Genomic DNA, 72,089 nt, shown 5'->3' on the forward strand with positions numbered 1-72,089 from the left:
ATTATCAGTCAGAGTGGGTGCAGAGTGCAGACTTCATATATGTAAGGTCATGAATTCCATCTTCAGTACCAAAGGAAATAGTACTATTCAAGATAAACTGTCAATTATAAATACAATAAACATGAATACCATCTTTACTCAAAACTAAAGTCTCTTTATGATCTTTCTTTTCCTATCACTTGGTAGATTAGAAAGGCTATTCATGTAGATGTAGCTATTTTTACCAAGTTATATTTAAAAGTATAGAAACTATTAAAATCAGTAATTTCCAGACAGTAATTAGCCTCTCAAACTGCTATGTAAAGAACTTTATATATATTTTGACTAAAAACCTTCAAGTACCACTACTTCATAAATAAACATGAAGAGTTTTCTGTAGCATAATACACTTAAACTGAACACTATCATGAAGGAAAATTGATAGAATGGATTTTCAGAGGGTCACTGCTAAGGATGACGTTTAAGCATTCTTTTCCCCTCCAATTTCAAATTAGGAAAATGTAAATAGTGACTTTCACACAAATATTTGAAAATTTGTAAAAGACATAAAGCATTTAAATCGTACTACATATGGTCCTGCAACTGAAGGTAACGCTATTCATAATTTTTGTAAAGTCATATTGACAATTTAAACATGGAACTTCATAACCTTAATTTGTAGAATGGCAACATCATGTTAGCATTTAAAAGGATTCTAAATGAATTTAACAATACAACAAATTACCTGAATATCTACAAAGGGAAAAGTGCTTAAGATTGTTTTTGATCTGCCTGCATAGCACCATTACTCAGATGCCCTGCCCTCAAGGAGCTTCCATTCTAGAAGGCTAAAATAAAATAAACATGATCATAACTAGGCAACTTAAGCAAACTGATCAAAAAACAGTAAGTCATACAAACTGAATGATTATAGTATCTTCTCTCTAAAGCCTTTACTTTACTTGATGCTCCTAAATGCTAAATGGATTTTCAGGAACCCAGTAAATCCGCTAAAATTTGTGTAATTTTATAAAAATAAATATAACATCAGAAGGCATGGTAAAGTTTAAAGTAATGCATTTGCCCTTAATAATTCTGAAGCAGTCTCAAGAAATAATTTTTTTACTAACATGTGAGTACTATTTCAAAAAGAAAAAAAAAAGTAAACTCTATTACCCAATACTACACTATACATACACGTTGACTGTAGAACAGAAGGTAAGTGTAATATACAAACATATACATGAACTTTACCGTATTACTTAGCTTTTGTTCTCTTACGTTTTTGTCCCGAGGGACATTCAAAATAAGTGAGAACAAGTAATGTATACCCTTTTCTAATTCATCATGGCATATTAAATAATTTCAAGCAATTACAAGTGGAGCTCCTACCTCTTCAAGCTTCTGCCTCAACCTGTATAGCTGGGATTGTAAGATGCACCACCTGGTATGGCTGACTATTCTATAGCCAATATAAATTCTGATACTCTCTTTAGGTTTTAAACAATGATATATATGCCTTCATGTTTGGCAAATTTGCCCTTCAAATAGTACAATACCTGTATTTCATAAATGTCACGACTACTCAAATTTCATCTCATTTTAAAGTTACCACCATTAAATGATCCCCAAGATAAAGGAATGTCAGGATTTCTGTGAGATGCCATGTAGAATCTAATTTTCCCATAAATCGTGTATTACTGTTAGGAGTCTTATTTTACTCAGCAATCTGTAGTAATGGCCTGTCTACCCAAATCCTTTTGACTTCTTTCCCTGAAAAAGCAAAAACTGATGTAACTTTTCTCCAAGTTGAAATTCCATCACAATAATCCTTTCAGAATAGTTTAAGGAAATCACAATACATAAAAATTACATGTAACCTTTGTAATTCTCAAATCAGAAATCAAGTTTAAATTATAATAATAAACTAAGTAATTTAAGCCTGTAAAAAGCAATTCTGTAGTGACCCTGTTTTTATCACAACTAAATTTATTGTGTCAGAAATACACTTGAAGACAATCTCTAAATGGCTTCCAATTTACCAGGACTTCCCCAATCATAAGTCTTGAAATGATATTCTCATTATTAAATATCATCTTGGGTAGCTACAACAGAAACTTTAAATCAAGTAGCAGTTACTAAAGTATTTCAAACCACCCCTATCTCCTTCCTAGCCCCCACCTCCAACTAGCCTGGAACCGGGAGCCAGAAAACCCGGAATATACTTACAAGTCCTGTACGAGGCCACTGACTTTAATATGCAATGGAGAAGAGTTCATTCACATAAACTCATTTGTAGTAATCTAAATGCAAATTTTATCAAGAGATCATTTTCTTCTTCCCCTCTCCTGAATTATTTGGTACTTCAATCTCATTTTCCAGTCTTCAAAGAAATTTTATTTGCCAGAAATAAAACTGGAGAATAGAAGAACACTACATGGTGAAGCATGTTCCCAAAACAAATTATCATGGAGTTCATAAATCTATTGGCATGTATGTGACCATATATTTCCAAAACTTAAAATTAAAAGAAAACCAGCCCAAATTATTTATTCTACACATCTCCCAGTCATGTGGCTTGCAATTAGAGGTATTTGGGGAATTTGTTTCTACCATTTCCTAGTTACTTTGAATGTATGCATGATCAAAAGGCGACAGAGCTCTAAAGATTCCAAGTGTCTATTAAAAAGCTGTTGAGTGAAAAATGATGAAATGGAGGACACTCACAATAACTCTTGGACTCCTGGAGATCCTAAGACATGCTACAAAAATAGGTCTTTATTCTTAGGAAAATATAGTCAGAGCTAGCTTCCTTATGCTATACATAAAATCTTAACATCAGAGGCAGTACAGATAGTACAGATAGTTTTTGAACTGGTCTCCAAACAAGCACAAACCCACTACGTTGGGAAAAAAAACAGGTAATTTGAGGTTTTTGGCGAAAGACAGTACTTCACACATCTAATCCAAATCAAAAAGCCTGCAGACAGCTTTCAGTGAGACGAAAGGAACGAAATAAATATAAACTCTATGGATAAATAAATGTAAAAGAATTTAAATAAGCTAAAATCTAATTTTTTTTAATTAAAATACTCAGGTACAAGCTTTTGTTTCTCAATGTCAGACTTCTAAATGTTTACCAGACTACTGTTAATATTAAAAACTTAAATCTTTGACCCAGAGTAATACTGATTTGCGTTTGCAAAAAAGGTTGTCCAACTGAATGCTTCTGGTCCTGAAAAACATTTTAGGTACATTATTGAAGGCAGACTGTGGTGTTAATATGTTTTATGTTTTAAGAACTTTTAAAAAGTGACAGACTCAAAAAGTCCATCTATACATTGGCTCAGTTTTTAAAAAATGCCTGTGTGAGCCTTGGTTCATAATTAGCATCTTTAGTGGCATGCCCTATTGAGTGGTAAGATTACTAAGTAAATACTACACCGTAAAAATCATCCCAAGAAGTCTGTTCCATGTATTGTTAAAATAAGTTGTTTATTTGTTAACTTTATACCCACTGATTTCCTGTTCATGTTATGGGTAAGTGGGGAGAAAACAGTCTTGGAGGGTATTATTGGAGTTTTTAGGAACCTGAGCAACCATTTACTCTCGGATCGACTACCTTTTTTAATGCATAAAGCCCTTCTGTATTTTAATTTCTCCCCATCAATTAGTGACTACATCATAACATGATGTATTTGCTGTTTCTGACCAAGTAATTTCAAAAAAGCTGCACTAAAGTTAATTTTCCCGTGTGGTTTGATGTTCATCCTAATACTAAATACATCTTTTCAAATATCTTATATACAATTATATAGCCCAGATTGCCCCATCAATCCATTTGTGTCATTCCTAATCTGTCATGAGAAAATGTTTATACTTTTGTTTAGTCAGATTTGCATCAAGTAGTAAAAGTTCTGCAGTGATCCATAAGATTCTCATGATGCTGTTAAGTGCCATCGTGAACATATTCCTTTTGTGCAATTCAATTCTCCATTTTTAACGTGTGATGCAATTGCAAGGACTAAAAATCTTGCACAAAAAGCATGCTTGGGAAGAATATAATTAACACAACTTTCTCACAAACTAACTTCCTAAAAACTGATAAGCTAAATTTATGAACACTTTTTGATTGCCAAGTAGTCTGCAGAAACAAAATCTTGCGTCTGTTTTGGTTAGGTAACTTTTCAACAATCAAAATTCTTTTTTATAAACTTTTTACCTCAAGGAAGGGACTATTAAAAACCCTTTCCTTGACAATATATACAAAATTTAACTTGTCATCTGTCCATTCTTTGAAGCTGTCAAAGCCAAGAACCCATAAACAAATCACAAACGCAATAACCTACATTAGTTAACATTCCCCCTTTTAACATGTTGACATTTTTACTAAAGGATTAGTTATTTTCGCATTTCCATTTCTCATATCCCATGACATTCCATATAAATTGCATTATTGCTTTATAGGCCACACAACATTCAAAATTATGTTTATATGCATTGCCTGTTTTTTTCTTGATTTCTGATAAGAGTTTGTTACTGATTTTACTACAGAAAATTGAAGTTTGAAAATACCACGGTTAGTATTCTTCTCAGAACTTAATTGTTCACATCACTAATCACTACATGCATATTTAGCTCTGATTATATTGCTCAAAAACTGCACCCATTATCAGAACAGTGCAAATGATATTTAATTTTAAAAGTAATTATAATGGCTTAAATTCAAAGTCATTAAAATGAACACTGTCAAGTATTTTCACTTGAGTTTGTATTTCATCACCACTGTTTACATTACCCTTAAGTATAACCATCAATTCTTCACAATTTTTTAATCAGTTTTCCCTCCCATGTCCCCAAACTAAAATAGCCAAGTCTTAGAAACCCAAAGAGCTCAATACTCCAATATTTTCTTAAAGAACACATTTGTGAACCCACAAAAGTGTTCATCTTTCAACTTTGTCAATGCAGTTAAGTCAAACAACCTGTTCTAGCTTCCCAACAAATAAATCCAGGAATTAACTAAAAGACCTTGACAGTGTCCGTTAAAAATGGTATGACAGTTAAGTGCCAATAGGCATGGCAATGACCTCTTAGATGGGATCATTTTACTCCTTGGACCTGGGAAGTGCCAGCACCAAGGATTACACTGAGATTCGATTTTGCTGAAGGCTACATATAATTGACCCACTTTCCACGACCTAGTGTACTTACTATGTTAGAATGAAATGTACATGTTTTGTGTAGCCCTCAAACTTACGATTTGAGAGATGTACTTTTAAAAAGCACAGGGTTATATATAAAATCAGTGGAAGAAAGTTTCATTAAGCACCAGGAACATATTTTTGTCACCCCATACTCATTTTGTAGGTAAGTTTCAACAACCGGCAAGGCACATTTACATATATTCCAATGAATACTTATTGACAAATTTTAAATTACACTCTATGCCCCAGCTATCCCAGTAACTGACATACAACATACTAAAATGGTTTATTAAGGTAACAAAAAAAATAAAGGAAAAAAAAACCAATTAATGGGAAACATACAGGCTATTGGCAACCACTATTCTAGAATTATGTAAGTACAAATGAACATACTGAAATGTGTGCAATTCTAAGTTTTTAAACCAGAAGATCTGCTATACTAACACACATTTATATTAATGACACATAAAAAAAATAAAAACTTTATTACAAAAATAAGTTACACTCGCCTCCAGCTTACAGTATAAAACAATTTTATTTGCAGGAATGCAAAAATGATTGTTTGCCATGAGCATTTTGAACATATGACATGTCTAATTTTCTTGTTAAATTTGCATTTACTGGGGAACTGGTGTGTATAAAACCTTAATTAGGTATAAGCTCTGATCTTCATCGTGGTGCCTATTGGGTATGTGATATAACTGCAGTATCCCTTTGGGGAAGGGGAGAAGGTATTTCTTTACACCAAGTCCTACTTAAACTATCATTTTACTTTTGACTTTAAGCTATCAACTTAGGACTTGGCAAAAAAATTTTGAGGGTGATTCAATAGAGGATGCTTCACCACTGAACACTCACTGTCATCAAGGTGCTTTAGAAAATTAAAAACATAGCACAAATGATTGTACTCTACTCTACAAGTTATCATGACCTGCATAAGAAATGGAAAGCTGATTCACATTTTTATAGTGATCAGCAGTAACAAATGCACTAATGAAACATACCTTTTACCTAAAAAGCTAAACTACAGCCATATACTAATTTCTATGATTTATGAAAAACTTCAAAATATCCAAATGTCAGGCTTTGCTGTACAATTGTCAGTTTTAGTCTGACTTTTTATAAAGGGACACTGCAGTATTTAGTACAAGTTCGGATGCACTTTTTTGAACATCTGATGTCTTACAAAAGTAACATCTTGCTAAACTATTATACATCCAAATAACTACAATATCTGAAGAAGCAAGGCTGCTTTTTCAGCCACAAAATACGACAAAAGCAAGGCCTGTTATGATGGTCATGAGGAAGTCTTACAAGCCTCTGAAACTAAAGGCAACTAAGAATGTTACATTTGGTTTATTAAAATCTTACCCTCATATCATATTTAACAAGCCTTGCTTTTATCTACAAAGATTTTCTATGTACAGTACAGACAGGGTATAGTTCAATCCTCTGCTACTGAGGTAGTTAACCAACCCTTTAAAAAAGGTTCTGAAAAGAACCACTATCTGGAATGCCTGACTAACCAGCTCTGATGATTACACCTGAAACTGCATCTGAACACAATTCAAAAGTGATTACTATAAAAAAGATATAGACAATCATGATTAACCGTGGTGAGCAGAAATAAATTTTAAGGGTACCAACAGTGGCATTCATCTATATCACTGCAATAAAATTTAAATGCACAAATTCAAGAGAATATTTCAGAATACCACTGCTGAGATCCTTAATTAAAAAAAGAGGGGAAAAATCTACTTAGAGCAGATTTTTTAAAGAGAAGAACTTTATTCTTTATTAAGATACCATGCTAGAAGTTATGAAGGATTTTTGTTGGAACACATTTGGAAAATAGAGTAGCTTTAGTTTAATAACTTGCACTGCAGAGAAAATTGTTAAAGAAATTCATATCAAAGTCCAAGTATTAGTTCAATGTCCCGTATTTGATTCCATGATCTTCATAGGAAGGTCTTCTGCAATAGAATATGCTCCTATACAGCCGAGATATTTAAGGTTGCTTGATTTTCCTTACCATTACTCCACTGCAAGCTTCTGGTGTAATCCCACATAGCAAGTCAGTCTTCATTGTAACAGGTCAGGACCGGCCTCGACCCCTTTTCCCTGCTAGCCAGGTAACAAAAGGAATCAGTTAGATAAATCATTTTAAATCTATTATGTGTACATACATAATGATAACATTAAAAATAAGAAAGCTTTAAATACCCTAAGTCTTATATAAACTCTATCCAACAAGTTAGTTGCCTTTAGAATAACTTAAATTTCTTTCTGCTTGGTTTTCTCACTTGCTTTCAGTTGAATCTTGAGTTTGCTTTTGTGGGGGCCTATTTTGAGAACCCCACTTTTTTCACAAACTGATTTTATTTAAAACACTAAGGAAAAAGCTAACAACTTACACTTTAAGGGACTTGTCCAAATAAATTTATAAGTATTCCTATTTTGAGACATGGAGTAATCAAAGAAAACATCTGAGATTTGTTTACCTAGTTATTTAGAATTCATTGGTTTACTTTTTTAAAAAGCACACCCTTCTGTATCTGTCTCACTTAGCCTGTCAAATATAAATTTCTGAATTTTGGGAGAATTGCAGGTTCACTTTGGACCTTACATCTATCACCACCTCTGCACAAAAAAATAAATAAATAAATAAATAAATAAATAAATAAATAAATAAACAAACTTTAATTTTCCCATCATTGCTATTTTAGACCATGGCAACAGCCATGAAGTTTTTGATATAAACCAATTTGTGAAGTAAATTTAAGCTTTCAATATTTACTAATTAAAAATGTTCTTTTCATCTCAGAGGGAAGCACAATGACTTAAAGAAAATTCAACTTATAAACACTCACATTATTCCCAATATCACATTAGTGTTTCTTTGCTGTCCCATGCTGCACAAAAATAATCAAGAGGGGCAATATACTCAATTGAGTTTTACACTGTTAGGATAAACTTCAAACAACTAAAGTGTTAAGTGTATCCCACAACTCTTGTACCTGTAATTGTCCTTGTTATATAGTTTATCATAAAGTTAAGAGCTATAAAAATACTTACCAACTTAAACTTACTACACATACTAATTATTAATTTTGGTTGATAACATGAGTCTGTTGTATAATAGCACTTTTAAACCAGAAGCAGAAAACTGCAACAAATCAGTGTTGTGTAATGTGCAGACATATTCCACACAAGGCTTTACAAGGCACGAAACCCTTTAATTGGCCTTGACATGCTATACAATTTGAACCAAATTTGCAGGAATTTTTGTGAAAAACGAATTGTAAACACAGTTTTAATAAGTATACATTTAGATGTGAATTTTTTATTGAAATTAACAACAGCATAAAGAATACAAGTAGCCAAATGGTTTTGAAAACCCAATTAGGTCAAAGTCTAAATTAAAAATAGCAGTTGTGTACCAATTTACCTTATTCTAGCAATTTAAGTTGGTAACATACAAATAGTTGTCCTGATACAAGATATTAAAGACATACTTGGTTTTTAATCAACTACCTTTTCAAGACACCAAATCTAAACACTACCCAGAAACATTGTATATGCTACAGCCAATGAGCCAAATTCTCAAGCAGGAATGCAAACTCATTAACTATTTCTCTCTTATCTAAGAATACCTTTATTGGAAAAAAATTAAAAGTAAAAATAAATCAGTTTGCCAGAAGCAGTTAGTTAGAAGTGTGGCTTTGTTCGTGTCCAAGCGGATTGTTAAAATATATACATAATGGGAAAATCTTGCCAGATGTCTCAAATTATAATGGCACCTGTTCAGATTTAGGGCCACTTTCTGGTCAACCTATCAGTCTCCAATTTTACAGGTGCCCTATTGTTTCTATTTCCACTGTTGCCCAAAAGTATCCTGATAGAACTCCTGGTTTTCAGTTTTGTAACCATAGTTACCAGAATGATCACCACCTTGGAGCGGTTGCTGAGCAATGGGTTGGGAGCCCCAGTTCTGATTATTGGTCTGGCGCCGCTTGGAATCTGGCTGGTTGTACCCATCAGCTTTGCGCTTTCCTCCTACATTTCCACCGCGGCCACCCCTTGCACCACGTACCCCGCGGCCTCTTTGTTGTTGGGCACCTCCTCTCGCACCACGAACGCCTCTTGCTGATCCAGGGCCTCCTCTCTGTGAATAACCGGCTCTACCACGGGGAGGAGCAGCCCCACGACCTCTGGATGGAGCAGCACCCCTTGCTCCTCTACCACCCCTTCCTCTAGCTCCAACTTGAAAATCTTCATAACCATAGTATGGATCTTCATATCCACCACGATAGTTATGGTAATCATAGCTATAATAATCATAATAATCTTCATATCCATAATAATCTGGAGGATATCCATAGCCACCTCTACCTCCACGCCCTCGACCTCTTGTTGGGGGGGGCATATGAGGTGGACCATAATAGTAGTAATCATCATACCTATTAAAAAAAAAACACACACAAAGATTAGAGTATAAATCAAATTAGTGAGTTAACATGCAGGCATTTGTAGCAATCAAAGTCTGTTTTAAGACTTTAATACAGAATTATTTGCACTATGTAAGTTCTTAGTAGTAATAATCAGGACCAGGATAAAAGTAGACATCCCAATGTATCAATGAACCTTATTTATCCTTTATGATTTTATAAGGATATGAATTCCGATAACAGAATTTTTACAAACTGGTTAGGCTTTCAAACATCATTCTGAATTACATCTCCTCTACTTTTGTACTTCTAATACACAAAGGTCATTTATTATAAAAATGAAATGGCAATGTCAGGTCAATTAAAGGGCCAAAATTTTCCAATTTCTTCAGCAAAATGGTAAATTTTTTGTGTTTGGTTTTTTTTTTTTTTTTTTTTTTCCTCCAGGACAGAGTTTCTTTTGTGTAGCTTTGGAGCCTTGTCTTGGACCTCGCTCTGTAGACCAGGCTAGCCTCAGAACTCAGAGATCTGCCTGCCTCTGCCTCCCGAGTGCTGGGATTAAAGGTGTACACCACTATCACCCACCTGCAGACATTGTAAATTTTTGTAAAGACTTATTTATTATATATAATGTGTTCTGCCAGTATGACAGACCTCATTATAGATGTTTGTAAGCCACCGTGTGGTTACTGGAAATTGAACTCAGGACCTCTGGAAGAACAGCCAGTGCTCTTAACCTCTCCAGGCCCAATTTTCCTGTTAAGTCATTTGAACCTTCAGTAAACTTAGAAAGGAAAGCTTGCTCCTTTAACCCTAACAAGTAACACCATGGCTATAGCACTGTAGAATGTAAGTATTATTACAAACCAAACCAGAGTAACAAATAATGTGGGTCAGAGGTTGCTCTTTCAGAAGGCCTTGATGGGTTCTCAGCAGACATGGCAACTCATAACTGCTCCTAACACTGGTTACAGGAATCTAACACTCTCCCTCTTTCTGGCCTTCATGGGCTCTTGTATGCATATAGTGTACATTCTAACACTAGCATATTTTTTCAATAATATTATTACTTAAAACTTAAGATGTATGTATTACTGACCTGAGAGCCACAATAATTCCAAAAAACATGTAAAAACAATTTCCCTGTAAAATAATTTACTTTATTTGTTTTGGGAGATGGGGGAACTGAGTATGCATAACTTCCATGGTAGAAGTCAGAGAACAACTTTTAGGAGAAGGTTCCGATTCTCCTTCCACCATATGGATATATTCCTAGGACAGAATTTGGGTTGTCAAACTTGGCAGCTAGCAACTTACTTGCTTAGTTACCTCACCAATTCCAGAAATAATTTCCCTATTTACACTCAATTCATAAAGGCACAACTTTTCCCTATTCCAACAATGGACACCTAAAAAACACAATTCTAGTACAAAAGGTTTCCAGAACTTTTTTGATAGAATATGTGGGTTTTTTGTTGTTGTTTTTTTGATTTTTTATTTCGCGATAAGGTTTCGTGTACCACTACCTGTCCTGGAACTCAATCTGTAAACCAGGCTGGCCTTGAACTCAGAGATCCACCTGCCTCCCATATGCTGGGAATTAAAGGTGTGTGCTACCGTCAAGATAATTTTTAATCTAGCATAATGATTAGTATTTCTGACTTAAGGAAGAACACAAGACAAACGGCTAATCTATGTAATGATTCTCACCAGGGATAATGGTTCTGTTCCAACTCCTACCACTGGGTACATTTGGTAATGTCTAGGGACATAAGTGGGTGCTGCTGCTACCTAGAAAAGGCTGGGGATGTTGTTAAATGTCTTACAATGGAAAAAAAAATGGAAAACCTAAAATGTCACTAACATAAAGACAGAGAAGCTAAGGGTTGGGGATTTATCTCAGTGGCAGAGCATTTGCCTAGCAAGTGCCCCGGCCCTGGGTTCGATCCTCAGCTCCAAAAAAAAGGAGACAGGGAAGCAAGCCATAGTGTAAGTGGTTAAACATAGAAATTATAATTTATTGTTTTTATTTTATGTACATTGGTGTTTTGTTTGCAGGTATGTCAGTATAAGAGTATCAGATCTCCTGGAACAGGAGTTACAGACAGCTGTGAGCTGCCATGTGGGTACTGAGAATTGAAACTGGCTCCTCTCTAAGAGTAATGCTCTTAACCACCAAGCCATCTCCCAGCCCCAAGCATAGAAATTATGGGGCCAGAAACATTGCCTTAGTTCAATGCCATCTCTATACTAATTACTGTGTAACTAACTGGTCTTAGGCAAGTTCACATCTGTGCCTCAAGAATTTCCTCATCTCAAACTGAGTAAAAGATTCAGATGCAATGTGGATTTTCAAATACATGTTAATGCTTTAATCAAGTTACAAATGTAACTTCTCTCATCTCAACCTACAATAATTTGTGATACTTACATATTAATAATCTCTATCTTCTAAAAGAAATGTGAAAAAATCATTTTTATTTCGTACAGAATATTCAATAGTTTGAGTATTAAGACTGAAAATTCTTTTCTTCATTTATACTCCCACCATCAAAACTATACAGTGCACTTCTTTAGTTCTTCAACAAAATATGGATCACAATGATAATTGTTGCATAAGGTATCTGAAAAATTCAAACTGACCACAACTTACTTAGTTGACGTTTGAGATTAAAGGCCAGAACTTACTATCCTCCAACTGGACATTTAACTGTGTAAACTAGAATGTGGTCACTTTTTTGATTATAAAAATAACAGGTATACATAAGAAAAACCTTCCTTTTCTTTTGCAACTCACAGAAAATTGTCCTAAAATACTATTAACTAAGTGGGGCATGGTGGCCCACACCTTTAATCCCAGCACTCATGTGGCAGAGGCAGGCAGGGCTCTGTGAGTTCAAGGCCAGTCTAGTCTACAGAGCAAGTTCAAGGACAGCCAGGTTTGTTACACAGAGAAACCCTGTCTCAGTAAATACTGATTTTATGTTAAACAGCAATTACCTGTGTTTCTCCCTAACAATTTGTAGAGTACTATCTTCAGTTCTTAGACTCAACAAAGTAAAAACACTTGTAAAAAACACTTGGTTTTGTGTACATCATGGGAGTGCATGGCCCAGCGCACATAACAAAACCAGAGGCTAACCACAGGGTCCTAGAAATTGAACCAAGTCTCTAAGCTTGATGGTTAACAACACTGAGCCATATCAGTAGCACCTCCCACTTTTCTTTCTTCATTAAAAAAAAAAAAAGTTTTTGTTTACTTCGTGTGTTCACGCACAAGCATGAGGACAAATAGGATGGGCTGTTTCCCATTCGGTTTCAAGAAAAATGGAACTCAAGTCAACAGGCCTCTTTACCCACTGAACAATCTTGGGGACCCCTCTATTTCCTTAATACACACACCTACACAGAGAAACTCTGTCTCGAAAAGAAAAAAATACACACACGCACCTCCTTGAAAAGCCTCTATCTATAAAAGTGTCTCCAATTAATACAATTCATCACACAAATGTATTTCTAAGATTTTCTTTTTTACTTTTGTGTATGTGTATATACACACAAATGTACATGAACACAAGTGCCAGGAGAGGCATCAGAATTATCTACAGCTAGAGTTATAGGAAATACCAGATGTTATGAGATACCAGATGTGGGTGTTAGGAATTCAACTCTGTCCCACTAGTACTGCAGCGAACACCTTTGACTGCTAAGCCATCCTTCAGCACCCCTAACTTCTTTAATATTTTATTTTACTATCTATATTCATTTCACAGAGTCTATTCGTCAACCTATGAAATCTTTGAGTGAGGAGATATTTTTTAAATGAATCTTTGTATCCCTCTTTGGTGCAAAGGTAACAACCTAATAAAACACTTAATATTCTATACCTCTCCAAGAAGAAATTCCCAAATAGTCTTGGTGGCACACACATTTAATCCCAACACTTGAGGGAGAGCAGGTAGAGCTCTCTGAGTTCAAGGCTAGCCAGGCTAGTAAGTGCTATACAGTAAGACGTGGCCTCAAAAAAAAAAGAAAAGGGAAGAAAAAAAAAAATCGAGATGGGGAATACTCATCCTTTTACAAAAATATTAAGTCATAAAGATTACTAATATACAAGGTACTTTCAGAAGAATATACAGTAACATTAAAGGCTGACTTTCCCTTACTCAAATATAGGCTACTAAGAATTATCACAAATATGGTCAACAGAAAGACCTTAGTAAACAATTAGATCCTTGCCATTTGTTATACAAAGTTCTCAATTCAAGTTGTTTTTAAAGGGAGTTCATGGATTTGATGTTTCAGTAACATAAATTATACCAAAATTATATGCATATAATTTTTCTTTAGAGTATTCATTTTTTACTCACATTTGATTCTTTGCTGCTTGCCTCTGAGCTTTTCTTTCTTTCCTTTTCTGATCTGGTGGCTTAGCAAAAACAATTTCAATATTTTCTCCCTCCAAGTCTTTACCATTCATTTCTTCCATAGCCTTTAAAAAGTAAGACAATGATCAATATGCAAGAAGGGCTTTCAAAGTAATTTTACTTTAAAACTTACAAAATATTTACATTAGCTCTGAAAGCTAATAAACATGGCTGGACTTTAACGATCTTCCTCTTCACTATTTTTACTTAAGAAATTGGGTGAGACCAATAAAGGTTTGCTTGAGTGAATTTCATAACCTGAACTCTGCCTCCAATTTATAAAGCATGCTGATTTTAAAACTTAAAAACATTTGTCTACTTTACATGCCTATTGAATTTCTACCACTTGTTTACCTTGACAGCACCATCTCGTTCATCAAAATGAATGAAAGCATAATCTTTTAGCTTCTTCACTCGTTCCAGTTTCCCAAACTGACTAAATGACTTTTCTAAAATTTCTTCCGTTACAGTATTGGCAAGGTTGCGTACAAACAGCACTTTTACCTGAAATAAAAAAGCAAATTCCCTAAATATTTCCAAAGAGTTCAATTTCTGAAAGCAATTACCCCATCATATAAAGCTAACTTGAATTACAACTAGTAGAACATAAGATATATAGCTTCCAACTTCTCCCATAATACTAAGAAGTGAAACAGCTAGTCAAGTGAAGGGGGAAAAAATAACAGCTAATTACCAAAACAAGTTTTACCATGAAAACTGCTCATCAGTTATTAGCAAACAAGCCAGCTAGCTGAAGTATAAACTACACACCTTTAATCCCAGAACTAGGAAAGCAGAGAAATACAGGAGATCTCTGTGAGTTCAAGGCCAGACTAGTCTACAAATTGAGTTCAGGACAGCCAGCTGTTACAGAGAAATCCTGTCTTGCACAAAAAAGGAGGAAAAAAAATTCCAACAAACAAAAAAAACTACATACATATTGGGATTACAAACGTTTGTGAGGATGTAGAAGGAGAGAAATTTTCATTCACAGAGGAAGAGATGTAAGACAGGCCCTTACAAAACTAAACATATAGTCTTACTTTATGATCTGTTATTATTCCTTGCCATTTTTATTCATGAGTTGAAATTTTTTATGTTCATACAAAAACCCAAATCCAGATGCTTCTAACAGCCTTATAACTCCCCCAAATTAGAAAGAATCAAGATATCCCTCAGAATATGAATGGACACAGCAAAACTTTTAGATACAAGCCAGGCACTGGTGGTATATGCCTTTAATCATAGCACTCCATCCAATCAGGAGGAGGCAGGAGAATCTACAGGCGTCTAAGGATAGCCAAGACTACACAGAGAAACCCTATCACAGAGCCAGGAGTAGATGGTTGCTATAGAGTCATAAAGCCACAAAAAGAGGGCACTTAAAATGTTACCACCGCCAAGTGGTGGTGGCAAACGCCTTTAATCCCAGCACTCGGGAGGCAGAGCGAGGCGAATCTGTGAGTTCGAGGCCAGCCTGGTCTATGGAGCAAGTTCCAGGACAGGCACCAAAACTACACAGAGAAGAAACCCCGTCTCAAGAAACCGAAAGTTACCACCACTCTGAGAAGTTTCTATCATTAATTGCAACACTGAAATGGTAGAGACAAGAGGCTGTCAAGGTTTAAGGGGTAATCAGACAAAGCACAGGATTTTTCAGAGCAGTACTACAATTTCTAGGATACTATAATAGTGACAACATGTTGTAATCTGAATCTCGACTCTCCCTCAAAGACCCATATATTAAAAGCCTGGTCTAAAGGCTGTGGTGTTTTGGAAAGGTTGTGGAACCTTTAGAAGGTAAGCTTACTAGTAGACCCAAGGGCTGAAGAGATGGCTCAGAGGTTAAAGCATTGGCTGCTCTTCTAGCGGTCCCAAGTTCAATCCCCAGGAACCATATGGTGGCTCACAACCATCAATAAAGGGATCTGGTGCCCGCTTCTGGCATGTAGGCACATATGCCGGCAGAAAACTCTATACGTAGTAATTTTTTTTTTTAAATTAACAAGGTGCTAAGTGTCTATAAAGATTTCTATTTTCACTTTCCATGCACTCCCATTTCTTAGAGTATAACTCTAATCGTTTAGTAAACTATACTTTTTGCCTTCAAAAACATCATTTAAAACAACGCATGAAATTAGTTTGGTAAGTTTTCCCTCATCCTCCTATTACCCCCAATAAAAATTGTTCTACCTAACTATATTTACCTTTGCCATAACTTCAGGATCAGGATCTTCTATGGGATCAGCCCATTCAACAGTTCCAACATTTCCCCAGACTTTGACTTTACCACTCATTAACCTACGCCTTGCCTGGGCAGCTGTTTTGTGATCTTCATATTCAAGAAAGCAAAAGCCTCTGTTTTTTTTCTTGTCATCCGGTTGGTGATATAAAATGACATCTGTGAGACCCTCTGAAATTAAGCAAACATTCCAGAAGTCAGTTAACTGGCAAAAATTTGTAAAAGCAAAGCTTTGTTTTACTAAGATAATATTTAAGTTAAAAAAAAAATGAGAAATAATCTTAATTTCTAAGCTAGACACGTTTTACAAAGAACAATTATTTTGAAATGGACCAAAAGTCAGGTGGTGGTGGGACAGGCCTTTAATCCCCACACTCGGGAGGCAGAGGCAGGTGGATCTCTGGTGAGTTCAAGTCCAGCCTGGACTACAGAGCGAGAGCCAGGACAGCCAGGGCTGTTACACAGAGAAATCCTGTCTTTAAAACAAAAAAAAAAAAAAACAAGCAAACAAACAAACCTCTAAGAGATCCCAATAATTTTCCAAATCAACCCTGCCCTAGTATTCTAAGTCCAGAAAACCCAATGAAAGTAAAATATTTTTTAACTAGCCCCAAGGACCATTTTGATTCCACTAAATGTATGAAAGGCAAATAAAAAAAAAAAGAATCTTCATATCACTTATAAAAATGTTATCACCTTGTCAAACGTGGTTAGATTAATTCACTGCATTAAAAATCTATTTAGGAGGGAGTGGTCACGTGTACATGAATGAACCCAGGTCTTCAGCTTAGGTAAAACTTTTACCTAGGCTGAACTACATCAACAGCCCTTACTTTTTGTGTATTTGAGATAAGGCGTCACTATTTGCCAGGCCTAAAATTCATTTAAATGGCATCTTTTTCTGCTCTCAAATATACATGGTATTACTTCAAAGGAAAACAGTAAATATTGCTAATGCTGAACACTTTTCTGTTTATAAAGACTATTAACAATAAATTTCTGAACACTATAGGCAGATGAACAATTAAAAAAATTATGCCATGTTAACAATATATCTACTTATAACCATTTGCTCCTTTAACATGGGGGGAAAGCCTCATTCATATGTAAGAATTCAAAACTAACAGCTAACTGGGCAGTGGCGGTACACGCCTTTAATCCCAGCACTGGGGAGGCAGAGCCAGGTGGATCTACAGAGTGAATTCCAAGAAAGGCTCAAAAGCTACAGAGAAATCCTGTCTCAAAAAACCAAAATATAAATAAAACAAACAAACAAAAAACTAACAGCTTAAGTATGGAAATAAATACAAGGAAGGGATGTACAGTGTCACAGACTGAACTCAAATTGCCGCTGTGTTCCCATGTTTAGTTTTGTCTTACTGTTTTTAAGGCAAGGTCTCATGGTGCACAAACTGGCCTCAAATTCACTATGTTGAACTTCCTCTCTCCTCCTACCAAGCACTGAAATGACAGGTGTGTTGTACCACCAACACCAGGCTTTATGTAGTTATGGAAATCAAAGCTAAGGCTTTGTGAATGCTAGGTAAACTCTATCCCCGGCCCTATCTATTCCTAAATTAGCTTAACTGCAGGAAATTATCCCTAAACCTCTATGTATACTTACTTGTTTTCTTTAAATTTATTTATGTGTATGGATGCTTTTGCTTGTATGTCTGTGTTTGGTGCCCAGAGGCCAGAAGAGGGTGTCAGTTAACCTAAACTGATGTTTCAGAACCACCAAGTGTTTGCTGGGAATCTAACTCTAGGCCTCTGAAAGAGCAGCCAATGCTCTTAACTAGCAAGTCATCTATCTCTCCAACTCAATGTTTGCTTACTCCTCCACCACCGACACAAGACAGAGACACAGACACACAATTTTTCTTTGTATCCCTGGCTGTCCTAGAACTCAAGAGATCACCTGCCTCTGCCTCCTGAGTGCTGGCATCATCACCATCTGGCTTATCTTATTAACAAGGTTACCTAACTCATAAAGCTTAAGTAAAAATTCTTACTGAACAAATACAGAATTTGTACTGTTTAGAACAACACTTGGCATCCAAGTATTTTCTCTTCATTACTGATAAAGTTGTACCTCCTGCCAATTAAATCCAACTTACCTGTCACTTTACTAAACTCTTCAAGAATCTGTTCCTTGGTTTTACTCTTAGGAATAGAGCCCACAAAAAGCCTATTGTTGGCAACTGAGATGCAGACACCAATGTGCTTTCCGGAACGAATTTCATGATTATTATACTGAAAGAGGAAAAAGGTATACAACATTTTAAAATTATTGTTATATATTCATTATAGAAGATTCTCAATCCTATGCAAAGGTAAAACTATTTGTTTGCAAAAACTTTAGTACTTTGTATCAAGTGTTTTCAGTTTTTAAAAAAGCTTCCTTTCTCTTATGGGGGAAAGCATATAAAAAAGGTGAATTATTAGGGATGTGAAAGAGAAAAAGACGTAAGGTGGGGTTAAAAAAAAAACAGGACTGGACATGATTAAATTACATTATATGAATATAAGGAAATGCCATAATAAAGTTTCTTTTTTCAATTAATACCCAATAGTATAAAAATTTTAGCATAATTCCCATTTTAGAAGGAATGGCAATCTAAGATTTCACACACATACATCAAGAAAAAAAAAGGCTCATGATTTTAATGTCAATTTGTTTCTGAATTCTTTAAGTGAAAAAATACTTGAAATTAAGTGACAATATCTTAATCTCTAAAATCATTCTTCCATCCAGGTGTTCAAAAACCATGGAAATCTCAGTCAAGATGATCAAGTTTCCTGCCTCCAAAGTAACCATAACATACATAAATACATTTTCTCATTCCCACATCCTCTTGTAACAAGTTTCAGTAAATATAAAAATATAATAAAAAAAAATCTTCAAGTCTAAAGATGAGATCTTTTTTTTCTATATATATTTAGCCGTATTCTTTCCCTTCCATTTGATTTTCGCCAAATATACAATAAAAATCAAAGGAAAAAGACTAGTTGTTTTTTCTTTAAAAAAAAAAAAAAAAGGTAGATTGCCAACTATGAAACTACAATAAAAAGTAAAAAAGTAAATGTAAGGCCAGGCGATGGTGGCGCACGCCTTTAATCCCAGCACTCGGGAGGCAGAGCAGGCGGATCTCTGTGAGTTCGAGACCAGCCTGGTCTCCAAAGCGAGTTCCAGGAAAGGTGCAAAGCTACACAGAGAAACCTTGTCTCGAAAAAACCAAAAAAAAAAAAAAAGTAAATGTAATATTCAAGTAACCATATCCTATAGAATGGTGAGATATGGAAGAGCACTTCAAAATATAATCTTATCAAGTGACAATGTATCAATCTTACTATTTACAAAGTTTTGTTTTGTCTTTCAGGCCAGGGTCTCTCTGTGTATCCCTGGCTATCCTGGAACTCACTCTGTAGACCATGCTGGTCTCAAACTGTCTCTACCTCCTGAGTGCTGAGATTAAAGGCTTGCCCCATCATAGCTGGGCCAAAATTATGAATTGTAGTTAACAAACTTAAAATTAAAAAAAAAAAAACCTCAATTTTATATGTTAATAACAATGATAAAGACAGGAATAATTCTTGATGAACCAATCCCACCTATACTTGACTTCAAGATCTACTTTGTCACAAATGGTAAGAACCAAGATGAGTTCTAGTCTTGCAAGACAGGCATTATCTGCTATTACAGGACATAGATAATTCAGGGAGGTGACTCATCACCTTGTTCATCTCCAGATAATTAAAGTTTACATACATTATCTACAGTTCAGTTTAATGGCTTCATTTTTGATCAAGCCAATTAAAGATTTACATCTAATTCTCAATATCCATACCAAACACATGATTTTAAAGTTGCAAATTTTGCCTATTTTCATCTGAGGTAGAGGTATGTCTCAGTAGTTCAAAGCATTGTTACTCTTCCAGAGGGCACAGGTTAGATTCTCAGAACCCACACAATGCCTCACACCCATTTGTAACTCCAGTTCCAGAGGCTCCCATACCCTCTTCTGGACTTTGCAGGTGCCAGTTAACATACATAGCAGACACATATAGTTCAGATACACAGTAGGCAAAAACACCCATAAACACATAAAAACTATAGTGTTGAAATTTAAAAAAAGAAAAAAAGAAAAAAAGGAAGTCTCAGATTACCATGCCACTGAGATACATCAAATATATCCCAAAACTCCTGGCTTATTTTCATTTCTCTCCACAATACCTATATACATACACATTTCTAAGATACATAATTTTTGAATCTCTGAGCCTCAAAAAATTTTGTCAGGTGGTAGTGATGCATGCTTCCAGGACAGCCAGATCTCCGTAGAGAAAGGAGGGGAAAAAGTTTCCCTGAAACTTTCACCAGCTAAGCTCATCCAATAAACCGAGCTCATACAAACACTCTTGATCCACAAGTCCTATAATGGTCAACAAAAGCACTCTTTCATGATGACATCCCCCTATAGTACTCACTAGGAGTAATTCTGGTCCTCGGGAGACATCTGATGTTATTGGTTGCCACATAATGAAGGGGACAATTGGGAGGCAGGAATATCACTCCTGGTATATGATGGATAGGAGGTCATACATTCTATTCTAACACAGCACAACCAAATTTATCAGTTAACAAGAGGCTGACAAATCTTGTCATGTATTTTATTTTTCATATAGCATTTACATTTTTATTTACATATTATCTTTTAGACAAAAAACCTCTCATTTTTGTTTTGTTTTGTTTGTTTTCCCCGAGACAGGGTTTCTGTGCAACTCTGGCTGTCCCAGAACTCACTTCTGTACAAAAGTCTCCTATAAACTTAAAAAAAAAGAAAGAAAAAAAAAAAAAGAATGTTTTCTGAAAAGAATGACACAGTAGTTGAATCTATTATTGCAGTAGATTACAACATCTTATTTTCCAAATATTTAATCTAAATTGTATTTTACCATGTAGTCTCCTACCCAACATTCACATAATTTAGCATTAAATAGCCAGCCTTAGTAATATTAACAAATGCTTTCAATTTGGTCTTGTAGTCTGTTTAACATTTAAAAACTGATCAAATAAAATATCAGGAATAAAATGGAAACTACAAACTTTAAATATAGACAGATACAAGTTACAGTAAGGTTAACAGAAACTTTTGATTCATATTCTCATTCATATGTTCTCTCTCCATTTAAATGGTCTAAACAAAAGAAGGTATTTACTTAAAATACTTAGGCCAAATGTGATGACATGCCTTTACTTCCAGCACTCCAGAGGCAAGGCAGGTGAACTCTTATTTAGTTTTGAGGCCAGCGTGGTCTACATAGTGAGACCCTGTATCAAGAGCAAAGCAAACAAAGAGAAAAAAAGAACTAACTTTAAAAATATCTTGGCAAAAGCCGGGCGGTGGTGGCGCACGCCTTTAATCCCAGCACTCGGGAGGCAGAGCCAGGCGGATCTCTGTGAGTTCGAGGCCAGCCTGGACTACCAAGTGAGTTCCAGGAAAGGCGCAAAGCTACACAGAAAAACCCTGTCTCGAAAAACCAAAATATATATATATATATATATATATATATATATTTTATATATATATATATATATATATCTTGGCAAAAGTTTCTTGGTTATACCAACAATTATTATTGAAAGCAAACAAAGTCCTTGGCGGGGGGGCACGACGGACACTAGGAAAAGGAAGAAGAAAAAATTCCTTAAAGGCAACAGTAATCAGAAATTCTAAGTACTGGGCATAATGGCACATGTCTAATTCCAGCACTCAAGAAGCAGAGCAGGTAGATCTCTGTGAGTTGTAAGTCAGCCTGATCTACAAAATGAGTTCCAGGACAGCCAAGGCTATGGTTATGTCTCCAAAAGAAAAAGAAAAAAACTTTAAGGGAACCCACCTGTCTGTAAAGTAGCAAACACTTCTTCAGTCACAAACATTGCAGCACTACTTCTAAGTAATGAATATTTCTACTAATTATTATCTACAGAAAAACCATGTCCTCCCTTCTAAACCATCATCATATGCCTGGATCAACACAGGGTAAAATGAAAGATTAAGTTTAGAGTGATTTAAATAAAATTGTAACCTTTTCACCCATATCTGAATAAACAAAAAGCTGAGTGCAGTGATGCACATCTGTAATCCTAACCCTTGGAAGGCTGAGGCCAGAGACCAGCATGGGCTATATATGTGGACAGATTACAAAGGAAAGAAGGGAGGGGAGGAGACAAAGGGAGAGGTGAGAGAATACCTACCTCATTTCCTGCTGAACAACCCTGAGTCAATGGGAAAGAGTACAAACAACCTGATTTTTATGAGAAGTTCTAATTTAATGATAGGCCCTAACTTTTGAAACATGTCCCTCAGGCAGTTAGGGTTTTTCAGCACAGCATGATGATATGAAGGATAAACAAAATGTGAGGCATTACATATTTAGCAAAATGGGTTCTCAAAAAGGTTTTAAAAATCTAGCTTTCTGGCCCAAAGTCAGTGAGGTGACCAAGAATAAAATAAAGAGGAATTCTGACCACTAATTAAAGTGTGAAGAGATGGCTCAGGGGGTAAAGTGATTGTCATCCAAGCCTAAGGCCCATACCATGAGTTCCCATACCCAGAACCCATGCAAAGTCAACACAGTAGCACTGCAATACTAGCACATCTTAGAGAAGGGAGGCAAGAGACAGGAGAATCCCTGGAAAATTACTGACCAGCTAGCCTGGCATGCATAGCAGCAAACAGCAAAGATAGCCTGTTCCCAAGGTAGAAGAGGACTAACCAATACCTAACGTTGTGTTCTGACCACTCTATGAGCACTGTGGCACATGAGCACCTGTGCATTCATACAGACGCATTTACTCTCACTCTATCTCTCTCTAATAAGCCTGTACACACTCTCACTCAAAACACTCTCTAATAACCACCTGCGCATACTGTCGCACTCACACACAAGACAAAACACACACACACACAAACTTAGCAATCTCATATTTGAATTGTAATCAAGAAGTGATTACTATCATAACTCTTCTCAAAGCCACTATATACTATAAGCCTGTTCGTGTATTTTTTTTTCCGAGACAGGGTTTCTCTGTGTAGCTTTGCGCCTTTCCTGGAACTCACTTGGTAGCCCAGGCTGGCCTCGAACTCACAGAGATCCGCCTGGCTCTGCCTCCCGAGTGCTGGGATTAAAGGCGTGCGCCACCGCCGCCTGGCAATTAGTCACCCATTTTCTTAAATTGTATTTCCTTTTCTTTTTATTTTTTTTCTCTCCCCCCCCCCCCCACCTGAGGATCGAACCCGGGGCTTTGTACTTGCTAGGCAAGCACTCTACCACTGACCTAATTCCCCAACCCCCTGTTAATTTAATTACATTTAATTACAAAGTTTTCTCTATGTTGAGACAAAAACCTTTTCTTAAAAATTCTACAGTGAAGCCAGGCAGTGGTGGCGTACACCTTTAATCCCAGCACTCGGGAAGAGCCAGGCGGATCTCTGTGAGTTCAAGGCCAGCGTGGTCTACAAAGTGAGCTGCAGGACAGGCACCAAAACTACACAGAGAAGAAACCCTGTCTCGAAACAAAAAACAAAAAAATAAAAAAATTAAAAAAAAAAAAACAAACCTGTTTCCTTATTAGAAAAACAACTCTTCAGATTCCTACACAAAATGCTCAGGACTTAAGTTGTTTTTTATGTTTGACTAATCATTCTATTCCAATAATGGCAAGCAAAACTACCTACCTCCAAGAAGCCAGCACTCTCAAGTATCACTTCAAAGTGTCATCTACAATATAATATTGGTAGATACAGACTGAGATTGAGGAGACTAAATAATCCACCCATAGACACATACACCTCTACTACACATACTCTAGCTTATCTGACAGTCACAGCACATTACTTACATTAGTTACACAAGGATTTGACTATATCTTGTGAACTATTTTTCCTAGGCTATCAAATGTTTCAGACCCTGATTTTCTCATCCAATGTACAATCTTTTTTCTTCAAAATCACTGACCTCCTCCTTGTTGTTATAATCCCTCTTTTGGCCTCTGTTCTTTTCATTCAAAGATTTCCCATTATTCAACCATTTATGTCATGCCACCCACTCCAAGGTTCAAAACTTTCTACTATGCAAGAAAGCATTGTCATTTTATAAAATACCTCTGGCATTTGTTACAGAAGCTTTATCTTATATTTATTTACATAAAATGTTACAACTAGCCTATTTTCTTCACTGTGCCACTCACATCTTTCTCAGGCCTTCTCTACCAACCCCAACCCATGTAAATCCTTTCACCCTTCTTCCTTTATCCTTTGCCCCGTTTGCTTGCACTTCGATTATAGATAACCTCTCCTGTCCATATAAACTCTCCAAAATCAACACTTTATCCACCATAGTAGAAACTGTCATGTTAACACTTCTCTCATATATAGACTACAGGATTTATAAACACATGACATGAATGCAAAAGGGGAATTATGTGAAGGAAGAAAGCGGACCAGTAAGGAAAGAAAACAGGAGACAGGGGAAGCAGTGACAATGAACAAGGGACTATGCTATGTTAAAATTTAGTAATGAAAATTAGAGACCCAAAAGAATTTTAGTAAGTTCACATGTTAAACACACTTAAGTATTTTCTAAATTGCTGGTGAAATATTTCATGGATTTATTTCACCAGCTTCATTGTTTAAAATGGTTATATATACATGATGGTAGTATACACCTGTATATGTGTATGCATGCAAGTTTGTGTTTAAGAAAGGGTCTCATAACATAGTAAAATTAGCTTCAAACTCATGGCAAAAACCTTAGTCTCTTGCATGCTGCATTAATTCACCAGCAGACACACACACAAAAAAATCAACAGTAATAAAAACTTCACTGTCAATATAGAAGTAGAAATCTCATCTATCAGTATTAACACAGGTACTACTAGGCAGTGTTTTTTGTTGTTGATTTTTCCATGACAATATTTGTACTCTGGAGAATTATGATGGACCCTGCAGCCACTATCCACTGAATCCAATTCAGCAACACAACACACAAGTAAACATACATACTTGCCTGTACTGTCCTCTTTCCTGTTGTTTTTTGTTTCTAGGTTTTGCTCTTTTTTTGTAAGGGAGGGATGTTTATCTTGTATGTACAAGTGTTTGGGCTGTTTATGTGCCTGGTAACTCCAGAAGTCAGAAAAGGGTCTCAGATCTACTGGAATTGAAGTTATAGATGGAGTTATAGATGATGGTGAGCCACTAAGTGGGTGTTATAAATGGAACCCAGGTCCTCTGTAAGTGCAACAAGTGCTCTTAACAGCTGAGCAATCTCTCCAGTCCCTTGTTTTTGGCTTTTTGATGTGTGTTTTCTTCACTTTTTTTTTTTTGGGGGGGGGGGGGTTTCAAGACAGGGTTTCTCTGTGTAGCTTTGCGCCTTTCCTGGGACTCACTTGGTAGTCCAGGCTGGCCTCGAACTCAGAGATCCGCCTGCCTCTGCCTCCCGAGTGCTGGGATTAAAGGCGTGCGCCACCACCGCCCGGCTTTGTTGTGTGTTTTCTAAAGACAAAGTCTCACATATCCAAGGCTGACTTCAAACTTAGGTAGACAAGGATGACTTTTCTAACTTCTATTCCTCCTAGTTCTAGGACTATAGGTGTGCATCACATATTTGGTTTGTGTTGTTGTCTAAGATCAAATTCAAGCCTTTATGAATTCTAGACAAGCACTCTACCTCCAGAGGTTCATCCCCAATCCCATTTCTTGGTTTGTTTGTTTACACAATCCAAAAGACTATACTCCTAAGCATCTCAGATGAAAACATGACCCATTAATCTAGTCTTAAGCCCTACAAGTGAACACTGTATCATATTTAAAATTATTTCAAGTGGAGGCTAGAAAATCATCAACCTACATACAAATATAAATTCTGGTGTAAGAAATGATGGCACTAGTTGGGTTATTTACCCAGCAGATACACAGTGGCACTGTTTGTTGTTTGTTTGTTTGTCTGACTGTTTTGGTTTAGTTTTTTCAAGACAGGGTTTCTCCCCGTGTAGTTTTGGAGTCTGTCCTGGATCTCACTCTGTAGACCAAGCTGGCCTGGAACTCACAGAGATTCACCTGGCTCTGCCTCCTGAGTGCTGGGATTAAAGGCGTATGCCACCACCCCCTGGCCCAGTGGCACTGTTTTAACTGAAATAATTTAAAAGCAGGCAGAGGCATGCAATTCCAGGCCAGACAGGACATCACCTCAAAAAAAATTTTTTTCCTCTATAAACACACATGCCATGTCAGGTGCTGTATACATACATATCCATCCATACATATATACATGCATGCAAACTATCTTACACATAAAAGTAAACTTTTTTATTCTAGAAATAAAGATATTATTTACTTTGAAATCCTCTATACTACCTAACTGCATTATTCAAATAATTAGGCTCAACTATCTACTTAAATTGCTATGCCTAGTTTATGTTAGGCATCCCAGATAAAGAAACCTAGTATCACACTAAAGCTATGCTAGTAAGATACATGGTCTCACAGATCACTCACTCAGCCTCTATACAGATTCAGGTAAACTGCTCTCTCAATTTTTTTTCTCTAAACTTAAAGATTCGTACAGTTCTCAGAACTCAAAGAAGTTTCTCTGAGCAATGGATGATGGTTCAGGCAGAAACTCACAACTCGACAAAGTGTTAAGGATAAATAAATGTCAACTGGTACTCAGTCAAAACTGGGACCTTTATCAAGAAGAGACAGAAAGTCAGGGAAGACCAGAGGACCAGAGCAAAATGTCTTCTAATGGGGCAGGACCACTGCACTGATGAATACACAAGCTAGCCAACACTTCAGTATGGAGAAGCAAGAGGTTCACTAGCCCCCACTCCTAACTGAGCACATATGGGCAGTTAATGGCTTCTGGGTAAAGGGAGTCAAGGGTATGGCCCCTAGTAGGTTGGCCACGCTCCCTGGATGGCTCCCACACCCAGAAGCATATAGGCAGCACAAACTGGACTCAATGGGTTATTTTTAAAAATAATAAAAATTTAATGATACTTGTATTTAATTCAAATGTTCAGAGGAAGAAGCAGACAGATCTCTGAGTTCCAAGGCCAGCCACGACCACTTAAGACTGTCCTTAAAAAGAAAAAAAAAAGAAAAGAAAAAAGGACATTGGGGGAGGGACAGAGAGATAGTTATGGAGCTCGGAATAGTTAGGAGGAATGTGAATACGATCAAAATACATTTTATGAATTTTTTTTTTTTTTTTTTTTGGTTTTTTCGAGACAGGGTTTCTCTGTGTAGCTTTGCGCCTTTCCTGGAACTCACTTGGTAGCCCAGGCTGGCCTCGAACTCACAGAGATCCACCTGGTTCTGCCTCCCGAGTGCTGGGATTAAAGGCGTGCGCCACCACTGCCCGGCTATTTTATGAATTTTTAAACAAATAAAACATATATACTGGCTTCCAAGACAGGGTTTCTCTGTGTAGACCAGGCTGTCCTGTAACTCAAAGACCTCCCTGCCTCTTCCTACAAGTGTATGCCACTACGCCCAACAAAAATAATTTTAATAGAAAACTGAAGTTGCTTTAACCTCATGACTTCCTTTAGCTATCAACAATTAACGCAGTTTATAGCCAGGAGTTTATAAAGAAAACCTATTGTGCCAGGCGGTGGCGACGCGTGCCTTTTTAATCCCAGTACTTAGGAGGCAGAGGCAGGTAGATCTATGAGTTCGAGGACAGCTTGGTCAGACACCAAAACTACAGAGAAACCCTGTCTCACCAAAAAAAAAAAAAAAAACCTGTTTTATAGATAACCCACAAGAAAATGCAAATTTATAATCTGTAATAGTTGGGGGTTTTTTTCTTTGTTTTTTGTTTTGAGACATGGTTTCACTATAGAGGTCTGTCTGCCTCTCCTCCCTAGAACTATATTATAAGTGTGAACCACCATGCCTGGCTTAAAATAGTTTTTATTCTAAGGAAACAAACCACTATACATTTTTTTAAAATATCTAAACACCTTAACCTAAAATACTTCTCAAGACACAACAAAGAAGGAAAAAGTATCTCAATTTTATATCTATGAATAACTCAGAAGAGACATTTTCTCAATGTTTGGCTGTGTATAACTAGAATAACACTCCAATTACATAAAAATTCACATTAGTCAGTTATAACTCAAATAGAACCTCAAATTATGACCCAAATCAGGATAATTTCTAAAATATGTTCTATTGAGAAATTATTTAGGAAAAGCATGCTCATTCATATCCAGACACAAAGTAGCAAAAAAATCTAAGTCAATTTCAATTTTGTATTTTCATATGTTTCAATCATTTCATTCCCTCCGAAATCTAGTTATTTTTTCATCTTAAAGTAAATCACCTAAATCCCATGCACAATAATGAACCCCTTTTTAAGGGGCTAGGGAAATGGCTCCAGTTAAAGAGTATCAGCTGCTCTTCCAGGACTGAGGGTTCAATTCCCAGCACCCATATGGCAGCTAATCTTCTGATCTCCAAGGGCACGCAGTGCCCTTGTTGCACAGAAATACATGCAGACAAAACACCTTAAAGAAATGTTATTTTTAAAGTGGCTGGAAGAATATAGACCAGCAGTTAAGAGTACTAGCTATACTATCAGAGGACCCAGATTTAATTCCCAGCACCCACAGGGTGACTCACAATCATCTGTAGTTCCAGTTCTTGGGGATCTGATACCTAACTTCTTGCCTTCACCACCCACAACAGGAACACACAGGGTGCACATACATACATGCAGGCAAAACATTTATATACAGAGCTAACAAGAAAAAAAATCTTGAGAAACCCTGTCTCGAAAAAGCAAAAAAAAGAAAAAAAATCTTAAAAATAAAGAACAATACATCTAAGAGATTCCAGTGGATCTCAGTTCTACCAAGAATATCTTTTAAAAGGCACCAAACTGCAAAGTCTCCTATTTACCCACAATTAAAACATTATGACTCCATATAAGGACCTGAATCATAAGCAGAAAAACCTAGATATATGGAAAGGAGCCGTGCGGTGGTGGCGCACGCCTTTAATCCCAGCACTTGGGAGGCAGAGGCAGGCGGATCTCTGTTGAGTTCAAGGCCAGCCTGGTCTACAGAGTGAGTTCCAGAAAAGGCACCAAAACCCTGTCTCGAAAAACCAAAAAAGAAATATGGAAAGGTTAAGGATGCGAGTTCGTAGATCAATCAAAAAGGCTATATGGTCATCTATTAAGTTTCTGTTATTAGTCAAAATATATATTATTAATACATGTATATTAAAACTACACAAGCAAACCATAATAATACAAATTTGGATTGTATTTATTAAACCATGGGAGTTTTCTAAACTAAAACATCTCAGTCTATTTATTGGTACTCAAAAATCATGTTAATAGTGAATTATGTTGTCACTATTTAATGCTTCTTGAATTCATCTAGAAATGAGAAGAATCTGATACCAAAAAAGTAGTCCACAGGAATGGAAAGCTGACATGGCAGTTAAGAGCACTGCTGCTTTTGCAGATGACCCAGGTTCAGTTACCAGGACCCACATGGTGTTTTAGAACTATCTGTAACTCCGGTTTCACAAGACCAGATGCCCTCTTCTGACCACCTCAGGTACCAGGTAAACCATACAACCCACATACATGCATGCAAGCAAAACTCTCATACATACAAAATAAATCTAAACTTTCATGTTAATGCCATTTAAGACTTTTTTCCCCCAAAAGTTGAGTCTAGTATCAATAGATAAAATTCTCTATTAGCTTTTCTTTAGTAAGATGGTTCTTTGTCTTCATTTATATTACTACTCCAACTTTAAAAGGCTTTTGGCTTTTATTGTTTTTAAAGAGGCTAGAAAAATGGCTCAGTCATTAAGAGCGCCAACTGCTCTTCCAGATGACCCAAAGTTCGACTCCCAGCACCCACCTGGCAGCTCTCAATCCTCTGTTAACTCCAGTTCCAGGGATCCAACACCCTCTTCTGGACTCGACAGGCACCAGGCACACAAGTGGTACAGATTTACATGCAGGAAAAACACCCATACATGTAAAAAAAAAAACTTTTTAAGCTACTTTGTTGCTACCTAGCATAAATGGTGTTATTTTATACCCCAAGCAAATGATTTCTTAATGTGTTATGTACTCATGTATACAGTGGGCATGCAAGCTAGCTGACACTAGAGGTCTTCCTTTTATCAATTCCCACCTTATTTTTAAATGACTGAGTCTCTCAGTAAACCTGAATGGAGTTCACAGGCAAGATGGCTGGCAAATTGGTTAAAAGGATTCTTTGTTCCCATCTCCCAGTGCTTAGGTTACACAAGTTTATCACCAAGCCTGTCTTTTACATGAGTGCTGAGGATCTGAACTCATATCTCAAGCTGGCATAACAGGCACTAGGTCACTGAGTCATCTCTCTAACCCCAAGGAGATGATTTCTAAAGCACTTCTTTCTGCAGTTTCAAAAAGTCCTTCATTTCACCTCAACTGATGAAATTCAACTTTTGATAGCTCAAAGGTTACCAGACTACCAGAGAATGACTCCCTGAAGAGCTATATCATATTTCCTCTTAAAGAGAAGCATTCTTGTAAGGAAAAAATGAGCTATTATTTATATAAAAAAACAAAACAAAACAAAAAAACCCTGAATTCCTGAATTCTTTAAAGAAATCAAGAAACATAAGCATACATATTCAATTGTACTCATCAGCAGAGATTCAAGCAATAGAGAACTGCAAAATACACTTATTCCTTCCCTTGAGGTCTGCCTTAAAATGACAGTGAGAATATCAAATCTGAAAAATCAGAAAGATAATACAAAAGTTTGCTTTCAAGCCAGTCAGAAGAATCCTGAATACAAGGTTTTCCTTGGCTACACATAAGTTCAAGGCCATCCTCTGGCTACAAACACCCTTTAAAAATAAGGTGGTCTAGCCGGGCGGTGGCGGCGGCGGCATCTGCTGATGTTTTGCTAAGCAGACATTTGGTTAACTGTCTTCTAAACATTTTATGAGTTTCTTTTTAAATTTTATTTCATTTTCTTGATTATGTTCTGGCCCAAGGAGGCCAGAAGATGGTGCTGGATTACCCGATGCTGGAGTTACAGGAGACGATGAGCCACCCTATGCAGTTACTGGGAACTAAACTGGAGTCCTCCACAAGAATATATATGTTCTTCATTGCTGAGCCAACTTTCCAGACCCCCTCAACATTTGTTTATACCCATAAACTAGTGATGCTCTCAGCCTTGGGCAAAGAAACACTTATTACAGAGGATGATGCGCAATGTAGAGATTCATAACTGGTCAAAGTGCTGAGAATAAGGGACTATTGATTGCTTGGCCCAAAATGGACCAACTATATTATTCCCTCCAAGGCTCAGGGAGCAGCCGAGTTGGCAGTAGAAAGACTGTCAGAGTTGGAAAATAGGAAGTACTATGAAGCATGAACTTCTGGACATGACAAACCCTTTGCAATCAGAGATACACTACCATTAGCTTAAGGATTAAAGAGGGCCTCAGGAGGCCCTACCCCTCCCTGAGGAGCACTTCAAAGTTAATAGAGGAGGGGTGAAAGTCATTTTCTTCAGTCGTGTAACCACTACAAAGTAGTCCAGAAAACAGATCCTGTTCATGCTCATACTAGTTGAGAAGAATGGGGTGTTAGCAAGAGAGGGAAGGTAATTGTTGAGGGGATAATATGGTAATATATTGTACACAAGTATGAAATTTTCAAAATTTTAAAAATGACTGTAAATATCTCAAATTTAAAAAAAAAGCAGCAGCAGCTGCCTTTACTCACAGCACTACAGAGGCAGAAGCAGGCAGATCTTGAGTCCAAGCTACAGTGAGACCCAGTCTCAAAAATAAATATATATATACGTACGCCTCAGATATCTAAAGGACTTCTAATTCAAATATCCTACTTATCCTCTTTAAGAATTTTCAGGAGAAATCAGGCTGAAGATTTTAAATTTGTTTAGATTCCACAAAATGGATAAGCCATTTTAATAAGTAGCAGTCATAGTGAGTTGTCTACAGAAATCATAGGCATGTGGAGAAAAAGGTAGAAGATTTCTGGAAATCTGAAGCCAGCTTGGCCTACAATTTCAAGTTACAAGTAGGCCCAAGCTACATAGTGGAAAAGAAATAACACTAACCCCTGGTTCTTAAACTTTTTATAATTTTTAGAAGTAAAAATATAATTACATCATTTCCCCCTTCCCTTTATCCTTGCAACTCCTCCCATGTACATATACTCCCTTGCTCTCTCTCTGAAGTTAATGGCCTTTACTTTAATTATCATTGTTGCAGGTGGTGGTGTGTATACACACTATTGGGTTCTTACTACCCTTCCTGGCTGGCCTCAAACATGTTAATCCTTGTGCCTCAGGTACATTCAGGAGTAAGCCACTACATCTTTCTCAATCTTTTTGATTCATAGAATTTAATAAAACCAATCTGTTATATAAGCCATTAGTTCTTAACATTTTTAGAATTAGAAAAACCAGTTAGGTCTCACCTGATATCCGTGTTTTTAAATCAAGTATTCCCACTCACAACAAAATCCTTTATGCTGCTATCTAGAAATTTATCATCCTGGTCTCTGATATTTATTCATTTATTTATTGGTTGGTTGAGACAGGGTTTCTCAGTGTAGCCCTGGCTGTCCTGGAACTCGCTCTGTAGACTAGGCTAGCCTTGAACTCAAGAGAATCCCCTGCTATGCCTCCTGAGTACTGGGATTAAAGGCATGCACCACCACCACCTTCCACCTGAATATTTATTTTTTGATTGTTTTATTTAAGTGTATGGATGTTTGGCCTATATGTATGTTTGTATACCACATGTATGCCTGATGCCACCAGAAGAGGGCATCAGATCCCCAGGAACTAAAGTTACAAATGGTTTTGAGCTGCTCTGTGGGTACTCAGAGTTGAACCTGGGACCTCTGGAAGAGTAGCCAGTGCTTCTAACAGCTGAGCCATTTCTTCAGCCCTCTTTGGTGAATTTCTAATGAAAGAAAATATATGGTCCAGGTGTGGGAAAAACCTTTGGGAGCTACATCATAAACCTTTTCACATTCCTTTAAACTTAAAAGATATATCCAAAGACATATGTTTCAGTAATCAACTAGGAATTCTATACAACCATCTTACATATCCTGAATCTTATCCACTAATCCCTGCTATTATATTTTCATAGGAAAGTAAAAGGCACATTGACTCATCAGCACTTCAAACACTGCCTGATATGGCACATAAAAAAAATCTGACATTAGGGATAGAAAATGTAAAGTCTAAAAGGGGGTAGGAACAACTTACCAGTTTAACAGCCTCTTGTGCTGCTTCTTTTGTACAAAAAGTGACAAACGCATAACCTCTGTTGAGACCAGTGAGTGGGTCCATCATTAAACGAAGATCCCATATAGGTCCAGCTTTCTCAAATAATGGAACAAGCTCATCCTCAAATAGATCTCTGGGGATCTTCCCCACAAATATCTGTAAATTAATATGAATTCACAATCACGGCGAATTCTTTAGGAAATTAGATACCTTTTATACAAATGGTACAAGTTTTAAGTTTCTTTACCTCAGTGCCAACAGAAGGCTGCTGACCTGAATAAACAGAATCTGGAGGTGGTCCCCCATACTTCCTCTGCCCGGTTGTCACATCAAGTGTGTAGCCTGTTCTTTCCAAGAGTGCCTTGAAAAAGTCAAATATTATTAATGCTTTATTCACATGATCACGTACATAGAATTACAGTTAAGTCAATCCTATTCAATTATCTCAGCAACATTCCTCCATACAAATGTGTATGGTCTGTGTTAGAACTCTTCCTTTTATGTATACTTATCAAAACTTCAGGATCCTGTAAATATTAGTTTTTAGTGTCCAATTAATTACTGAGCAATAAAAAGTAAAATCAAACTATCAACACCTTTCAAGATATATCCACTCTGCTAATAAAAACCTCATTTAAAATGAACACTTCTGATTACCTCCCAACTTTGGATTTCTTAATAAATTTTTGTAACCCACTCCTAGACACACAATGCCATTTATGGGCATTTTGTCTCCTCTGAATATACCACTCCACTCCTCAAACCAAGCCTATACACTTGGAAAAACTTGATTATCTGGTGCTGAAGTGGTGTGCCACAAAGCATGGCTCATTCAGAAAAAATAGCCAAAATGACTTTGAATATTTATGAAATTACAACAATGTAACCTCTAGATTTATTCCTCTCAACTGTTAAAACACAATTAAGAGTTTCTCTTCATCTCTCATTATAGGTAAAAGTAACAAAAGGATGTATGTAATCCATTAATAAGCCATAAAACTCCATTAAGCCACAAAACCCCAAAAGTCCTGTTCTCCATTATATCAACTACAGAACAGTTTTGTAAGTAACAAAAACTGTGTTAATAACTAGCTGGCAATTCAAAATAAAAAGACATGTTAAAACTTATCAAAATGTTAAGTGACTAGAGACTGAGTCACCTCAGTACCCCAAAATTTCATCTTTTCTACTCAAACATGACCTGTCCAAAAAAAAGAAAACAATTACTGATTTATGAAAACATATCAATTTAAAAAATATTCATACTTTTTTAATGAAATTTCTTAAACAGCTAAGAATCTTAAACAGTTCTAAGAATCTTTTTCATTACACTCAAATTTTTACTCCTTAAAATTTTAACACTAGGGGTTAGGGATTTAGCTCAGTGGTAGAACGCTTGCCTAGCAAGTGCAAGGCCCTGGGTTCAGTCCTCAGCTGGTGTGTGTGTGGGGGGGGGGGGGTTAACACTAAAAATATCAATTAAACCAAATAGGTCACCTTTCCTTTCCCTCATATAAAATCCCTGTGCTACAAAAGGTTTTTTAAATGTAATATTATTTATGTCCCAAATAACAATGTCAATCTAGGGGAAAACTACTTTATCACTTCCATCAAACATCCTTATAAAAATGTCATAATATAAGTCCCATTCAAGTTCATTCAACCCACCTCCTTCCAAACTTTTAGAAAATTTTCATAAATTCCCCAATCACTGGAATAACTGCAATGGAAACAACTACACCCCCTTGTTAATGGAAATCTAAATTATAGTTCAAACTCAATTCACTCACAGCTAGATATGTCAAAACTCATGGTTTCTGATAACTACTAACTTTGTATTCCAATCTGTCCATGATCTAAGCTTTCTTTTCCAATATGGGTAAAATACCACATTTATGCCCTGTTTAGCAACTGGTTTTCTTACACTATAGCCTTTTACCTCAAGAACAGTGGAACAATAGTAAAGAACATCAACTTAAAAACTAATAAACTATACTCAACTATACACTCAACAAGACAAACATAAAAACATAGCTGAATATGAGGAAATTTAACCTCCTTTATGACCTTAATAATCAACCAACCAGCAACAACAACAACAAAAAACTTTCACCCCTAACCCAATGTCCTTGCTTACCACACTTAACAGTATTATTGTCGAAAAGTTAGTTTTAGAAATAGCTATCCTCGGTAACCCAATTTAAGAGGCAATTATTAAAATTCCAAATTCATCAGGACCCAAGCCTCCCAAGAAAAACAACCATTTGCCCCCAGTTTTGTCAGTAACCTGTAAGTATGAATTTAGACTTAACCATAGATCACACAGCATGGAACATTAGTGGCCAGACAAGATAAAAATGAATTGTTTTTGAAAATCATAATAAAAAATTGGGTGTTACTTTTCAAATTTTAGTCATTAGAAGACAATAACCTTAGAAATATACTCTACCACACACATGGAATATTTACCAAAACTAGAAAATAACTCTAAAAAAAAAAAATAAAAAAAAAAACTTAATTAAAAAAAAAAAAACCCTTAAAGCTACAGAATGCTTTTAAAGACATACCTTAATCTTTGCCTCATCTGGTCCTTTACTAGAATCCGCTACTTTGGTCCCTTGTTTCTCTCTCTGCCTGTAAGTCTTCATGACTCCACATAAAAAGGCACTTTTGTTCTGTAAAGAAATTTTCCACTCATATTAACATTACTATTATGTCTGTGTCTAATTAAATTTAAATGAGCAGATCAAAAGTACTTATTTTTTTATTCTTTTTACACTGACATTAAATTAACATTACCTGAACATGAGAGAGATCACTGTCTTTAAACTGTTGAAGTACTGCCAATGCGCCGTCTTCATTGAACTCTTTTAAAGCTTCGATAGCTCTTTCATCTAAATCACTATGTGCAACTAGCCCTGGAGAAGAGAAAATTTAGTTAGTTATCACCTTTTAAAATTTCCAAATTCTTTCTTCAGGAAGTCCTGTATTAGCCAATACAGGTACACATGTGACAATGATTCTACTCCCCTTATCTACATAATGAAGATCATACTTTAGCCATTCTGAACTAAGTCCTCTCAACCACACAGAAAGAAGTCAACATATTTTATATCCTGTTTTGTGTCCAAGTAGTCCTGAACACTGCAGTATTTCTACAGTAAATACATAGGCCTACAAATCCTAAGTCAACCAACAAAACACCAAGCATAACAACTGAACATCTATCTACTCAATGTCAAGTACCACTAGAAAAAGGAACTACCACACCAAGAAAGACAAGAGAACTAGCCTACACTTACCAAGTTATTAAACAAGAATCCTGCTTTAAAAATACCCCAAAAAGTCACATGGGCTGCTCTCAACATTTAGCAGCTGTTGCTACTATCATATACTTATCCATCAGGCCAGACAGCCTTCCCCTAGGGAGATCTTTTCCCCCACTTCATCCCTCCCTCTACACTTTGGAAAAACTCTAGATCAAACCTAAATTAACCAACTATCAGAACAAGGCAAAGCTCCAGTTCCCACATTTATTGGAAACCACAAAAAGTTGCTATTTTAGCTCAAAGCCAGAAATCCAATAGAAAAATTTCATAATGTAATTTTGCAAGTGTTAGTTCTTACCTGCAACGTAAATTTCATCTAGTTTTTCAGCAACTTTCTGTGGTAAACCAGCATCAAGCAATGTCTGAAAATTTTCTGAATGGATAACTGCAGAAGTAGTATCCATGGGCTCTTCAGTACCATTTCCATTAACATGTTCTGTAGCCATGTTTCCAGAGATCTGTTCAAACGCAATAAGCAAAATTAAACTAGGATCTTCAAAAAGAATAGAGGACAATGACAGTCCCAATCTTTACTTTCTCTACCAGTAACTACAACCAGCCAGCCTGCACCTCCCTTGAAAGAAACCTCCTTAAAGTCACCATCTCCTGACAAGCCAGATTTGGAGCCCGGGGTACAGAAGGACCGAGTCACTACATTCTTCCTGAGCACCACCCCTGTCTTCACCTGCTAACACTCGCTAGGAAAAACCTTACTACAAATGAAGCCGAATCAGCACAGGGACCGGCCCAGCCTGCCACATGCAGCCGTTCCAAAACGGAGAATAAGGTGTGTGTGTGTGTGTGTGTGAAGAAAGCAACGCTGGGTTTGTCTCTCTCCAAGGTAAACCAGAAAGTGCGCTTTTCCCGCCTGCCGCTTATAGATCAGTAACAACAGCCAGCGAAGAACAAAGCGCTCACACAAGCCACCTTCCCACCACCCAATTCCTCCACCCTTCACCCCCACACCCCAAAGCCCGCCCCCGACTCCGCACCCGGAGCGGCAGCCTCACCACTGCGGCCGCCAGGAGCCCATTAGAAACACGTGCTCTGCGCCTTCAAATGTCCTACAACTTCCTTCAACGGAAACCCACCGAGCACCGGGCCGAGGCGGTCGTCACCGCCTCCCAACAGCAACCCGCAGTCCGCGGTCCGAGCCCCCCGAACGGTGCAGCCGCAACCATCTCGCCCCTCAACACCGAGGCCGCGGCGGCGCCAGGCCACGGGCTCTCCCCGCCCCCCAGCGCCGCCGTCTCCGCCGTGACACATGGCTCTCCGCCCCGGGCGCTCCCCAATCGCCCGCGACCCCCGGCCTTCCCGCACCCCTCGGCGTAGCGGCTGCGGCGCCGAGGCCGACAGCCCGCGCCGGGAGGGCGTTCCGCCGCCGGGCGCACGCCCGCGGGAGCCCGAGCACCGCCCAAGCCCGCCGGCCGGCCGCGGGACGGCACCCGCGCCTCTCCGCCCACTCCCGCGCCGCCGGCCACGACAGCACACCAAGTCCGCCGCCGCTCGCGGTCCGCGCGGGCCACGGGGCTGCCCAGGCGCCTCCTTCCCGGAGCGCCGCAGACAAAGCCCAGCCGCGGCAGCACATGGAAGAGGAGGAAGCGGCGGCGCGGACCGCGGCCTACTCCCTGGCAGCCCCGGCCAACGTGCTCCTCTCTTCCCCCTTGGAATCCATTTTCCAGAAAAGCCGGTTTCTCCCCGCGCCGCCCTCCCCCAAGCTCCCTCCACAATGTCATGGAGCTCCCCTCCCAGACCCGGGTGCCGGCGGTCGTTACCTCCCCGCGGGGCTGCGGCCGAGGAATCCTGTCCGACCGGGTCGGGTGGCGGGGAACGCGTGCTCGCTGCTCCCTGTGTCCGGCGCGAGTGGAGCTGTTGTAAAATGGCGGCCGAAGCTCACGCCGCTGGCAGCAAACCCGATCCAGTTCCACTCGCCTCCGAGCGCGCTCCCAGTGCGCGCGCGCGCCCCCGCGTGACCCCCCTTCCCTCCCCTCCCTGGCGCGTCCGCTTCTCTCACTCACTCCCTCAGCCCCTGCCCTCCTCCAGCTCCTCCTTCTCCCCCTGCCACCTCCGCCGGCCACCGGCCGCCCTGGCCCCTCGGCCTTCCTCCTTCCCCTCCCTGCACCTCCTCCCCCAGCGTCCCCACTCCCGTCCCGCGGCCGCTCAGGCAACGAGTGGCCGCCCTTCTCCTCCTCGCTGGCACTCTGGCTCACGCCCTCCCTCGCGCTAGCTCTCTCGGCCCGTCCCCAGTCCCTGCCGAAGTCGCTCTTTCTCTCTCCCGCGCTGACGTGACGACGCAGCCGACGCCTCAGGACGCGCGCCCGCGGGCCCCGCCTCCCGCCCCGCCCCTCGCTCCCGGGTGGTGGTAGGGGGGGGGGAACGAGACCCCGCCCTTCCGCCGCGGCGGCGGTGAGGGGCCAAGTGAATGAGAGACCCGCCCTCTTGTGCGGACACTCCCTCGTGCTCCGCGGGCGGGGCGGGCTGGCTCGGCGTGTCCCACTCGTTCTTTGTCAGGAGACGAGCATCTCCCCACCCCGCCCTCCCCGCCCCCACCGCCGGCCGGGGCTCCGAGGGTGCCCGGCACGGGGCGCCCCGTTCTGCCGGGGCCGCCGCCGCCGCCGCCGCACCGCGCCCTGGGCGCTCGGGAAGCTGCAGGCGCACGTGTCCCCCGGGGCGGGGCGAGGCGAGGCAGACAATGGGGCTGCGGAGGAGGGGAGCCGCACGGGGTGGGTGGGTGCGTGGGTGGGGGGTGACGGGGGAGGGATGGCGGAGCTCGGGGCGACCGGGTGGCGGGGCTCGAGTTCGGGAGTCACCCCGGGGAGCCCCGGCTTCCGCCGCTGGACAATGGGGCATCCCGCGGCCCGGCGCGCGCCCTCCTCCGCTCGCACGGATACCCTGGGCGGAGGGAGGGGCGCCGCGGCGCCGTGGGTTCGCGAGGAAATCCCAGTGCCTCCCGCCCCGGGGATGACACCGAGGCCAGATTTGGAAGCTTAACCCGCCCGGTGGTGTTGGGTTGTGCAATATTCCGTTTCTGTCCCTGGCCTTTTAGGCAGTTGCGTGCTCCTCCTGGCACACTTTGAACAACTTGAAGCCGCACAAAGCTTCGTGATTAGGACAACTGTGAGGAAAAATGTCTGTGTTTCTTTTCAAACGTCTTGGCAACTAAATGTTATGTGAAGTGACATTTCCTTTGTAACCGTTTACTAGGTACAAGAAAGACAAGACAAAGGCGTTTGTATCTCAGACGGTGTGGATACTAATTTTATCCAGAACAACTGTAATGAAAATAGCATTATCCTTTTTACAAAAAAAAAAAAAGGCTTATTTTTAGAAAGCTACTGGTTCCCCCCAATGAGCTTTATGCTTTAACAAGCCAGTAGTCCAAAGAAAGTTAGCCACTCTTCAAAGTGCCCACACACATAAAATTGTGGGTTTTTTTTTTTTTTCCCGTTGGCAGGTGAACCAAATAGGAAATATTTCTGAAGTACTATTTAACCCAAACCTGTTTAATAAGGTTCTGGATATCCAGAGCCTAAATTCCATGCTATCAAACATATTCCTGCTATGGAATTTTATTAATTCAACAAGAGATTTTAGTTCATACCCCAAAGGTCTGGATGATGGTATCAATGGAAAAACAACCAAAACGTTAATAGGGGTAATAAAAAAGCCTATGGACTAGACAAGGTGGACAAAGATTGAAACCAGGTTTTCTTTAATGAGTCCGGAATACAAGAGCCTGCTTAAAAAGCGCCGCTCCCTAGGCAATGTCAAGAACTCTCAGACTGAAAGCTCTCCATCTCTGACCTAAATTCCTTTCGTGTTAGACCTTACTTTTCCTTGCACTTTTTTCAAGACTTAGTTATCTGTATGGTATGTATGTGTCAACATGTGAGTATGTGCATATGAGTTCAGGTGCCCCCAGAGGCATTGGATCCCACTGGAGCTAGAGTTACAAGCACTCATGAACTCCTGGACTTGGGTGCTAAGAACCAAACTTGGGTCCTCTACGAGGCAGCAGTAAGCACAACCACTCTTAACCACTGGCCCATCTCTCCAGCCCGCAAACCTGTTTTGTTTTGTTTTAAGGCTCTCTGTTAATCTCTGATGTTTCAAAAGAAACTGAACACCAGATCCTTCCTTTAATCATTTCGATAATCCCAGCAGGAGGAAGCTAGATAGCAAGTTCAAGGCCAGCCTGGCACTTTGAGATGCTATCTAAGAAACAAAACAGCAACATCCCCAGAGTCACCACTGACAGGACAGTCATCCATTAGCATCCAGCATCATGAGCTGGAAAAGGAGTCCTGTAGGACACCAGATTCTCAGTCAAATCCTGTCAGTTATCTCCTCTCCCAGAGTTCCATATCTGCCTTTCAACCGTCCAAAGCCACCACCCTCTACCATGTATACTAAAAATGGATCCTTCTAATTCATCCACTCTTGAAGATCTGATCCATTCAAGGCTAGCCCATTTGTGTGCACTCTCATCCCCCTGCCCAGCCCAATACTTTTTAAAAGAGCCTGTGAAACATTTGTAGTTCAGTGCTCAATCCTGCTTGATCTCCAACATCCTCCCCCACCCCCAAGGGAAAAATTACACTTAGGAGAAAATCCTTGACTGTCTGTGTCTGCCCCCTACCCCCTACCCTACCCTGCACCCCGACAGAGGCACGTAGTTCAGCTGGCCCAGGATGACCTTGAATTTCTTTCTTTCTTTTTTTTTTTTTTTTTTTTTTTTTTTTTTTTTGGTTTTTCGAGACAGGGTTTCTCTGTGTAGCTTTGCCCCTTTCCTGGAACTCGCTTTGGAGACCAGGCTGATCTCGAACTCACAGAGATCCGCCTGCCTCTGCCTGGAATTAAAGGTGTGCACCACCACCACCCTTGAATTTCTGATGCTCCTAACTCCACCTCCCAAATTTTGAGCCTAGCTTCAGGTAAGCCAAGCAAGCACTCTGTCACCTGAGCTATATCCCAAGCCCAAGACCTCAAATCCTGAAGTCAACAAGGCCCTCCACTACCTAACTTAGCCAACCTCAGCTGACTTTTCCTTGATTCTGGCATTTTTAAGGTATCTCAGACTAAAAACTTACTCAGAGAAGTGGCTGGTGTCCTGGGCAGAATTAAATGAAAAACATTCAGCTATGCTCTCTACTGAACAACTCTCCTCCTTGTTTCCTCTCTCTCTCTCTCTCTCTCTCTCTCTCTCTCTCTCTGATAGAAGGGTAGAATTCATTATTTTCCCAGAGTGGTCTCAAATTCCTAGGTTCAAGTTGCCCTCATGCCTCAGTCTCCCAAGTAGCAGGAACTACAGCAAATAACCACCATACCCAGCTCATTTGACATCTTTCAAATGAGAGATGAAGCAATAATATAATTGTCCTCCTGGCACTCAGGCATTCTGATTCCAGACATGATCTGGAAGTATTATTACTAAAATATGGGGAAATCCCAATAAGCTAAAAGCAGAACAGGGCAAGGCATGATATGCACACCTTTAATCGCAGCGCTTGGAAGGCAGAGGCAGGTAGGATCTCTATGAATCTGAGGTCAGCCTTGTCTACAGAGCAAATATCAGGCCAGGGAAAGCTACATAATGAGACAGTTTCAAAAAAACAAAAATTAAAAATTTATTTAAAAAGCTGAACAGATGATTGTTTATAGCACAGGGTTTCTCTGTGCAGCCCTGGCTGTCCTGGAACTCGTTCTGTAGACCAGGCTGGCCTTGAACTCACAGAGATCTGCCTGGCTCTGCCTCCCAAGTGCCTCTGCTTCCCCGGTGGAATACTGGGATTAAAGGCGTGTGCCACCACCACCTGGCTGGTTTTAGGATATTTTTAAAAGGAGGAAAAATTAAAGGCACATGCCTTTAATCCCAGCACTCAGGAGGCAAAAGCAGGTGGATCTCTGTGAGTTCAAGACCAGCCTGGTCTACGGATCGAGTTCCAGGACAGCCAAGACTACACAGAGAAACCCTGTCTCAAAAGAAATATATGAAATTCTCTGGTCTGAGAAGTCTTATTTCTGTGTGAGAATCGTCTTTATTATCTAGACAAGAATTAAATGCTGCATTAAGCCAAAGGATATAACAGGCTGACGTCCCAGATCTGCTACTGAATAAACTAGGGGCTTTCTCATCTTAGAACTACTATTTCTTTGTTTAAAAATCATTAGTGGTGCAGGAGGAATAGGGGCACCTGCCAACTTAGTGTGAAGGTGAGAAGTCAAGTCTGTGCAGTCAGTTCTCTGCTTGCATCTTTATCTGGGTTCCCAGAATCAGACTCAAGTTGCCAGACTTTTATGGCAAGTATCCTTACCCACTGAGTAAACGTACAGGCCCCAAATTGCTGTTTCCATATCTATTAAAGAGGTGACTTGAAATGCAAATTTCTACCTCAAACATAGATTTTTCAAACTCTCCAGTTTCATGTTATTTAAATATATGCAAATGGTTTTGCCATTTAAGGTTTTCTCCATTTGAATTTTAGCTTTATATAAAATTTATAGAATTTTAGTCTATAGAAAATAGTCTACTTTTTCCATTATATGGACCCTCACTGCCCCTACACACACACACACACACACACACACACACACACACACACACACACCACACACACACCAAAAATAAAAACAACCCAGCAATAAATCCAGGTATGGCTGTACACCCCTGTAGTCATAGCCCTGTGAAGATTGAGGTTAAGAGGATCGAAAGTTCAATGCCAGGGCTGTTGAGATAGCTAAGTAGATAAATTCAGTCCCCAGGACCTACATAGCACCAACTCCCCAAAATTATCCTCTGACCTCAACATGTGCACTAATAGGCATACATCCACAGGTGTAAACATATACAAAGAAAGAAAGAAAAAGAAGGTTTTAAAGTACAAGGCTCGGGCCAGCAAGATGCTTTAGCAGGGAAAGCGCTTGTTTCAAAAGCCTGCTGATTATGGGAGCTTGAGAGATGACTCGGTGAGAAAGCGCACTGACTGCTTTTCAAGAGAACCTGGGTTCAATTCCCAGCACTCATGTGGCAGCTCACAGCTGTCTGCATCTCCAGTTCCAGGGGTTCCAACACCCTCTTCTTTCTGGCCTCCACAGCCACTGCAGTGGTGTACGGACATACATGCAGGGGAAAGATCCATATAAAATCTGACTTGGTGAAGAGTGTGTGCTGCTCCTGCAGAAGAACCAGGTTTGGTTCCCAAGGAGCCACACATGACAGCTTACAAACTCCAGTTCCAGAGGATCCGATACAATCTTCTGTCCACTATGGTCAGCAGACACAAAAGTGGAACACATCCACTTTTGCAGGCAAAAGCACTCAGACCCATCAACATAAATTAATTTTTAAAAATCAAAACAAAACACTAAGGGGCTAGACAGCCATCTATGTCAGTGAATTGCTTGCTGTGCAAGTATGATGGGCTGAGTTCACACCTCAGCACACATGTAAAAAGCCAGGCGTAGTGGCACACTCCTATTATGTCAGCATTAGGGAGACAGAGACAGAAGGGGCTCAAAGCTCAGCCAGCCTACCTAGCCTAATCAGGTCCTAGTGAGAAACCCTGTTTCAAAACCAAGGTGGACAGTCCTGAAAAATGATGCCAGAAACTTACCTCTAGCCTCCACGAACACAAACATGTATGCACATACACACATACCTGCTTGTGCACACACATGCACCACCCCCACCACCACCATACACATACACACACAGGCTGATAATCTTTGGTTTTGGAATTTTGGAGATCATTCCCAGCTTGTATGTGGTGAAATCAAGACTCACATTCACTGTGCATTACTCACGTTTCTGTTTTTTGCCCAGACAAGGTCTCTCTATGTAGCCCTAGCTGGCCTGGAACTCAACTAGTTAGATCAGGCTGGCCTTGAATTCACAGAGCTCTATCTGCCACTGCCTCCCAAGTGCCGCAGTTAAAGGCATGCTCTACCTTGCCTGGCTGATAATTTGGTTTTAATGTTTAAAGATACATATATATGAAATATAAACAATACTTGTGCCGGGGGTGGGAGTGGTACATGCCTTTAATCCCAGAACTCGGGAGGCAGAGGCAGGTGGATTTTTGTGAGTTCGAGGCCAGCCTAGTCTACAAAGCGAGTTCCAGGAAAGGCGCAAAGCTACACAGAGAAACCCTGGAGAGAGAGAGAGAGAGAGAGAGAGAGAGAGAGAGAGAGAGAGAGAGAGAGAGAGAGAGAAGACCAATACTTACAATATGAAACTATGTTAAATGTTGGCCAACCAAGTATACATGCTTATAATCCCAGACTCAGGTGACTGAGGCAGGGGAATCTGTCTCAAAGATACTGTCTCAGAAACACAAAATTTAAGAGCTGGCTCAATAGTTGAGAGCACGTGAGGCTCTTACAGGTGACGAGTTCAGATCCCAGTACACAGGTTTGGCAGCTCTCAACTCTATCTGTAATTTCAGTTTCAGGGTATCAGACATTCTCTTCTGGCCTCCATGGGCAACCATGTCACATGCATATAAAGACATAAATGCATACCCTGACACATAAATAAAAATAAATTGAAAACCAAAATTTCATTATTCATTTGCTTTATTATTCTTCCCAACTATGTGACTTTTGAAATAATGAGAAAGGAAAAACTGTTGAATTGGCAAATAATGAAAAGCAGGCATACAAGCAAGATTGTTTGGGTTCTTATTTAAAATGCTTCCATAAACTCAAAACCACTTAAAAAAAAAAAAATCAGACAGGCGGTGGTGGCGCACGCCTTTAATCCCAGCACTCGGGAGGTAGAACCAGGCAAATCTTTGTGAGTTCGAGGCCAGCCTGGTCTATAGAGTGAACTCCAGGACAGGCACCAAAACTACACAGAGAAACTCTGTCTCAAAAAAAAAATTACTAGCCGGGCGGTGGTGGAGCACTCCTTTAATCCCAGCACTTGGGAGGCAGAGCCAGGCGGATCTCTGTGAGTTCGAGGCCAGCCTGTGCTACCAAGTGAGCTCCAGTAAAGGCGCAAAGCTACACAGAGAAACCCTGTCTCGAAAAACCAAAACAAAAACAATTTATTTAAAAAAAAATTATAATGTAGTGTTCTGTGCATTAGCTATAATTGTTAACAAAATTGAGTGCTTCTATTTCATGTGAATAAATAAACAAATAGTATTTGAGACACTATAGTTGAACAAGTTCATCAGATTCCTCCAACTGGAACTATGTATGGTTAGCCTGGAAGGTTCTTTTAGGCACTTGACAGCATGTATGAAGACCCTGGGCAGAAACCCAGCACTAATGTGTGTGTGTGTGTGTGTGTGTGTGTGTGTGATTTGTCACACGCCTGTACAAACAACTAAATACAGCTTCTCACCAGTTTCTCTTTTCCCTTCCTCCTTCCCCCTTCAACAGTCTCCCATATGTAAATGGAGAGATGACCTTGAACTTCTGATCCTTCTACTTCTACCTCCTGAATATAAGTTTACAGGCACAGTTCTACTGAGCCTGGTTTCATGTTGTGCTAGGAATGAAACCCAGGGCTTTGTACATGTCTTGCAACTTAAAAAACATATCACCATATTAGAATAAATTTATTCTCCATGCTCTGTCTCAGCTTCTTAGTCTACCTTCTGTGACTTATTTGAAGGGAATTTACAAAGTGACAACATTACTCCTAGGAAGAGGTGACCAAATGTCTATTCACCCTAGATCAGAAACTGTAGTCCAGCCTGGTCTACAAAGTGAGATCCAGGACAGGCTCCAAAGCTATACAGAGAAACCCTGTCTCAAAAAAAAAAGAAAAAAAAAATCAAGCCAGGCAGTGCTGGTGCATATCTTTAAAATGGTGCACACCTTTAATCCCAGCACTCAAGAGACAGAGGCAGGTAGATCTCTGCATTCAAAGCCAGCCTGGTTTAGAGTGAGTTCCAGGACAGCCAGGGTGGTTATGCAGAAAAACTATGTCAAAAAAAAAAAAAAAAAAAAAAGCTGGGTAATGGTAGTACACCCCTTAATCCCAGAACTCAGGAGAGAAACCCTGTCTCAAACAAACAATGATTTTTTTTTTTTTTTTTTTTTTTTTTTTTGGTTTTTTAAGACAGGGTTCCTCGTGTAGCTTTGCGCCTTTCCTGGATCTCACTCTGTAGCCCAGGCTGGCCTCGAACTCACAGAGATCCTCCTGGCTCTGCCTCCCGAGTGCTGGGATTAAAGGCATGCGCCACCACCGCCGGGCACAAAGGTTGTATATTAGATTTTACAGGCAAGGAGGGGATCCTCCAATCCGCCCCCACCCTTCCCCCACCCCACCTCCTGCCCCTGCCCCCTGAGGCGGGGTTTCTCTGTGTAACAGTCTTAGTTGTTCAGGTTGGCCTCTAACTCACAGAGATCTGCCTGCCTCTGTCTCCCAAGTGCTGGGATTAAAGGTGTTCACCATGGCGGTATAGCTCAGTGGTAGAGCATTTGACTGCAGATCAAGAGGTCCCTGGTTCATATCCGGGTGCCCTCTCGGAGTCTTTTCCTCAATTTAATGGCCAAATAATGATACATATCATTTCAAATATGATCTTAACCCAATCCTGGGCTAAAATAGGTATTTAAAAAATAAGGTTGTTCACTTTATGGCTGGAGAGATGGCTCGGCGGTTAAGAGCACTGACTGCTCTTCCAGAGGTCCTGAGTTCAATTCCCAGCAACCACATGGTGGCTCACAACCATCTATAATGAGATCTGGTTCCTCTTCTGGGAACTATAAGCATATATGCAGATAAAACACTATACATGCCGGGCGGTGGTGGCGCACGCCTTTAATCCCAGCACTCGGGAGGCAGAGCCAGGCGGATCTCTGTGAGTTCGAGGCCAGCCTGGGCTACCAAGTGAGTCCCAGGAAAGGCACAAAGCTACACAGAGAAACCCTGCCTCGGAAAAAAAAAAAAAAAAAAAAAAAAAAAAAAAAAAAAAAACAACAACAACAACAAAAAAAAACACTATACATAATAAATAAATATTTAAAAAAAAAAAAAAAAAAAAAAGGGTGTGCACCACTGCCGCCTGGCCTAAAACAAAGTTTCTTGGAGGGGAAAAAAAACACATTATTTTTTTCAGAGAATCTATTGAAATGATCTTTCAATTTATACATACATATATGTGTGTGTGTGTGTCTGTTTATGTATGCAACTGTTTGTGCATGCATGTGTACACACGTGTACATAGAGACCAGAGGTCAACCCTGGCCGTTCCTCAGCCATCATCCCCCTTACTAGGACCTAGTACTCACCAAGCCTAAGCTAGGCTGTCTGACAACCAAGTCCCCGTGATCCCCAGTGATCCTCTGGTCTCTGCATGCTCAGCACTGGAATTACAAGCATTTATGAACCACACCCAGCTTTTTAACTGTGTACTAGGGATAAAACTCAGGGTCCCATACTTGCACGGCAAGTACTTTACCAACTAAGTTATCTCCCCAGCCCCTGCAAAAATTGTATAAGAAAATCTTGTTGTTGTTTGTTGCAGAGAGGATTTCCTTATATAGGCCAAGTGAGCCTCAAACTTGTAATTCTCCTGCCTCCCAAGTTCTATGATTAAAGGCTTGCTTCACTATGCCCAGCTCATCAATGATTCTTAATTGGAGCCAATTAAATCTTCCAGGTATTTCTGGGTCATTTCTGAGGATCTTTATGGTAGTCAGATTGAAAGAGACTGTACTACCAGCATTTAATGGGAAATAGGTCAGAAACAGATCAGAGACACAGCTAAATATCCAACAACACACAATGTAGCTCTCCACAATAAAGATTTGGCCTAAACTGTCACTGACATATCCTGACTTACACAGAAAATACATCATTAACATGCTTAGTTTAGGGCTATTGGCCATATTGGGAGTGGGGGTAAGAAGGGTGGAGCTCTTATGAAAAAAAAAAAAAAAGACATACCTGTACCAAGGATAAACAAAGTTTTCCAACACTAATTCAAGAACCTGCACAAGAAAATTTTAAAGAAAAATAATTAACTATAGGGAAATAAACCATACTACTAAGCTATATATGTTAGCAACAACTATAGCATAAATTTAAAAAGGTCTTGTTAAAAAAATAAAACCGGGAGCCAGGTTTTGGGGTAAATTCTGAAAGATCATAGAGACAGAATCAGCCACAGCTAGCCTCGCCTCACCAATTCATCAGCTGATCTCATTTCCTCTATGTCCTTATCCAAATGGATCTCAGCTGAACTGCTGCTCAAAAGCCTAAAAGCTTAACAGACTCTAGTTCCTGGTCTCACACCTTATATATTCTGCTTCCTGCCATCATTTCCTGGGATTAAAGCGTGTGTCACCATGCCTCATTGTTTCCAGTGTGGCTTCAAATTCACAGAGATCCAGATGGATCTCTGCCTCCAGAATGCTAGGATTAAAGGTGTGTGTGCCTCCATTTCTGGCCTCTATGTCTATCTAGCAGCTCTTCTGTTCTCTGACCCCAGATAAATTTATTAAGGTGCACAATATATTGGGAGACACAATATCACCACAAACAACCAATTTTATTATACCAAATATTAACAATATCTCTTTTTGGGGATGGGAGGGGTTCAAGACAGGGTTTCTTTGTATAGCCTTGGCTGTCGTGGATTTAGCTCTGTATACTAAGCTGGTCTTGACACAGATACCCATCTACCTCTACCTCTCAAGGGCTGGGAGTAAAGGCATTCCCCACCATTGCCCAGAGGAATTTTCCAATTTATATGGGGGAGGGGGAGAATCCATAGCACAACATCCTTCTTTAGACAAAACAGTGAGAATCTACCTTGGAAGAAAATAAAGAAAGAACCCAATTTGAAAATAGGCAAACCCTCCCGGCGGTGGTGGCACATGCCTTTAATCCCAGCAGAGGCACAGAGGCAGGCAGATCTCTGAGCTCTAGGCCAGCCTTGGTCTACAGAGCAAGTTCCAGGACAGGCTCCAAAGCTACACAGAGAAACCCTGTCTCAAACAACAACAACAACAAAAGGTGAACTATCTGAAGAGATATTTGATGAAGAAACACAGGCAGAAAACAAACATATGAAGCAGTTTGGTTTGAAGGAGAAATGCACTCTATGGTCTCAAGAATTTGAACACCTAGTTTATGGTGTGGCTAAGGGAGACTTAGGAGGTGTGGTCTTGCTGGAGGAAGTATGTCCCTGAAGACAGGCTCTGAGAGTTTAAAAATTCAAGCATTGTTGAGTTTGCATCCTCCGCTTCATGCTTGCAGTTGAAGGTGAGTTCCCAGTTGTTTCTGCCACTGTACATGCTGCTGGCTGCCATGATTTCCTGCCATAATGGACTCATATCCCTTAGGAACCATAAGCCCAAATAAACTCTTCCTTTTATAAATTGCCTTGGTCATGGTGTTTTAACACAATAGAAAAATAACTAATACAGAGACTAAGGGATAACAAAGTCAAATCATAGCAAGATGCTATCATTTATATTAGGATGGCCCAAGTCCAGAACAGTAACATCACTAGGTGTCGGGAAGGTTGTGAAAACCAGGACCTGCCATTGCTGCTGGTGATGCAAAATGGTACAGACCCTTTATATGATGGTTTGGGCAGCTTATTGCAGTTAAACAGAATTTTATCATTTAATCCATGAGTTGCACTCTTTCGTATTTATACTCAAAGGATTTTGAAACATTTGTCTACCAAAAAACAAAAAAACCTGCTCTTGGATCTTTATGGTAGCCTTTTACAGTTGCCCCAAACTAGAATAAACTAGAAGCATTCTATGTGATGACCTTCCATAGATGAACAAATAAACAAGCTGTGAAATGGATAGTTTAAAGGCACTGGGAAGGCTGGGGCCAGCCTGAGTTTCATAGTCCCTTCCAGCCTAGGCCACAATGTGAGAGCCTGTCTCAAACAAACAAACAAATGAACCAAATGCTATAAAGCAACAAGTAGACATAGAGAAATGCCGAGTGTGTGTTACTCAATGAAAAGAGCTAATCTGAAAAGGCTGTCTGCTGTGTGCTTCCAACTGTGTGATGTTCTGGAACTAGAAACAGGCTGGAGAGACAGCTCAGCAGGTAAGAGCACTCACTAGATGCTCTTGCAGAGGTCTCAAGCTCTATTTCTAGCACCCACTTGGTGGCTCATGACAATCTGTAACTCCAGTTCCAGGGTATCCAATGCCCTCTTCTGGCCTCTGTGGGCACCAGTCACATACATGGTGCTCATATGTTCATCCAGGCAAAATACGCACATAAAATCATATATATATATATATATATATATATATATATATATATATATTAAAATCATATATATATTACACACATAAAATCATATATATATATATATTTCAAAAAATGACTGAAAGCTCAACATGGGAGAAGGAAGGAGAAACAAGATCTAAATAGGATACACCAGGATTTTTAAGGTTCTGTGATGACTAGTTTTAAGTCAACTTACCACAAGCTAAAGTCATCTCAGAAGAGGGAGCCTCAACTAAGAAATTCCTTCCAAATTATCTGGCTGTAGGCAAGCCTGGGGGGCATTTTCTTAATTAGTGATTTGATGGGCAAGGGGCCATCCCATTGTGGGTGATGTCACCCCTAAGCTGGTGGTCCTGAGCACTGGGCAAACCATGAAGAGCAAGTTAATAGGCAGCACTCCTCCAGTGGCCTTTACATCAGCTTCTGCCTCCATGTTCCAGCAATGTTAAGAGTTCCTGCCCTGAAATAAAATAAATGAAATAAAACCCATTCCTCCTGGAGTTGTCATAGGTCATGGTGTCTCATTACAGCAATAATAACCCTAAATAAAACAAGTGGTAAAATTGTACTGTACAGATAGGTGTCACTATATATTTTTACCTAAACATATAGGGTGTAATACAGCCAGAATGAGCTCTAATGCGAAATATAGACTTTAATAAAATGTATCAATATTGGTTTGCCAATTGTAACAAATGTGTCAACTAATATACTATGCTAATACTAGGAAAAAGGTTTGGGGAGGCGGTATGTGGAAACCACACACTGCTGTTTTCTGTGGAGCTAAAAGTCCTCTTGTTCTAGTTTGTTTCTCTGTTGCTGTGATAAAACACCATGACCAAAAACAACTTAGGGGAGGAAATGGTTTATTTGGCTTACAAGTAAGAGTCCATCACTAAGAACTCAGGGCAAGAAGTGAAGCAGAAAACATGAGGAATGCTGCTCGCTCGCTCGCTCGCTTGCTTCCCATGGCTTGCTTTCTTTTACAATCCAGGCCCTCCTACCTGGGAATGGAACCACCTATAGTAGTCTGGGCCCTCACACATCAATCATTAATCAAGAAATTGTCCCACAGACGTGCTTACAGGCCACTCTGATGGTGGTAATTCCTTAACTGACTGTCACTTCTCCCCAAGTGACTCTCATTTGGGTCACATTGACAAAAACTAACCAGCACAGCTCTAAAAATGAAGTTTATTAAAATTTTAAACTAGAACTATATTTTGATTATAGCCTTTTTGTTTTGTTTTGTTTTTCCGAGACAGGGTTTTTCTGTGTAGTTTTGGTGCCTGTCCTGGATCTCGCTCTGTAAACGAGGCTGGCCTCGAACTCACAGAGATCCACCTGCCTCTGCCTCCCAAGCACTGGGATTAAAGGCGTGTGCCACTGCCACCCAGCTATAATAGCCTTTTTTTTTTTTAAAATCTAAATTACATTTATTTGTATGTGAGTAGGGGCACATGTTTGTGTACATGTGCATACACACCACTGGGCACATGTGGTGGATAGAAGACATTGTGGGGGAGTCCGTTCTTCCTTCCATTGAGAGGATCCTGGAGGTATAACTTAGATCATCAAGTTTGGTGGCCAGTGCCTTTACCCACTGAGCCATCTGGCCAGCTCTCATGGTTATAGCTTTTTATCTCTATGTGCAAGATTCATAGCTCAGTCTCATTTTAGTTCCTTGGTTCTAACGTTGGTAGTGGAAAGGTAGGTTTAAATTATAAGAAGCCATGCACTGGGTGTGATCCCAGCCCTGGAGAGACAGAGGCAGGCAGAACTCTGTGAGTTCGAGGCCAGCCTGGTCTACAGAGTGAGATCCAGGACAGCCAGAGCTGTAATACAAAGAAACCCTGTTTTGAAAACAAACAAATAAAAAAAAAAAAAGCAAAAGAAAAAAAAAGGAAAAAGGAGTTTGTAGAAGAAATAACTACACAAAGAACAGGGTTATGCAAACATAACTCTTCTCAAAATTGGTTTATAAATGCATTCCAAACTCACTGACTGGAGTTCAGTATATGAGCAACCTTCAGTTGTTGTGACTTTCAAGATGATTTATTACAAGAAAAAAGAAAGCATAGCAGTACTTCTTCCATGGAGCATGCCCATGGCAGGATATCTTGAAGCTCTCCTCAAAGGTGACTTTATTCAAACACTACCCCTAAACACACACATACCTGCTAAGGAAGCCACGATGGCTGTCTCATTGTTATTATAGCACACTTAGCCTAGGACACATGCTCCGTGTCTTGCCTAATTACAAATAAGGAATGACCAAACGCAAATTATGGCTTGCTTTATCTTTCTCTTTCTTTCTGTGTCATTATTTCCAGTATAATGACAGGCCATTAAGGTCTGTAGTCACAGATATTTCATAAAATGCCATTGCTCTTTTTTCTCTGTCTTCAAAGCAAGTTCTGGGCCCTCAGTGGAAAGCCAGGCATTTTTTGTGTTACTTTAGATTGAGAACGCTTACCTTGTACTCATTTTAAGCTTCACCGCACTCCAATATGTGGTAAGTCCACTGGAATCCTGTGCTTAGGAGGTGCCATGGTCACTTTAATGAAATGGAGTGGGATGAAGTGACAGGCACACATACTGTGTATATCTCCCCTGCTCACACACATATCCTGTTACAGAAGCAGAGTTTCTTTGTTGTTTGTGTATTAGAGACCTGGTTTCAGAAAGCCCTCGCTGGTTTTGAACTCACTCTGTAGCTGAGGATAATCATCTCCCTGCCTCCTCCTGCTCAAGTACAGCAATTACAGGTATACACCGCTACACTGGGCTCAAAGTACAAGTTTAAGATACAATTATAGTGATTATAATAATGCATGCCCGTCATTTCAACACTCAAGAGGCTAAGAGAGTTTCACAGTTGAAGGCCCTCCTTTATTATATGAGGAGTTCAAGACGAGTCTGAACTAAATAGAAACATTGTCTTGAAAAGAAGGAAACTGCCTAGGAATACTAGATTAATTAAGCACAGAAAAAAAAAAAAAAAAGCTGGTACAGAACATTAAGTGACATCAACAGTGCTATAGAAGATGGATCTTGAAAAGAATATGAGGAGCCGGGTGGCGGCGGCGCACGACTTTAATCCAAGCACTCTGCAGGCACAGGCAGGTGGATCTCTGTGAGTTCGAGACTAGACTGTGTAGCTTAAGTTTTTCTGCCTTGCCCACAGTCAGGACAAATCTTTGTCACCCGCCAGTCCCACAGCCGCTCAGACCCAACCAAGTAAACACAGAGACTTATATTGCATACAAACTGTATGGCTGTGGCAGGCTTCTTGCTAACTGTTCTTATAGCTTAAATTAATCCATTTCCATAAATCTATACCTTGCCACGTGGCTGGTGGCTTACCGGCATCTTCACATGCTGCTGGTCATGGTGGCGGCTGCAGTGTCTCTCTGCCTCAGCCTTCTGCTTCCCAGAATTCTCCTCTCTCCTTCTCCCACCTACTTCCTGCCTGGCCACTGGCCAACCAGTGTTTTATTTATTGACCAATCAGAGCAATTTGACATATAGACTGTCTCACAGCAAGACTGGTATACAGAGTGATTTCCAGGACAGCCAGGGCTGTTACACAAAAAAAACTCTGTCTCAAAAATCCAAATGAAAAGAAAACACAGAAGATGATGTTAGAGACATCAAAGGAAAGGCCATTCAAAAAGGAAGAAGTGGTCAACATGGTTGGCTTATTTAGGGTTCCTATTGCTGTGATGAAACACCACATCTAAAAGCAACTCCAGACGGAAAAGAATTATTTCACCTACATATCCTGAGTAATAAATAGTCCACTGAGGAAAACCAAAGCAGGAACTCAAATCAGGCAGGAACCTGGAGGCAGGAGCTGATGCAGAGGCCATGAAGAAGTGTTTGAAGGGATGCTGACCCATGCAAGCATGTGGCTCTGACAGGCCTTCCCCTCCCCCTTCCCTCTACCTTGCTAAAAACCTTTATATCCATAAAGCTAGTTATCAAGGTCTATTCTCTTATTTAGACATTTTCTTTTTCTTTATTTTCTTCTTAGAAGCATAAATATTTATTTGTAACAAAGGAGTTTGTGTACAGGGTTGAAAATCTACAACTTCAGTCAGGCGGTAATGGAGCATGCTTTTAATGCCAGCACTCAGAAGGCAGAGCCAGGCGGATCTCTGTGAGTTCAAGGCCAGCCTGGTCTACATAGTGAGATCCAGGACAGGCTCCAAAACTACACAGAGAAACCCTGTCTCGAAAAACAAAAACAAAACAAAACAAAAAGTATCACTTTATATAAGCATTGAAATATTCCATGATTTGGATTTCATTCTAGCCCAAAGGTAATTCCACATTCTCCACCCCACCCCCACCCCCCAGACAGACCTGGGAAACCTGGAGCATAAGGCACAGACTGCAGGCAGCTCAACAGCTTGGAGAGTATCCTTTCCAAGTGACTGGCTGAAACCTCTTCCAGGAAGCTGGTCTTGTTTGGGTAGCTTCTTTGCAGCCCAGCTTGTCAGTCTTCCTGGCAGCTTCACTCTTCTCCTGAAAGGGACTCTCAGCTTTTATTGTTTACTCTGGCCAGGAGAGGCCTAGTGAATCTGATCGATTTCAGGGACTTCCTGGAGCTATTTTGAGTGTTTACCTTCCTGGTTAAGGAGCTTCACTGTAGATCGGACTGTTTTAATCTTGGAGGAAACTGTTACACAATAGCATCGTGTGTGTACCCGGTGCCTGCAGAGGCCAGCAGAAGGGATTGTTGGATTCTCTTGGTGTTATGAATGGTTGTGAGCCACCTTAAGGGCACGGGAAACAAACTAGGGTCCTCTGCCTGCAAGATCAGGAAGTGCTCTTAACTGCCGAGCCACCTCTCTGGCCCCTATGCTGCATTTCTTTTCTTTTTCTCTTTTCTTTTTTCTTTTTGGCATAAAGTGATACTTAGTCGGGTGGCAGTGGTGCACACCTTTAATCCCAGGCACCAAAATGACACAGAGAAACCCTGTGTCAAAAAAACCAAAATAAGTAAGTAAATAAATAAAATAAAGTGATACTTAAAGAGGAGCTGGAAGAGAGGGAGAAATCGAAGATAGAAGTGAAAGAAGGAATTGTCTATCATCTGTGTAGTATTGGGGTTTATAGAAACTAGTGATGTTCCATACACAAGGACAGGGACCTTTGCCTTCTTCCCTTTTTGTGTCTAGAACAGTACATTCTTCTCATAGGAATACCACGTGGAAATACCTTAAACTGAATGGCTCAAAATAACATAAAGGTGTCGTCTCATAGTTTTGAAGGTAAGGTGTCGAGAGTCAAGGTTGGTAGATTCCTGCTTCCTTTGAAAGCTTCTTTGACTCTTTGTCCCTGGAGGTACTTGGGCAATCTTTAGCATTCCTTAGCTTGCAGCTACATAACTCCAGACTTTCACTGTCACATGGTTTTCTTTGTTTTTTAATAGCCCTCTGCCTGTAAACATAATAGTCATGTTGGGTTAGGAACTTGCATTACTCTAGTATGACCTCATCTTGAGTAATTTTACTTGCAAGTTGCCTGTTTCCAAATGAAGACCCACCTTGTGATATTGGAAGTCAAGGTTTGAACATCGTTTTTGGAGGGAGGCATAATTCAGCCCCAAGTAAATAGAGTAAATCCTGAACTATCATTGAATGAGAGGATGAATGTGCCACAGAGAGCATTAGGGGAAGAATTTAACTTTACATTCATTGTAGGACACCATTCCATTTGGTATGCTTTGCATCTTTAATGTCCCCTAAACCTCATGCATCAAAGGCTCGGCTTCCCTTCTAATGGTGCTGTTGAGAGATGGGGGAGGCTTAAGGGAGTGAGACATAGTTGTAGGAAATAGGTCATTGAAGTCATACATTTGGAGGATCCACTGGGTCCCTCTCCGTTTCTTTCTCCTGCTTTCTGGCCTCTACCCTATGAGCAGTTATCTATGTCCTATGCTGCTTTCAATGCACAGTCTTACCACAAATCTCTGAAACAATAAGCCAAATACATCTTGCAGTTCAGAAGACTGAGAACAAGTTTGTGGAAGGAATTTGAAAACTTTTGGAGTTGCTAGCTAGGAAAATCTTGGAATACTGTAAGTAGAACTTGATGGGTAATTTTGATGTGAGCCCAGAAGACCAGAGGGCTGACAGAAAGGCAGACAGCAAAGAGCATTCTCACAGGGCTTCGGATGGAAACAAAGACTCTACTGGAAATCACTGTGGCAAATAACTTGTTGACACTTTCTTCATGCCTTGAGACTTTGTGCAAGGCTGAGCTTAAGAGTGACAGGTTAGGGTTGGGGATTTAGTTCAGTGGTAGAGCGCTTGCTAGGCAAGCGCAAGGCCCTGGGTTCGATCCTCAGCTCAAAAAAAAAAAAAAAAAAGTGACAGGTTAATTAGACTGGCAGAAGGAATTTTCAAGGTAGCCCACATTTGTTCTTTGGCATGGATGTTGCTGGATGCTTTTAGACATGCTTAGAAGGATAATTGTGAAATGAAGCCAGAGTAGAAAAACTTGTAGATTCACCAAGAATGGAATGCATTTAAAGTTGAAAACAAACTGGGTGTGGTGGTGCACTCCTTTAATCAAGAGGCCGAGTCAGGCTGATCTACACAGAGAACTCAGACCAGGCAGGGTGACATAATGAGACCCTTTTTAAAAGATAGTAATAAAGTGGAAAACAAAAAGAGTGTGGTAGTTAAAGCTATTGGCAGCACTAATAGAAGCAAAGCAATTTACATTAGGAGAGATTTTAAAGAAGAATTCAGAACTCAGCAAGACTCCACTCATCATAAACATAAAGGTGTAAAGTTGTAAACTCATTTGAAAGACTTAGCTTTGAGAAGTGTGCTCTAGGGCCCTCTATTCTCACAGGGTTATTTGGGGAATTGTTTCCCCATATACTTTTGTGTTGGCTAGGTTTTTTGTTTATTTTCTAGACCAGGCTGGCCAGGAACTCAAAGAGATCCTCTTGCCTCTGCCTCCCGAGTGCTGGGATTAAAGGCTGTTTGTTTTTATCAACAACACAGAATCACCTGCGAGGAGGGAATCTGGACTGAGAAAATGCCTCCATCAGATTGGCCTGTAGTCAAGTCTGTTGGGACAATTACTTACTTCACTACTGGGCAGGTGGTCCTGGGTTGTATAAGAAAATAGGCTTGGGCCGGGTGGTGGTGGGGCGGGGGGGGCGGGGCGGCGGCGGCGGCGGCGGCGCACGCCTTTAATCCTAGCACTCGAGAGGCAGAGCCAGGTGGATCTCTGTGAGTTCGAGGCCAGCCTGGTCTCCAAAGCGAGTTCCAGGAAAGGCACAAAGCTACACAGAGAAACCCTGTCCGAAAAACAAAAACAAAACAAAAAAAAAAAAAAAAAATAGGCTTGAGGGCTGTGGGGATGGCTTCACTGTTAAAGGTTAGGCTCATAACCAAAGAAAGCAGGCTGAGCAAGCCATGGAGGGCAAGCTCTCTTCAATGATGGACTTTGATCAAGACGGGTAACCCAAATAAACCCCTTCTTCTCCTAATTGCTTTTGATCATAGTCTTTATCACAGCTATAGAAAGCAAAAACAAAACAACCACCATCTAGGCACTGGTATTGTGGTATTGTGCCCCAGGGATTGGTGGCGGGGGTTGGCTGATGCCCAAGCTGGCAGCAGTCTTCAGTCTTTGGTGTTATTCACATGATGCTGGTTTCACAAACATCCGAAAGATAAGAATTGTGAGTTATGGAGGCTTCCACCCAGATCTCAAGGTAAGCACTGGGAAGTCAGATAAGGTGGAGCAGGATTGGGGTCCCTGTGGGCATCTTTGACAAGGTATATCTGAAGCTATGAGAGTGAAGTCCACAGTGCAATAAGGAATTCAGTAAACTGGAGACATCAGGTGCAGGGGAGACATGCTGATGAACATTGCAGGTAGCCAGGAGAGTGAGTCCCAGAAAGACTTGTGGCTGCGGTGGGAAAGTCCATAGGGATGGGGATGCCCAAACCCTGGATGATGGACTTGGAACCATGGTACTTAGTTTTCAGGGGAGAGTTTGAACGTGTATATTTGTTTGTTTGTTTAGTTGTTTAGTTGTTTGTTTAAGACAGGGTTTCTCTGTGTAACCCTCGCTGTCCTGGAACTCATTATGTAAACCAGGTTGGCCTTGAATTCAGACATCTGCCTGCCTCTACCTCCTGAGTGCTGGGATTAAAGGCGTGCGCCACCACTGCCTGGATGAATTTGTAGTTTTGTATGGTTATAGAACTGTTGAACTATCAGAGGGAAGGAATTTCAAATTTTATTGTACACCAAATAGTTATATCATGTCAGGTGCCATTATGAGCTTGTTATCTTTATTTTGGAGCATTTTTAGATATATTTAAAGAAAGTATGTTTGCATATCAAAAGAAGAACTTACGATGGTTAATCTTTTTGTTTGTTTGTTTGTTTTTTGAGACTGGGTTTCTCTGTGTAGTTTTGGAGCCTTTCCTGGGTCTCTCTTTGTAGACCAGGCTGGCCTTGAATTCACTGAGATCCACCTGCCTCTGCCTCCCGAGTGCTGGGATTAAAGGTGTGTGCCACCACCACCAGGCAATGGTTAATCTTGACTGTAAAGATGGAGTGAAGAAAGATTCATAGGAGATTTCTAAATTATAATTCTGGGTGAGGGTCAGGTGATGGTAGAGCATGCCTTTAATCCCAGTAGTCAGGAGGCAGAGGCAGGCAGATCTCTGTGAGTTTGAGGCCAGTCTGGTCAACAGAGTGAGTTCCACACAGTCAGGGATACACAGAGAAACTGTCTCAAAAGAAAAAAAAAAAAAAAAAAAAAGCCGGGCGGTCGGTGGCGCACTCCTTTAATCCCAGCACTCGGGAGGCGGAGTCAGGTGGATCTCTGTGGTTCGAGGCCAGCCTGGGCTACCAAGTGAGTTCCAGGAGAGGTGCAAAACTACACAGAGAAACCCTGTCTCGAAAAACAAAACAACAACAAAAAGCTAATGATAATTTTCTGGATGAGTCTATGAGGGAATTTCCATAGATGATTGGCAGAAATTGACTGCGAGACACAAATGCTGAATGTAGGTGATTCTGTCATAAGGCTAGTAGCCCAGAAGGAACAAAATTAATGGGTGATAGAAAACCTCACAGTATAGTCTTTTCTTACCACATTTGGAACTGTGAGCCTAAATAACTAGGAATAGTCACAGCAATGGCTTCACACTTAGTACGGATTTTCTGTGTAGGTCACTTTTTTTTCACTATGACAAAGTACTTGATATGAGCAACAGAAGAGGAAAGAGGGTTTATTTTGGCTTGTGGTTTCAGAGATTTCAGTCCATAGTCATTTTTTTTTTCATTACTTTTATGTCTGTGTTTGGCAGGGAGGGACCTTATGTTGGGGACCATGCTGTAGAGCAAAATAACTAACCTCATAGTAGAGAGGAGGAAGAGACACTTGTGAGTGAGACTTTACCAGCAAGATTCTTCCTCCTTCTGCTCCATTCAGCTTCCTAGTCTATTAGACAGTGCTTCTAATTTGTGCAAGAGAGTCTAAGGAGTTCCTGACTTCTAGAAAGCAACTCCATAAAAAAAGTTGCTGCTAATGTGATGTAAGGGGCAGGGTTCTTCCCTGTCTGGTAGCTGAACTTGGCAGTGTGGTCCACACGATGCTGGCTTCAGAGGCATGGAGAATGCAAGAATGAGAGGGTTCTGGATTCTTCCTCCATGGTTTCAGAGGCCATGCAGCACATGGCAGGGCTGTCCCTGTGTGAAGGCCCTTGAGGGAGAAGGAGACCCTGAGAGGCCATCTGTGAACCTGTAAAAGCAAAGCCTGAGTTTCAATGGAGACCACAAGATACTGGAGATGCCAGAGCCATGGGATATCTGCCAAGGAGAGCTGTGTACAGGGAGTGGAATCAGGCCAAGAGAAAGGTATAGGTTGCAGCAGCAAAGCTGGAGGGCAGAGCCATCTAAATCCTTTGGTTCTGGACATGAAACTGTAGGACTTGCTTTTTTCCATGATGAATTTAGGTCTTTAGTCCAGTTTTTCCTCATGCAATCATTCTTCCCTTTTGGAATGGTAATATGTATTCTGTGACATTATGTGTTGCAAGTATGTAATTTGCCTTTTGTTTTTGTTTTTCGAGACAGGGTTTCTCTGTGTAGCTTTGCGCCTTTCCTGGATCTCACTCTGTAGACCAGGCTGGCCTCGAACTCACAGAGATCCAACTGGCTCTGCCTCCCGAGTGCTAGGATTAAAGGCGTGCTCCCACCCGGTATAATTTGCTTCTTGATTTTACACAATTACAATTAAGAGATTACCTTGAGCTAGTCTTGGTGGCACATGCCTTTTTAATCCCAGCACTTGGGAGACAGAGCTAGGCAGATCTCTGTGAATTCAAGGCCAATCTGGTCTACAGGGCAAGATCAGGACAGGCACCAAAACTACACCGAGAAACCCTGTCTCAAAAAACAAAAAACAAGGGGAGCTGGAGAGATGGCTCAGAGGTTAAGAGCACTGGCTGTTCTTCCAGAGGTCATGAGTTCAATTCCCAGCAACCACATGGTGGCTCACAACCATCTGTAATGAGATCTAGCGCCCTCTTGTGTGTAGACAGAAAACTGTATACATAATAAATAAATAAATGTATCTTTAAAAAAACAAAAAACAAAAACAAAACAACAAACAAAAAAAATTGCCTTGTGTCTCAGAAGAGAGTTTAGACTTTTAAACAATGGTGAGACTGTAAAAGATTATCCAGACATCTCAAGTTGAACTAAGTGCATTTTGCATTAGGATACAGCCATGGAACTATGGGGGTTAAGAAGTGGAATGTAGTGTTTTAAATGAGAATGTCTTCCCAACCCCTCCCTGTGGATTTTGAATACTGGCAGTGATGTTTAGAGAGGTTTAGTAGTTATGGACTTGATGGAGGAAGTGTGTCACCGGGGGTAGAATTTTAAAGTTTCCCCTACTTCTAGTTTGCGCTCTCTGTTTCAAGCTTGAGGTAAAAGATGTGAACTCTCTTCATCCTTTCCTGCCATCCACGCCTGCTGCTTGCTGCCATACCTCCCCTTGGTGACGGACTGTTAGCCCTCTAAAAACATAAGCCCAAATAAACTCATTCTTCTCAAAGTTGTCTTCGACAATTTGTATTTTTTTTTTTTTAGTAGAACCGAAATTTATTATAAGCCACAGTCGTCCTAGGGACCTCCATACTATATATATATAGCTTCTATGGTTCTATGGGTTGTGGTCTGATTGTTATTTATTTTATATCTATAATACACTTATGAGTGAGTACATACCATGACTGTCTTTCTGGGTTTGGGTTACCTCACTCAGGATGATTTTTTTCTAGTTCCATCCATTTGCCTGCAAATTTCATGCTTTCATTGTTTTTCTCTGCTGAGTAATACTCCATTGTGTATAAGTACCACATTTTCCCCATCCATTCTTCCGTTGATGGGCATCAAGGTTGTTTCCAGGACAATTTGTATTTTTATTATAGTAACAGAAAAGTAACTAAATACACTAGTGAAATGTTAACTATTTGGAGAACCCATTGATCATATAATTAGTCATCATGGTCATATTCAAAGTACCTTAAAGTTTCAGCATTAAGGAATTGGACAAAGCCAGGCGGTGGTGGCACACGCCTTTAATCCCAGCACTCAAGAGGCAGAGCCAGGAGGATCTCTGTGAGTTTGAGGCCAGCCTGGGTTACAGAGTGAGTTCCAGGAAAGGCACAAAGCTACACAGAGAAACCCTGTCTCTGAGGACCAAACCTAAGGCCTTGCGCTTGCTAGGCAAGCCCTCTACCTCCAAGCTAAATCCCCAACCCCACTAAACCAATTTATATACATTAGCAATGACCTTCCCAAGAGATATGAAACTGCTTGTATAGTTTAAGACATTTTGAGTTGAGTTTTAAATTAACTTCATGAAAAAATATCATAAGATAGAGATGACAGTGATTATTTTAAAGCTATTTTAAAGCTGGGATGTGGTGGTGCACACCTTTAGTTCCAGCACTTGGGATCTCACTGAGTTCCAGGGCATCCATGACTGTTATACAGAAAAAACTCTGTCTGGAAAAACAAAAAGAAAAACAAAGCAAACAAACAAAAAAGATATTTTGAGTTATTGCTTGGATATTAAATAACTTCAAAAGTTCAGTGGTAGGAAATATGATTGCTAGATGATGAGTTTTTCAAAACTAACTGGATTGTGGTATTCATTGGTGTATTAATCCACAATGGATTCATAATTTGATGGCACTATTAGGAAGTAGTGTAAACAAGGAGATGTGGCCTAAATGGAATGGGAGTGCCCTGGATTAATTTATCTTGCCCACGGCGCCTTCCTTCTCCTTTTCTTCTTGGCTGATATGAGAACAGTAATGCCTGTTGCCTAGGTGTTCTACTTTACAATATCCTAGATGCTACAGAGCAAGCTAACCATCTCAGAAACTATGGGCCAAGACAAAAGTTTTCTTTTATATTGCTTCTGGCATTTTGTCACAGTGATGAAGAGTGACTGACTTGTTAGAACATAAAATGGTATGTTTTGGAAGTTTCCATTAAATTTAGTAATTTGTCCTTTAAAAAAAAACATGGGGACAGAGAAACAGTTCAGTAGTTAAGAGTACTTGCTGCTCTTGCAGAGGACCTGGTTTAGTAACAGGTACCCTCATGATGGTTTACAACCATCTGTAACTCCAGTTCCAAGGCATCTGATAAGCTCTTCTGACCTCTGCAGGCACCAAGCATGCACATGTACACATACAGACTAGGAGACAAAACACACATATATAATACATCTTTTTAAATTATGTAATGTTCTCTAAATTTTACAAAATGCTGAAACAGTGGAGATCGTCAATTAATATGAATTTTTTAAATTATATAGCAAAAAGAATACTATATAGATCTTTAATCAGTTACATTAATGATTTGAAAAGGAGAAGACAGATGTTCTTCAAGTATCTAATACATTGGTTTTTTTTTTTTTTTTTTTTTTTTTTTTTTTTTTTGGTTTTTCAAGACAGAGTTTCCCTGTGTAGCTTTGCGCCTTTCCTGGAATTCATCAGCTTCACCTTTTCACACAGATAATTATGGAAATGTCTCTTCTCATTATAACTGTTTTATCTTTGAAAGATGATAATCCCAGCACTCAGGAAGCAGAGGCAGGTGGATCTCTGTGAGATCAAGGCCAGCCTGGTCTACAGAGTGCATTCTGGGACAGCCAGGGCTACACAGAGAAACCCTGTCTTGAAAAACACAAACAAAAAACAACAACAACAAAAAAATGACTTTCCTGAGCGAAGGAAATGAGACACCGTATAATTTCTTGTGAGATACATTTCTCCTACCTACCAAGTACACTACTAATTGTAAGTTTTAATAATCTGACAAATTGACAGTAAATTTAAACACACAGAAGCCAAATTCATCTTTCAAAGATAAAACAGTTATAATGAGAAGAGACGTTTCCATAGTTATCTGTGTGAAAAGGTGAAGCTGATGGGGCTGGTATCAAATTAATTGCTTACAGAACTGAATGAAAATAATCAGCATTTGTTGTGTGGCACTCTGATATAAAAACCTATCTTGGGGGGAAGCTATTTAAGACACGGGATATTCTTGGGGAGGTGAAACATTCCATATTGCAAAGACTTCAGGAAGTCCCTGAAACTGATCAGACACACTGGACCACTCCCTTCACTAGCATATATAAGTAGTAAGGACTGCTGAATGAACCCCAAACCAGCTGAACTGCCCAGAAGAAGCTTAGAGCAGCTGGGCTGTCTGGAGGAGGAAGAGACCAGCTAAGCTGCCTGGAAGAGACACGTCCTGACCTGTTGAACCTCCTTCGAGGTGTGCAGTGAGTTCCAGGTTTCCAGCCTGCATGAGTTGTCATCCGTGCTGGGGTGAGATTTTGGTGATTCAGTTACCTGAGTAATTTCTGATCCTGTAAATAACTCCAATAAATTCATTGCTTCATCAAGTTTGAACTTTGGCAGTATCCTTAACCTGTCCTCAGTTTCTGATCTAGGGTGAATAGACATTTGGTCACCTCTTCCTAGGAGTAATGTTGTCACTTTGTAAATTCCCTTCAAATAAGTCACAGAAGGTAGACTAAGAAGCTGAGACAGAGCATGGAGAATAAATTTATTCTAATATGGTGATATGTTTTTTAAGTTGCAAGACATGTACAAAGCCCTGGGTTTCATTCCTAGCACAACATGAAACCAGGCTTAGTAGAACTGTGCCTATAAACTTACATTCAGGAGGTAGAAGTAGAAGGATCAGAAGTTCAAGGTCACCTCTCATTTACATATGGGAGACTGTTGAAGGGGGAAGGAGGAAGGGAAAAGAGAAACTGGTGAGAAGCTGTATTTAGTTGTTTGTACAGGCATGTGACAAATCACACACACACACACACACACACACACACACACACACACACACACACACACACATTAGTGCTGGGTTTCTGCCCAGGGTCTTCACACATGCTATCAAGTGCCACTAAAAGAACCTTCCAGGCTAACCATACATAGTTCCAGTTGGAGGAATCTGATGAACTTGTTCAACTATAGTGTCTCAAATACTATTTATTTATTTATTTACATGAAATAGAAGCACTCAATTTTGTTAACAATTATAGCTAATGCACAGAACACTACATTATAATTTTTTTTTTGAGACAGGGTTTCTCTGTGTAGTTTTGGTACCTGTCCTGGATCTCATTCTGTAGACCAGGCTGGCCTCGAACTCACAGAGATCCACCGACAGGGTTTTTCTGTATAGTGCTGGTTGTCCTGGAACTCACATGTGGGAACAGGAAACTGAACTCAGGCCATCAGACATGTTGGCAGCAAGTCCCTTTAACCACTGGAACACCTCGCTGGCCCATTAAAACTTTGTAAAATGTTTAACTTTGTTTTGAAAAGTTGATTTTAAGGTGGCAAGAAGACTTAGCAGGTAAGAGCACTTGCCACTAAATCCGAGGACCTGAGTTTGATCCCTGGGACCCACTTGTTGGAAGAAGAGAATCAACTATTTATTGCAAGTTGTCCTTTGTCCTCTATGAGAGCACTATGGCACATTTGCGTCTCTTTAACACCATAAAACAAATAAATAAATATTTAAAAAATTTCAAGTTGATTTCATTTTTAAAACTAAAAAGATAGTCAGGCGGTGGTGGCACATACCTTTAATCCCAGCACTGGGGAGGCAGAGCGAGGTGGATCTCAGTAAGTTTGAGGCCAGGTGGTCTAAAAAGCAAGTTCCAGGATAGTCAGGACTGTTACACAGAGAAACCCCATCTCCTGTCTTGAAAAACCAAAAAGGAGAAAAAAAGAGAAAAGAAAAGACATTTCCATGAACCCATTTTCCAGCTTCCATGTTTGTTAATTTGAGACTAATTTTGCTTTACTTATACTTACTCAAGCCCTTACTCAGATTTTCATATTATTCTGTAGCAAATCGTTTTGTTTTGTTTTTTTTTTTTTTCGAAATTTTCTTGTTAGCTTTGCACTTTCTGAACTCACTTTAGCCAGCTGCTCACTCCAGAGATCACTGCTCTGCTCGATGTATTAAAGCGTGCCACCCGCCGCTCTGTAGCAAATCATAAACATCAGTTTCATCCATAAAGAATTCAGTATGTATTTATAATAACAAATTAGAAATAACACCATTATCATGCCAAACAAAAGCCCCATTGATGGCATACATCTTTAATTCAGAGACTCAGGAGGCAGAGGCAGGCAGTTCTCTGTGAGTTCAAGGCCAGACTGTTCTACATAACAGGTTCCAGGCCAGTTAGGACTTCATAGTGAGTGAGAATCAGTCAGTCAGTCACTTTGTATACCTGTATGATTGTCTGTCACACACACACACACACACACACACACACACACACACACACACCACAAAAGCCCCAATGATCTCCTAATTATGTGAAATACAAAGTCAGTTTTCAGATATCTCATAAATATCCTAATTTCTTACAATATTGATTCAGAATCCAAGTACAAACATTGGGAATATAGCTGTATCTACCTAGTCTCTAAGTTTATAAGTTACCCATTCATCTCATTTGTTAGGGTGGTGTTTTGTTTTTGTTTTGGTTTTTTGAGACAGGGTTTCTCTGCATAGCTCTGGCTGTCCTGGAACTCACTTTGTAGACTAGGCTGGTCTCAATCTCATAGAGATCAGCCTGTCTTCTACCTCCTGAGTGCTGGGATGAAAGGTATGTGCCTGGCTGGTAGGGTGGGTTTTTTGGGTTTTTTTTTGTTTGTTTGTTTGTTTTGGTTGTTGCTGTTTTTTTTTTTTTAACTCGTGATACATATGTTAAATAAAACATTTACTTTCCCATCGTTTGTATTTTTTATTATAGTTCTGTGTGTTCTCTAAATTAGCAGTTATACCAGATGCTTTATTAAATTCATATTCAATCTTTGCTCTTTTGTTTGTTTTTTTATTTTATTTTATTTTATTTTACAATACAATTCAGTTCTACATATGAGCCACGGATTCCCTTGTTCTCCCTCTCCCTCTCCCTTCTCCAGCCCACCCCCATTCCTGCCTCCTCCAGTTTTTTTTTTTAATATTACTGTAAACACGATCTAGCATCTTTTTTTTTTTTTTTTTTTTTTTGAGTAAAACCGAAATTTATTATAAACCACAGTCGTCCTAGTGACCTCCATGCTATATATATAGCCTCCATGGTTCTGTGGGTTGTAGTCTGATTGTTCTTTATTTTATATCTATAAAACACTTATGAGTGAGTACATACCATGACTGTCTTTCTGGGTTTGGGTTACCTCACTCAGGATGATTTTTTCTAGTTCTATCCATTTGCCTGCAAATTTCATGCTTTCATTGTTTTTCTCTGCTGAGTAGTACTCCATTGTGTATATGTACCACATTTTTTTTTCATCCATTCTTCCATTGACAGGCATCTAGGTTGTTTCCAGGTTCTGGCTATTACAAATAGTGCTGCTATGAACATAGCTGAGCATGTATCTTTATGGTATGAATCAGCATTCCTTGGGTATATGCCCAAGAGTGGGATGGCTGGGTCTTGAGGTAGTTTAATTCCTAATTTTCTGAGAAACCGCCATACTGATTTCCACAGTGGTTGTACAAGTTTACATTCCACCAACAGTGGAGGAGTGTTCCCTTTGCTCCACATCCTCTCCAACATTGACTGTCATTGGTGTTTTTGATCATAGCCATTCTGACAGGTGTAAGGTGGTATCTCAGAGTCATTTTGATTTGCATTTCTCTGATGATTAAGAATGTTGAGCATTTCTTTAAATGTCTTTCAGCCATTTGTAGTTCTTGTTTTGTGAATTCTCTGTTTATCTCTTTAGCCCATTTTTTAATTGGACTGTTTAGTATTTTGATGTCTAGTTTCTTGAGTTCTTTATATACTGTGGAGATCAATCCTCTGTCAGATGTAGGGTTGGTGAAGATCTTTTCCCAATCTGTTGGCTGTCTTTTTGTCTTATTGACTGTGTCTTTTGCCCTGCAAAAGCTTCTCAATTTTGAGAGGTCCCATTTATTAATTGTTGTGCTCAGGGTCTGTGCTGTTGGTGCTTTAGTTAGGAAATGGTCTCCGGTGCCAATGCGTTCAAGAGTGCTCCCTACTTTCTTTTCTGTTAAGTTTAGTGTAACTGGATTTATGTTCAGGTCTTTGATCCACTTGGACTTGAGTTTTGTGCATGGTGACAGATATGCATCTATTTGTAATCTTTTACATACATCCAGTTATGCCAGCACCATTTGTTGAAGATACTTTCTTTTTTCCATTGTATAGTTTTGGCTCCTTTGTCAAAAAACCAGGTGTTCAGGCGGGCGTGTGGCACGCTTTAATGCACTCGGAGCAGAGGCAGGAGGATCTCTGTGAGTTCGAGGCAGCTGGGCTACCAGTGAGCTCCAGGAAAGGCAAAGCTAACAGAGAAACCTGTCTCGAAAAACAAAAAAAAAAAAAAAAAAAAAAAAAAAAAAAAAAAAAAAAAAACCAGGTGTTCATATGTGCATGAATTAATGTCAGGGTCTTCAATTCGATTCCATTGGTCCGTGTGTCGGTTTTTGTACCAGTACTATAGCTCTATAGTAGAGTTTGAGGTCAGGGATGGTGATGCCTCCAAAGGTTGCTTTATCATATAGGAATCTTTTAGCTTTTGTTTTTCCATATAAAGTTGAGTATTTTTCTTTCCAAGTCTGTGAAGAATTGTGTTGGGATTTTGACGGGGATTGCATTGAATCTGTAGATTGCTTTTGGTAAGTCAATCTTTACTCTTTTAGGCAAGAGCTCTTCATAGGCAATGTACATTGTTGTAAGGAACATATACTATCTGGTTGCTTCTCTTGTTTGATGTCAACATGATCAGTGCCTGCATATATTAATTTATTAGACCTTGAAAAGTGATGATATTAAGCCAGGCAGCAGTAGCACATACCTTCTACCCTAGCATTTTATTTTATTTTATTTTATTTTTGAGACAGGTTTTCTCTGTGTAGCTTTGCGCCTTTCCTGATCATTGTAGCAGTGGTCGAACTACAGAGATCACTGGCTCTGCTTCGAGTGTGGATTAGCATGCGCACGCTGCCGCTCTACCCTAGCATTTTAGAGGCAGAGGCAGGTGGATCCCTACGAGTTCAAGGCCAGCCTGGTCTACAAAGCTAGTTCTAGGATAGCAAAGGCTACGAAAAGAAACTCTTTTCTCAAAAAACAAACAAACAGCCGGGCGGTGGTGGCGCACGCCTTTAATCCCAGCACTCGGGAGGCAGAGGCAGGCGGATCTCTATGAGTTCGAGGCCAGCCTGGACTACCAAGTGAGTCCCAGGAAAGGCACAAAGCTACACAGAGAAACCCTGTCTCGAAACCCCCCCCCAAAAAAGATAAACAAACAAACAAACAAAATGAAAAGTGGTGATATTGGGGCTAAAGAGATGACTCAGTGGTTAAAAGCACTTACCGTTCTTCCAGAGGACCAGAATTCAGTTTCATCAACAACATGATGGCTCACAACTGTCTGTCATTATAGTCCCAGGTGATCTGACACTCTCTTTCAGCCTCTGTGGGCACCAAGCATTCTTGGGGTGCACAGATATACATGTAAGAAGAAAAAAACCCACCCATATACATGAAAGAGGAGAAAGTGATGCTATTATGATTATGTCAGTGTATTTTAATTACTTACTGAAATAAATCAATAAGAAGAAACTTATTCTCACCTTCTATCTGGTTATACACTGGCATACTTAGTGTTGAAAAGACCTTTCAGCTACAGTTTTGGCTTGGTTAACCTGTGACATTATATTTAGCTTTCTTGTCACTGTCATAAAATACCTAGAAAAAGCAACTTAGAGGAGGGAAGATAGACATTTGATCATGGCCAGAGGCTTCCGTCATCATGACTGAAGGGGTATGGCAGAGCCAACTTGCTCACCTCAGCAGCCAAAAAGCAGAGAGGCAGAATACCTGCGCTCACTCACAGCCTTCTTTTATTCTTCCCCGGTATCCAATCTTGGGTGGATGTTCACGTTTAGGGTGGCTCTTCCCTATTACTCTCTTAAAGGCCTTCATAGACACACCAGATGTGTTCTGTGATGATTTCCTAGGCATTTCTTTTTTTATTGAAAAATTGAAAATAAATTTTTCAGTCAGGCATGGTGGTGCATGCCTTTAATCTTAGTAGAGGCTGGCAGATCTCTGTGAGTTTGAGGGCAGCCAGTGTGGTCTACAGAGTGAGTTCCAGGACAGCCAGGACTGTAACACAGAGAAACCCTGTCTCAGAATAAAAACAAAATAAGAAAGAAGAAAGAAAGAAAAATCAAGTCAGAAGAAGAGATCAGTGCTTAGCCCAATCATCATCAGAGAGGCTTCCTCCGGCAGCTGATGGGAACAGATGCAGAGACCCATAGTCAAACATCAGATGGAGCTTGGGTAATTCTGCAGAAAAGGGGGAGGAAGGAGCCAGAGGGGTCGAGGACATCGCCCACAGAATTAACTAAGCAGGGCTCATAGGAGCTTGAAGAGACTGAATTGGCAATCATGGAGCATGGGGGTCTGTGCTAAGTCCTATTATGTTATGGTTGTTAGCTTGGTGTTCTTGTAGGACTCCTAAAAGTGGGGGTTGGGGGTGTCTCTGGCTCTTTCACCTGCTCTTGGGACCCTTTTCCTCCTACTGAGTTGCCTTGTCCAGCTCTGATATGAGGGTTTGTGCCTGTTTTTTTGTTTTTTTTGTTTTTTTTTTTGTTTTTTTGAGACAGAGTTTCTCTGTGTAGCTTTGTGCCTTCTCTGGATCTTGCTCTGTAGACCAGGCTGGCCTCAAACTCACAAAAATCCACCTGCCTCTGCCTCCCAAGTGCTGGGATTAAAGGCATGTGCCAACACTGCCCGGCTGTGCCTGGTCTTATTGTAACTTATGTCTTGTTTGATTGATATCCTTGGGAGGCCTGCTCTTTTCTGAAGAGAAATAGAGAAGGAGTGGATCTGAGGGAGAAGGGAGGCAGAGAGGGGTGCTGGGAGGAGTAGATGGAGGAAAACTGCATTTGGGATGTACTGTATGTGAGAAGAATACATTTTTTTTTTCCGAGACAGGGTTTTTCTATGTAGCTTTGGCACCTGTTCTGGAACTCACTCTGTAGCCCAGGCTAGCCTCGAACTCACAGAAACCCACCTGCCTCTGCCTGCCAAGTGCTGGGATTAAAGGTGTATGCCACAACTGCCCAGCTGAAAAGAATAAGTTTTTTTTTTTTTTTTTTTTTTTTTTGAGCTGAGGATCTAACCCAGGGCCTTGCGCTTGCTAGGCAAGTGCTCTACCACTGAGCTAAATTTCCAACCCCAAGAATAAGTTTTAAACA

The 72,089-nt window shown here is 40.0% G+C and overlaps 1 protein-coding gene and 1 non-coding gene across 6 annotated transcripts; one reads left to right on the plus strand and one right to left on the minus strand.

Annotated features, from left to right (window-relative positions):
• Nucleotides 1-2,737: 2,737 nt before the first annotated feature.
• On the minus strand, nucleotides 2,738-39,109 carry LOC114697302 (synaptotagmin binding cytoplasmic RNA interacting protein). Of its 5 annotated transcripts, none has more exons than XM_028875545.2 (12): nucleotides 38,779-39,109; nucleotides 37,302-37,461; nucleotides 36,474-36,592; nucleotides 36,242-36,349; nucleotides 33,922-34,035; nucleotides 33,654-33,830; nucleotides 18,421-18,556; nucleotides 16,269-16,474; nucleotides 14,416-14,565; nucleotides 14,005-14,126; nucleotides 9,138-9,646; nucleotides 2,738-7,310 (listed from the first exon to the last, which is right to left on the minus strand). In XM_028875545.2, the coding sequence occupies exons 2-12, from the start codon at nucleotides 37,447-37,449 to the stop codon at nucleotides 7,282-7,284; spliced, it is 1,818 nt and encodes a 605-aa protein (XP_028731378.1). In that variant the 5' UTR covers nucleotides 37,450-37,461; nucleotides 38,779-39,109; the 3' UTR covers nucleotides 2,738-7,281. The 5 variants fall into 5 exon arrangements, with proteins under 5 accessions (XP_028731378.1, XP_028731381.1, XP_028731380.1 ...); XM_028875548.2 differs by having other exon boundaries at nucleotides 2,738-7,307; nucleotides 9,280-9,646; nucleotides 38,779-38,861; XM_028875547.2 differs by having other exon boundaries at nucleotides 9,280-9,646; nucleotides 38,779-38,861.
• An 8,302-nt stretch (nucleotides 39,110-47,411) lies between these two features.
• Trnac-gca lies at nucleotides 47,412-47,483 on the plus strand. The gene has a single exon. It is a non-coding gene; the product is annotated as a tRNA-Cys (tRNA).
• The last annotated feature ends 24,606 nt before the right edge of the window (nucleotides 47,484-72,089 follow it).

Source organism: Peromyscus leucopus, chromosome 7, assembly GCF_004664715.2.
Source record: "Peromyscus leucopus breed LL Stock chromosome 7, UCI_PerLeu_2.1, whole genome shotgun sequence".
Lineage (NCBI taxonomy): Eukaryota > Metazoa > Chordata > Mammalia > Rodentia > Cricetidae > Peromyscus > Peromyscus leucopus.

Bases quoted from the DNA above. Each gene is read 5' to 3' on its own strand.
- LOC114697302 (XM_028875544.2), bottom strand. From the start codon at position 37,449: ATGGCTACAGAACATGTTAATGGAAATGGTACTGAAGAGCCCATGGAT. The intron at 36,350-36,473 runs GTAATGTTAATT...ATTTCTTTACAG, and splicing joins GTGATCTCTCTCATGTTCAG to AACAAAAGTGCCTTTTTATG. The intron at 16,475-18,420 runs GTAAGTTGGATT...GCTTAATTTCAG, and splicing joins AGAGTTTAGTAAAGTGACAG to AGGGTCTCACAGATGTCATT.